The sequence below is a fragment of the Vespa crabro genome, chromosome 9, assembly GCF_910589235.1.
Source record: "Vespa crabro chromosome 9, iyVesCrab1.2, whole genome shotgun sequence".
NCBI classification, from domain to species: domain Eukaryota; kingdom Metazoa; phylum Arthropoda; class Insecta; order Hymenoptera; family Vespidae; genus Vespa; species Vespa crabro.
The window spans coordinates 4,361,707-4,431,298 of record NC_060963.1 but is presented as its reverse complement, the minus strand read 5'-3'; the positions used below and the strand labels follow the sequence as shown (position 1 = coordinate 4,431,298).

The 69,592-nt window shown below is 30.5% G+C and overlaps 12 protein-coding genes across 27 annotated transcripts in view; 6 read left to right on the top strand and 6 right to left on the bottom strand.

Moving 5' to 3' along the window:
• LOC124426993 (serine-rich adhesin for platelets-like) overlaps window positions 1-10,561 on the top strand; it is a 19,057-nt gene extending 8,496 nt beyond the window's left edge. For 2 of the 3 annotated variants that reach the window (XM_046969370.1, XM_046969369.1), the window contains 13 exons: window positions 6-265; window positions 423-677; window positions 825-1,010; window positions 1,090-1,355; window positions 1,454-1,929; window positions 2,004-2,126; window positions 2,264-2,716; window positions 2,798-3,086; window positions 3,156-3,350; window positions 3,420-3,503; window positions 3,602-3,661; window positions 3,742-3,861; window positions 3,945-7,983. In XM_046969370.1, the coding sequence (XP_046825326.1) occupies window positions 6-265; window positions 423-677; window positions 825-1,010; window positions 1,090-1,355; window positions 1,454-1,929; window positions 2,004-2,126; window positions 2,264-2,716; window positions 2,798-3,086; window positions 3,156-3,350; window positions 3,420-3,503; window positions 3,602-3,661; window positions 3,742-3,861; window positions 3,945-7,887 (6,710 nt within the window). In that variant the 3' untranslated portion in view covers window positions 7,888-7,983. Of the gene's footprint in view, window positions 1-5; window positions 266-422; window positions 678-824; window positions 1,011-1,089; window positions 1,356-1,453; window positions 1,930-2,003; window positions 2,127-2,263; window positions 2,717-2,797; window positions 3,087-3,155; window positions 3,351-3,419; window positions 3,504-3,601; window positions 3,662-3,741; window positions 3,862-3,944; window positions 7,984-8,599 lie in introns of those variants that run through there. The other variant, XM_046969371.1, reaches the window with a different exon arrangement.
• Window positions 10,562-11,498: 937 nt separating this feature from the next.
• Window positions 11,499-13,681, top strand: LOC124426755 (the record flags this gene model as incomplete). The annotated part of the gene is made up of 3 exons (XM_046968831.1): window positions 11,499-11,718; window positions 11,905-12,054; window positions 13,046-13,681. Coding segments are annotated over 3 exons (861 nt in total), but the record flags the coding sequence as incomplete, so codon positions are not given.
• A 1,464-nt stretch (window positions 13,682-15,145) lies between these two features.
• On the bottom strand, window positions 15,146-30,892 carry LOC124426995 (alpha-actinin, sarcomeric). Of its 5 annotated transcripts, XM_046969382.1 has the most exons (15): window positions 29,711-29,862; window positions 29,075-29,202; window positions 21,059-21,293; window positions 20,652-20,987; window positions 20,330-20,419; window positions 19,785-19,870; window positions 19,217-19,562; window positions 18,863-19,139; window positions 18,582-18,753; window positions 18,271-18,507; window positions 18,115-18,199; window positions 17,856-17,959; window positions 17,546-17,785; window positions 17,150-17,446; window positions 15,146-17,062 (listed from the first exon to the last, which is right to left on the bottom strand). In XM_046969382.1, the coding sequence occupies exons 2-15, from the start codon at window positions 29,174-29,176 to the stop codon at window positions 16,904-16,906; spliced, it is 2,766 nt and encodes a 921-aa protein (XP_046825338.1). In that variant the 5' UTR covers window positions 29,177-29,202; window positions 29,711-29,862; the 3' UTR covers window positions 15,146-16,903. The 5 variants fall into 5 exon arrangements, with proteins under 5 accessions (XP_046825338.1, XP_046825336.1, XP_046825333.1 ...); XM_046969380.1 differs by lacking the exons at window positions 19,785-19,870; window positions 29,711-29,862 and adding an exon at window positions 30,695-30,892 and having other exon boundaries at window positions 20,334-20,419; XM_046969377.1 differs by lacking the exon at window positions 19,785-19,870 and having other exon boundaries at window positions 20,334-20,419.
• Window positions 30,893-31,276: 384 nt separating this feature from the next.
• On the top strand, window positions 31,277-34,258 carry LOC124426996. Its single transcript, XM_046969383.1, has 3 exons — window positions 31,277-32,785; window positions 32,863-33,334; window positions 33,490-34,258. Exon 1 carries the CDS (start codon window positions 31,488-31,490, stop codon window positions 32,670-32,672), a length of 1,185 nt encoding a protein of 394 aa, XP_046825339.1. The 5' UTR covers window positions 31,277-31,487; the 3' UTR covers window positions 32,673-32,785; window positions 32,863-33,334; window positions 33,490-34,258.
• A 646-nt stretch (window positions 34,259-34,904) lies between these two features.
• On the bottom strand, window positions 34,905-36,756 carry LOC124426599 (uncharacterized protein C19orf47 homolog). Its single transcript, XM_046968461.1, has 3 exons — window positions 36,595-36,756; window positions 35,416-36,483; window positions 34,905-35,321 (listed from the first exon to the last, which is right to left on the bottom strand). Exons 1-3 carry the CDS (start codon window positions 36,611-36,613, stop codon window positions 35,179-35,181), a joined length of 1,230 nt encoding a protein of 409 aa, XP_046824417.1. The 5' UTR covers window positions 36,614-36,756; the 3' UTR covers window positions 34,905-35,178.
• Window positions 36,757-37,342: 586 nt separating this feature from the next.
• Window positions 37,343-39,083, top strand: LOC124426600 (probable basic-leucine zipper transcription factor R). 3 transcript variants are annotated; one of them, XM_046968463.1, is made up of 4 exons: window positions 37,344-37,491; window positions 37,581-38,071; window positions 38,203-38,265; window positions 38,445-39,083. In XM_046968463.1, the coding sequence occupies exons 2-4, from the start codon at window positions 37,652-37,654 to the stop codon at window positions 38,739-38,741; spliced, it is 780 nt and encodes a 259-aa protein (XP_046824419.1). In that variant the 5' UTR covers window positions 37,344-37,491; window positions 37,581-37,651; the 3' UTR covers window positions 38,742-39,083. The 3 variants fall into 3 exon arrangements, with proteins under 3 accessions (XP_046824420.1, XP_046824419.1, XP_046824418.1); XM_046968462.1 differs by having other exon boundaries at window positions 38,203-38,343; XM_046968464.1 differs by lacking the exon at window positions 38,203-38,265 and having other exon boundaries at window positions 37,343-37,491.
• A 349-nt stretch (window positions 39,084-39,432) lies between these two features.
• Window positions 39,433-43,002, bottom strand: LOC124426598. 4 transcript variants are annotated; one of them, XM_046968457.1, is made up of 5 exons: window positions 42,274-43,002; window positions 41,099-41,552; window positions 40,807-41,009; window positions 40,591-40,730; window positions 39,433-40,520 (listed from the first exon to the last, which is right to left on the bottom strand). In XM_046968457.1, the coding sequence occupies exons 2-5, from the start codon at window positions 41,458-41,460 to the stop codon at window positions 39,621-39,623; spliced, it is 1,605 nt and encodes a 534-aa protein (XP_046824413.1). In that variant the 5' UTR covers window positions 41,461-41,552; window positions 42,274-43,002; the 3' UTR covers window positions 39,433-39,620. The 4 variants fall into 4 exon arrangements, with proteins under 4 accessions (XP_046824413.1, XP_046824416.1, XP_046824415.1 ...); XM_046968460.1 differs by having other exon boundaries at window positions 42,594-43,002; XM_046968459.1 differs by lacking the exon at window positions 42,274-43,002 and adding an exon at window positions 41,630-41,932.
• A 92-nt stretch (window positions 43,003-43,094) lies between these two features.
• LOC124426602 lies at window positions 43,095-45,347 on the bottom strand. Of its 2 annotated transcripts, XM_046968466.1 has the most exons (5): window positions 45,187-45,347; window positions 44,788-44,871; window positions 43,786-44,581; window positions 43,435-43,695; window positions 43,095-43,336 (listed from the first exon to the last, which is right to left on the bottom strand). In XM_046968466.1, the coding sequence occupies exons 3-5, from the start codon at window positions 44,114-44,116 to the stop codon at window positions 43,194-43,196; spliced, it is 735 nt and encodes a 244-aa protein (XP_046824422.1). In that variant the 5' UTR covers window positions 44,117-44,581; window positions 44,788-44,871; window positions 45,187-45,347; the 3' UTR covers window positions 43,095-43,193. The 2 variants fall into 2 exon arrangements, with proteins under 2 accessions (XP_046824422.1, XP_046824421.1); XM_046968465.1 differs by lacking the exons at window positions 44,788-44,871; window positions 45,187-45,347 and having other exon boundaries at window positions 43,095-43,363; window positions 43,786-44,238.
• Window positions 45,348-45,581: 234 nt separating this feature from the next.
• Window positions 45,582-48,689, top strand: LOC124426597 (cell division control protein 6 homolog). The gene is made up of 3 exons (XM_046968456.1): window positions 45,582-46,274; window positions 46,364-47,484; window positions 47,559-48,689. Exons 1-3 carry the CDS (start codon window positions 45,989-45,991, stop codon window positions 47,790-47,792), a joined length of 1,641 nt encoding a protein of 546 aa, XP_046824412.1. The 5' UTR covers window positions 45,582-45,988; the 3' UTR covers window positions 47,793-48,689.
• Window positions 48,690-49,025: 336 nt separating this feature from the next.
• LOC124426573 (ubiquitin carboxyl-terminal hydrolase 35) lies at window positions 49,026-53,504 on the top strand. The gene is made up of 3 exons (XM_046968411.1): window positions 49,026-50,740; window positions 50,857-51,059; window positions 51,163-53,504. The coding sequence occupies exons 1-3, from the start codon at window positions 49,269-49,271 to the stop codon at window positions 52,101-52,103; spliced, it is 2,616 nt and encodes an 871-aa protein (XP_046824367.1). The 5' UTR covers window positions 49,026-49,268; the 3' UTR covers window positions 52,104-53,504.
• Window positions 53,505-53,912: 408 nt separating this feature from the next.
• Window positions 53,913-65,855, bottom strand: LOC124426574. 3 transcript variants are annotated; one of them, XM_046968412.1, is made up of 8 exons: window positions 65,367-65,855; window positions 62,132-62,255; window positions 61,977-62,062; window positions 59,569-59,661; window positions 57,992-58,054; window positions 57,653-57,790; window positions 54,919-55,180; window positions 53,913-54,272 (listed from the first exon to the last, which is right to left on the bottom strand). In XM_046968412.1, exons 1-8 carry the CDS (start codon window positions 65,439-65,441, stop codon window positions 54,205-54,207), a joined length of 909 nt encoding a protein of 302 aa, XP_046824368.1. In that variant the 5' UTR covers window positions 65,442-65,855; the 3' UTR covers window positions 53,913-54,204. The 3 variants fall into 3 exon arrangements, with proteins under 3 accessions (XP_046824368.1, XP_046824370.1, XP_046824369.1); XM_046968414.1 differs by lacking the exon at window positions 57,653-57,790; XM_046968413.1 differs by lacking the exon at window positions 59,569-59,661.
• A 2,733-nt stretch (window positions 65,856-68,588) lies between these two features.
• Window positions 68,589-69,592, bottom strand: part of LOC124426883 (N-acetylgalactosamine kinase) — a 9,407-nt gene continuing 8,403 nt past the window's right edge. For both annotated transcript variants that reach the window (XM_046969069.1, XM_046969068.1), the window contains exon 10: window positions 68,589-69,242. In XM_046969069.1, the coding sequence (XP_046825025.1) occupies window positions 69,077-69,242 (166 nt within the window). In that variant the 3' untranslated portion in view covers window positions 68,589-69,076. The remainder of the gene's footprint in view (window positions 69,243-69,592) is intronic.

Below are 69,592 nucleotides of genomic sequence, written 5' to 3'. Positions count from 1 at the left end.
TATAGGTGGTTATGCTAAGTTCACGGGATTGAAGACATATAATAAAAATTTAAAGACCATGTTAGCGATCGGTGGTTGGAACGAAGGTTCCAGTAGATTTTCACCGATGCTTGCCGATCCTACCAGAAGGAAAGAATTAGTTAAAAATTCGATAAAGTTTCTTAGGCAAAATCATTTCGACGGCCTTGATCTCGATTGGGAGTATCCAGCTTTTAGGGACGGTGGAAAGCCTCATGACAAAAATAATTATGCGAATTTTGTACAAGTAAGTAAGAACAATTTTAAAAAATTACAATGAATTCTTTCAAAATTATACAGAAACTCTCAGAAATCATTTGCGATTGGTAACGTTAAGTGTGATATTTTTATACGTTTTACATCGAAAAAGAAGTACGAATTCTAAATTTATCTTCTTTAAAAAGGAACTTTACGAGGAGTTCGAAAGAGAATCGAAAAAAACCGGAAGAGCACGACTACTTCTATCAATGGCCATGCCTGCTGGCATCGAGTACATTGACAAGGGATACGACGTGCCTCGTTTGAACGAGTATCTTGATTTCATAAATCTTTTATCTTACGATTATCATTCAGCTTACGAACCTGCGGTGAATCATCATGCTCCTCTTTATCCTTTAGAAGAGGACAATGAGTACAATTATGACAGTGAATTAACGATTGTAAGATCTTTTATTGATAATATATATATATATATATATATATATATATATATATATATATATATATATATATATATATATATATATATATATATATAGAATAGATCCAAAAGATATGATTACTATCATATTTTTTATCTATCTTAGAACTACACAATCAATCATTTAATGAAAAGTGGAGCATCATCGGAAAAGATCATATTAGGAATTCCAACGTATGGTCGTTCCTATACACTTTTTAACGAAGATGCAACAGATTTGGGATCACCAGCTGATGGTCCAGGTATTGAAGGTGATGATACACGTGAAAAAGGATATCTCTCTTATTATGAAGTTAGTATTAGATATTAAAATCGTATGAGAAAATATAGGAATTTAGTGACATAGATATATACGATCTTTTTTATCATAGATTTGTGAAGGTATTACGAATTCGGATGATTGGGAAGTAATACAACCAAATCCTAAAGCAATGGGACCATATGCTTTTAAGGGTAATCAATGGGTAGGCTATGACGATGTTGACATCGTTCGATTAAAGGCTCGTTTTATAAACGAAAAGAATCTTGGTGGTATAATGTTCTGGTCGATTGACAACGATGATTTCCGTGGGAAGTGTCATAATCGACCTTATCCTTTGATCGAGGCTGGTAAAGAGACACTCCTTATTGAAGATACGTAAGTAATTTTTTTTTTATTTATTTATTTTTTTTCTTTTTCATGATTCGATGAACCTAATCAATATCAATATCAACAATTTCATATATTATTTTTAGAAGAAACGTAGCTCAAAAGCCAAAGTCATCGGACTCGCGCAAAAAATTGCGTGGTCAAGGTACACCCAATAATTCTATACGTCGAAAAGTGAATTCGAACGTTAGAAGAAGTACAACTTCAGCGCCTGTGACAAGAAAACAAGTGACCACCTCTAGGACAAAGTATCGTACAATTGCACGAACGAGATTCAGTGAGGAGGAAGAAGATCGAGAAGTCGAAAGACGATCTTACGATCCATCTTCTATCGAAGAGAAAAACGAGAGTGGTAATGCTGTGAGAAGTTCGGATAAAAATAAAAGAAAAAGATCACGGAACAGAAGCAATAATCGAAATCGGTCGTCCACTGGTAGACGTAGGAAACCAATAAGAAATGATGAAAACGATGAAAACGATAGAGATTCAACGACGGTCGGAGAATCTCTAAGCAATAAATTGACCACACCCGAACCACCAACTACTCCTGATCCTGGAACTGGTTGGTTAAATAATTCTAAGCTTTTTGTTTTTTAACATCAAAATTTATTCAACTTGTTGATTTCTTTGAATCAGATTTTAAATGCGAAGACGAAGGATTCTATCCACATCCACGTGAATGCAAAAAGTATTTCTGGTGTCTCGATAGTGGTCCTGGAGGTTTAGGATTAGTCGTTTATCAGTTTACTTGTCCAGCAGGTAAAAAATATATATATATATGTACATTCACATTTGTTAATACCAATGTTAATGTTAAATGATATTAATGTCAAATTTCAAATTTGTTTCTCAGCGATATAAGTCTAATTTTTTTTATATCACCTTGTTCAATATAGGTCTAGTATTCAACAAAGCTGCCGATTCCTGTGACTATCCACGTAATGTGGTTTGTCCTAAAGCTAAAACACCGCAAACGACAACAAGAGCACCGATCACAGCAGCCACCAGTCGTACTACTTATTTGCATAGTACAACGCAACGTACAACAACGGCTAAATCCGATTCCGAAGAGGAGGAAGAATATTACGATGATGAAGAAGAATTGGAGGATTTAGATGACGAAGAGGAAGAGGAAGAGGAAGAAGAAGAAAAAGTAGAATTCAAAATTACTTCGACCATGAAGCCATTACAATATAAAACCATTAATAGAAATAAACCCAGTACAGCAAGTAAGACCATCAGTACAACGTCAAAACCAGAGAAAGAAGAAGAGTATAAGAACAGTGATCCTACAGATGAAGAAGATCCTAGAGTAATCAAGGAATTGATCAATCTTATTAGGAAAGCAGGTGAAATTCTATTCTATTGAAAATATGATCATAATAGTATAAATTATTAATAATCAATAAAATAATTATTTTATATGATAGGTGGTATCGAAGAACTTGAGAAACAACTACACCTTCAAGAAAAGGGTTCAAGTGCCACCTCGAATAACGATCCTGTTACCCCAGCTACGATCAGTCGTACTTTATACGAACGTGTTTTAAACCGACAGGCTAGCAAAATAATTAACAGCAATGTATCGGGATCTTCTGAGAAAAATAATTATAAAAATGGGCCTGGAAGGGCCCAGTTTGAAGGTTTGGATGAAATTCCTGAGGTAAAGAGTCTCAGGCGGATTCAAAAACCACAATACGTTACGATCGAAAGACCAAAGTAAGTTTTTTTTTAAATTAAATCTTTTTTCAAAAGTGACGTTAAAACTTTGTTCATTTTTTTAAATAGAGCATCGACGAATGCACCGCAATTAGAGGATGAAGAAACTGATGATGATGACGAATTGGAGGATTATAATGTAAATGTAGCTTCTTCTGAAGATGAAACTATCAGCAATCCATCAGAAATTAGTACCTCGACACAAAGAGTAACGCCAAATTATGTAAATATTCGACGCAATCGATTTTCTACAACTACATCCAAGTAAGTCTATCGAATAATAAAGATAGTAAATTAATAATAACATTGATATTATATATAAATATATTTTAGAAATGAAAATGACGTGGAAGAGAAAGCTGATGATGCGGAAGAGGAAACTCCAATTCGCCGACGACGTCCTAGCGGATCAACCAAGTAAGAAAAAAATCAATAAAAATTTAATGTATCATAAAATTATTGTCTACATTATTGTTTATACATATATACATATATGTATTTTTTTTTTTTTCTAGAAATCAGGATAAAGAATCTGAACATGTTTCAAAACCATTCCGCACTCGTACGAGGTACAGGTAATAAATATGAAATACTTTAACAAATGCCCCTATTAATTTGAATATTAGATACAGTCTGAATAAAGTAAAAACTTTAGGAACACGGAAAGTAACAAAAGCACTGAGGAATCATCAGGAGAAACGGACTCAGAGGAGAAGCCAATTCAAGGAACTCGACAAACGGATCATGAAATTAACACGGCAACGACGAAATCTAGGTTTCTACTAAACAATCGTTTCACTCATGACGTAAAGTTCTTTTTATCGTAAGAAATATTTTCAATGTTAAAACGTGTTACAGGTATATCAACATACAACGTTTCCGAAGCACAACTCAGAAAATTTCTGTCAGTGACAGCGATATTTCTGGAGTCGATGAAATAACGACAGAGACATCCACTATTAAAAATAAAATCGATAGAGAGGAAGAAGTTACGACGACTTCTACGACTCCTCCAACATTTTCCACGACATCATCAACAACGCCATCAACCTCGATACAGTCTACCTTGTCCTCCGTATCCGTGACACCCATTTATTTATCATCATCAACGAGTAGGAGTACAACTAATGAAGCTACTACCGTCAAATTAGATCGTGTCGAAGACACATCGATAGCAAACGTTCTTAATGACAACAATAATTTGTTGCCGTCAACGACTACGGATTCTCCTGTGAAACTTGTCGAAGAATCAGCTACGGAAATCCTTTTCACGACAGCACCAGCGAGTCCAAGTCCAGCCAGCACATCATTATTGACTACAACCAGGATAGTAGCTACGGTTTCGCAGCCACGACCATTTGGATTTACTCGGAGAAGATCCGGTAGTCCGACACCTGACGTAACAACGACGCCATTAGCGCCATCGAGCGATCATTCTAGGTCCAAGGTGAGTATAACGTCGCGAAATTCAACACGATCGAGCTCGTTTCTGGTAGGAAGAGGTCGATTAAAATCAAGAACGGATACGACCACTCGTCTTTCCGTCAATAAACGGATTACCGAGCAAGACCAACTCGAAAATCCACCGACGTCCGAGGAAACGTTCATCAAACCGAGAGAAACTACGGTCAATAAGTCAAGACCTAGTAATAAACGTAGAGGAATCAATAGATACATTTCATCTACGAATAGTCCTATAAACGAAGACATATCTAAGAATACTATATCCCGAAGACGAAGTCGTACGACAGAGTCCCCAAGTACTACCATCAAAACCATCACTGAGAGTTCTGGCCCAAGAAGAAGGTATCGCCGACCTTCCATACAATCAACTACAGAAACTACAAAATCAAACGAACTTGAAGACAGTCCGATCGTTAGAATTACACAAGGATATACAAGCAGGAGCAAAAAGTTTAGATCAAAATCGGAAATCAATTTAGAAAAGGATAATAATGAAAAAATTACAAACATCAGAGTTTTCAAGCAATCACCAAATATAAATAAAGAGTTATACGGAAGAACGAGGACTACTAGCAAAAGGAATTACGTTGATATCGAAGATATAAATCAAAGGACTAGCGAATCACCGGAAAATAATGAAGAAATTTCTATTTCTTTCAACGTTACTGCAGCAACAACAACAACAACAACGACAATAGGAACAACGACAATAGCAACAACGACAACTACAAAAGAAATCGAAGAAAGTACTACAGAAAGTTCATTGAGCACTGTACAAATCACAGACAATGATACAACCAATATCATAGACAATGATTTGGACGAGTTATCGACGCCTACTGTCACAGAGATCGATGAAACTAACACGAGTGTTCAAACAGGATCAGAAGAATCCGATACTATTGCATCCACTTACATTACGGAATCCACAACAGATAGTAATACTGCCTCTACAGACAGTAATGTTTCTTACGAGACTAGTGAGAATCCAGAAGAGATTTCTACTACTGAAAATATTCTCATGGAATCGATTTCTCCGTTTTACAAAAACACAGAAATTATACAAAGCGAAACTAATATTGATACGGTCGATTCAACGGAAAGAAAACTTACGAATCAAAGAAGAAAAAAAGTTATTCTTAGAAGAAGGCCTGTAACAGCTAGCATTAACACTTCGACGACGATACAAATTGAAGAAAACAACAAATATCAAGTAAATCGTAGACGAAAAGTATTAAAACGTGTACGATTAATTGACGGGAAATCTTCGACAGCCTCCTTCGAGAGTTCTTCTTCTCAAGAAGAAGAACAAAGTACGTTGCGTTCGACAACGTCCTCCGAAATGACAATCTCCAAATCAGACAATACGAGTGATCACGTACCAACAGAATTAAAATCAGAAAAATTACAAGAATCAGATAATGTAACTGAAAATATTTCAACGTTTGCTACCGAGTTTCCAAACGTAATTGATTATACTCTGAACAATCATTCAACAGACAGTAATCTAGAAACGTCAACAATGACAACAGAAAGTACAAAAGACGATAGTTTTGTTTCAGATCTAACAACAATGCAGACAATTATAATCGATGGAGCAATTACAGAAGCTTTGACATCGTTAATAACCGAGTCTACACTTTCTGAAAACGAAGATCTTTATTCGACTGTAATTACTACAGAACCAACGATAACACCACCAACTACTTACACAGAGAATACATTCGATCCAGAAGAAACTCGTTTATCTACCGAAAATGTTACTACCAGTATTCAAACAATCACGCCTTCACATCACGCCTTCACTCGACACATCGATGAATCCCAAATCCACAGCAAATCTTCCCCCTCTGAAACAAGATACGTGCGAAAAAAATTTATTCGCAAACGTCCAGTATTATTATCTGAAACAACGAACAGTAGATATGCTTTAATCTCGAGGCCACAGAATCGTGTGTCTTCTACGACAGAAAAGAACGACGTTGACGTGAATCAACTTACGAAACGTAGAAAGAGTTTGTTCATTCGTCGTCGACCAGTTTCATCGACAACGAAAACAACGGAAGAATTGGATCTTGACATCGAGGATCCAAATGAAACGGAAGACGAAGGCGAACAAGAGGATTTTATAAATTCTGATGATGTTCAAGATACTACTGCAACAGCTATCATAACTAGTGCGTCTGTCGAGAATGAATCTTTAGAATTTTGGAATCATTATACGACACCTGCTGAAAGAACGGTGAATCAAAGATTTTCACCTCCGCCAAATCGATATAAAAACACATATTTAACAACCGAACCTTCTTTTACGACTTATCCAACTTTTATAAGAGAAAATGAAGAATCAGAGAAAGATGACAGTCGAATTGCTGGTAATATAAATAAGCCTCGATATGTAACTATTAATCGTAGACTGGAATCACGACGTTCATACAAAGTTCCAAGTTCAATTAAAAACTTAGACAATGTTCAAGAGGAAAAGATACAGAATAATGAAAGAGCGTTATCAACAAAACGATGGTACCCAATCGACGATTCTTCGCCAGAAGAAACAGAAGAAAATCCGAATACTAAGGAAGCCGCCAGATTAAGATTTAGTGGTTATCGTCAAGCAAGAGCACGCTATCGAAATTATGAGGAGAAACTTCAAAAGGAAAGGGAGAACAAAGAAAGGGATACTACATCTTCGTACTTTGAATTTTCACCATCGACCCTAAGATCACGTTATCAAACCAAACGTCCGATCACGCCAATAGAAATTCCTGTCACGGAAACGCTTATACCTGCAAAAAAATTCGATTATGCAGCCGATGCTTTTCACAGGAAACAACAATCTTTACGAACGACAACTCCGCAACAACAAGAAGTTGATACCACTGGATATCAAAACGAAGAAAATTCTGAGTTACAGAATCTCGTTGATTCTGATCGAACGACAACGCCGTCTAATAAACCATTGGTCACCAGATTGGTCACTTCGATCGCAGAATCTGGCACTACTGAAAGACAAAAGATTCTAATAAAAACAAAATACTCGTCATTGACATCGACGACGAGAATACCTGTACAAAATGTGATCACACGAAACGATTACCCTTCGACGACACCCTCGTTAAAAAAATTCATTGATTCTACGAACAACAATCAAGCAGCGACGACTCTCGATGAGTCCATCAACGAGATTCGTCCTGCGATTGAAGCATCGACTCTTCCAATAGAGAGTGAATTCGTTTATCGTAACAACGGACGATTCACCACTGAATCTCACGAATCATCTACCATTCCGATTGAATCGGTTTTCAGCAATCTAATCGCTGGAACTAAGGAACATTAACCAATTCATTGTTATTAATAATTAACCTCGAAGAAATTAACGAAGAAACGATTCAATAATAATTAGATTAAAAAAACAAAAAAAAAACGAAAAAAATCAATGAACAAAACCAATTTTCAATTTATCATTCATTCTTCGTAAACAATGCAGACTGAAGTTACAGTATTCAATAATATCTATTCTCTCATCGAAGCAACATATAACTAAGCACTATAGTCGACATTAATCACGATAATTATATGTAAAACAAAAAAAAACAAAAAATAGCAAAAAAAGAGAAACGCATCATTGCAAAAATTCATATACATCCCATAAAATGCAACAGGGAACATTAGACGGATTCCCAGGATTATTCAAATGATCAAAAATCTAGGGATTGATCATCCTCACGAATGTCCTAGCATTAACGATTGAATAATAATGACGATTCATCATCACACATTTATCGTACAGCAAATGAAATATTCTCATGATGTAACAAGCAAATATCAAGAACCACTCCTTTCTTCATCTTCTTTCTCTTCTCCTTCCGAATTGATGACAAATTAAAGAAGTAAAAAAAAAAATAATAAAATAAAATAAATCAGAAATACCAAGGACTTTTTAGAGAGAAAGGGAGAGAGAGAGAGAGAAAGAAAGAGAGAAAGAGAGAGAAGGAGAAGGAGCTTGGCAAGGATAATCATTTTAAAGCACGCTGCCTTCTGATTTTCAGGTTGCCAACTCGGATACACCAAGGCTACCAACCTTAAAGGAGCTCATTGGTTATCAAACATACGAATATACAACACCATCTTCGGTATTCTTAAATTTACTTCATACTATCGATAGTAATGAGGTATATGATCTGCAGAGCATCGAAAATGATCAAATTAAATCCAATGTGGAAACAGTCAAGACAAAATATTTAAATGAAGATATTAACGAAACTATTGATAAAACTAACGAGAATTACCTTAATCACAAACTCGCTAACATTTTTGAGGAACATGATACGGAGAACAATGATATAGATAATAAATCTTCGATAAGCAAAAAAAGAAAAACTAGAATAGATCATGCTGGTTCCTCGACAACTACTTTAAAACCTACTACAATGCGTGGTACTCCTATCATAAGTTCAACTTCGAAAACGATAGCTAGAGGGTTTTATGTGACTAAAGGTGATATCGAAATGACTATGATAATGCATCCAACAACGGAAATTTCAATGGATAATATTAATTCAAATATAACATATAATGAGACGATTGTATCGACTGAATTAATTGACGCAGAAAATATCTCTATGACTGATTTATCTAAAGATAATGCGACTACAGATATGACAACATTTGCTGATACGGATAAAGAATATTCTGAATATTCGAATATTATTACCAAGTTTGAACAAACAACACCGTTAACAATGACAGAAAATATCACTCAGGAAGTAAAACAAAACGATCAGACTTTGTTCGTTGTTAATAATATTTCATCTGATACATCGAAGAGAGGGAGAGTTAAATATAGTGACGTTACTACTTCATTATATAGACCTCAGACGAGTTTGATAACAGAGACAACAGTTTCCAATATTTTAAAAACTACTGAAATTAATAAAAATTCCGAGACAAATACGATACCAATTGATTACACCTTACCAATAGAATCTGTTGATACAGAATTTGACATTACGATGCGATCAACGATAAGCACTTTGGATACGGATACATCTAAACTTCCAAATGATAGAAGTCTAAAGGAAGATATAATTCAATTTGAAAATTTCTCAACAACTATATCGAATATACCGTCGGCGAAAGTAACAAACGATCAAAGTAATATCCACTATATCGTTTCCGATAAGATTAACGAGTTTGAAAGCACTGTAATATCTGATCATACTTTAGAACAAGAAACGACGACTATAAAATCCAGTTTAACAACAGCAAACTTCAAAAGAACTTTAGAAGGGACCACAGCGGACAGGGAAAGAGATGGAATAAAAATGACTAACATCGAAACAACCACGATGATTGCAGAAAATAAAAATGCTATCTTAAATGACTTCGATACAGTGACAACTCCAGAAGAACTTAGAGATACTACTGTCGATGATAAAAACGTTTATAAATCCAATCCAAATTTCCAAAAAGTAACGACCTTATCCGAAAGTACAGGAGTTCCTTTCACGACCTTATCAAACCTACTACCTTCACAAATTCCTTTAACTATTCAGAGTAGACAAGAAGAGGACATTCATCCTCGACGACGAAGACCTACAATATTCGCTCTTAATAACCAATTTGGTCAAAGAAGAAGAACGAATTTAGAACGCCGAGTGACGCAACAATACGAAATCGGAAATCAACCATCGATTCGAGAAGATTTGAACAGTCCTAAACGTGTGCTGGTATACCGAAAGAGGCAACGTAGACCCAACAACACCACAGTGACAAACAATACGGTCTCCAACGGCGAGGTTAAAACTGAAGTGACCGAGAACAAAACTAGAAGATCAAAATTGGTTATCAAGAGGCTGAAAATCAATCGAAAGGAATACGTGGAAGAAGATAGTGTACCATTGGAAAAGACAAATATCTTTCAGGATTCTCCTCTGGTCACGGAGTATACTGAAAGACCCGTGGACGAGGTCAGTGTCAATTTAGAAAAGCCCTGCTATATTGTTTGAAATCAAAAACGAAAAAAAAAACAACCTGACTCGAAACTTTTTTGCGAAGCTATAATCATCATCATCATCTTTGCATTGTACCAAAAGGGGAACATATACAACGCTAAAACGAACTCTGCGCTAAAATAACGCTAAAGTAGTAAAGTCTTAGCTCCACGGAAGGGGACGATACTTCTTATTGCTGCCTCTGCTCATGCGCCTAACTAAACCAAAAAAAAAAAATTAAAATCGCAAAAAAAAAGATCAAAACCAAGGGGAACGATCCTTTCGCCGCAGATACGCAACGAAATATGAACATTGTCGAAAGGGAGAGAGGGAGAGAGAGTGAGAGAGAGAGAGAGAAAGAGAAAATACGGCTGTGATAAAGATGGGAACTTGCCGGCAACATTGTCCTCTTATCTTCTCTGTTCTGGTTCATTTGTTCTGGTTCTTCCTAGCATCAATTAACATAAATGTTCTCTGTATTTTCAAATGGTGCGCCGCACGTTTGACGCACCGGCACCTAAGCTTTTTTCGTTATCCTATGATGTCTGTCCGTAATTATAATGCTTGGCCAAAGGACATATGACGATTATTAATTGTATCTTAACACAAATGGAGAATGGAGCGTGCAACTTGAGATATCCTTCGTCGCTTCTACAAATGTTCTCTAGTAATTCTAATCTGTATGTTAGTCTATCTATCTATCTGTCTGTCTGTCTGTCTGTCTGTCTGTCTTTCTATTTATCTATCTATCTATCTTATCATCTCTTTTTTGGTCACATCGTATGGCTTTTTTTATACCATTCGGAAACGACGACGAAACACACACATATACACATATACCTGATGTATATTAACATATCCATGTCTCATCAATACGATCTTATTCTAGCTTTGTTTCAATTATATTCGTGTATAAAGCGAATAAGTTTCTTCATGTTTATTTTATGTATAAAATAAATTGCCCGTTGAACAGGGAACTATTTCGAAGAGCACGGGATCATCTTCTAGCCGGACGCCAGGAACTATTCTGGCAAACAGAATAAGAAAACCAAACACGTCCTCGCAGTCAAGTTTCTTATCAACGAGCAAACATCCGGGCACGGTACTACTAGGGGACAATCGAAAGAGTCGACCTAGTGATGAGACCACCTTGTCACCGACGACAACGATAGTCGGTGCGTTAGAAAGAAAAAGCAAACAAATAAACAAACAAACAAACAAACAAGAAAAAAATCAATAATAGTGATGATTAGATTTCATGGCATATGCCTAACAATAAGATTCGATCGAAATTTCATGATTGGAACTTCGATCGGCAAATAGACAAATTTCAACGTAAGGACGCAAGATAATTGTTTCAGACGCGTTCGATGATCCAACCGTGAAGCCGGAACTGTTGTCCATTAAGGACGAAGATGAAAGGGCAGAGATAAGCGATCAAAATGGCAGAGCTCAAGAGCTCGCCGTCACTCTGGCAGAACCGCCTACGTCACAGTCTTCATCCAGCACCGGTACTCTACACTTATCGGACAGTTCACGTCCTGAATTTTTAATTTATTTAATATAAGAGGGACGAGGAGGCATTCGAGCTTTATCTGTTTCTTTTTTGTTCTCTTTTACTTTTCTTTTTTTCTTTTCCTTTTTTCTTTTTTTTTTTTTTTTTTTTTTTTTTAATTTTATCTCAAAGGATCATCTGGGATAACGCTATTATTCCTCCTTTCTAATGGCATACGATATCTCTTTATGTTATACGTGATTCACATTCGCTTTTATTTTCTTCCTCAGTAATTTCTTATCGTCTCACCGCAACGATTTATGTATTTTAACAACATGCTAAGATTTAGAATCCTTCGAAATTACTTCAGAAGGATTTTATTATCTTCATCGAAGATAAAATTATTTTATTTGCTCGAATTTAAGGATCGAACATTGCAAATCCAACGTTGCATCACCTTCTTCTTCTTTTTCTTCTTCTTCTTTTTCGATGATGAGACTTAAATGTGATTCTTTCCGTAATGTGTGTCTAATATCTAAACTATCACGGTGTTACAACATATCCTTTTTTTTTTCTTTCTTTCTTTAATTAATATCATCTTTGTCTCTCTAGCATTATATTCTTTATTGGTCCATAGAATGGTCTCTTCTCTTTACGATATCTTACAAAACTAATTGAAGATATCCAATCGCCAATGTGTTTCGCTTTACACCAAAAAAATTGGTAACACAAAAAAGTTAATTCATCTTTTAAACCGCATCTTAACTATCATTTTAACGACATAGTCACATTACTTTGTGCAGTTTACTTTTTATATCTTTATACTTTGTTACATGGAGTATTTAATGCGCACTAATCTACTTAGAACGCATCAAAATGAATTTATCTTCTCCGCTCTTCCACATAAATTTAGTCTCATGGGATATCATCATCATCATCGGACAAACGCTTCTTCCTTTGCCTTTATTCCGAACAATTAGTACTAATTAATCAGATTACACGATCAGGTCGACTGCCGTTAAAGGATACCTTAAGACGCAGGATAAGCACGACGGTAGCGCCGCGAACAGATTCGCCGAGAACTAGTCCGACGTCCTTGAGATTCAGCACAATCCCGAAGACACGACAAAAAGTGACGACGAAGACGACAACGTCAAGGACGACGACAAGGACAAGGAAGGATGGAACATCACGAAATTCAACGAGTAGGCCAAGGAGGCCACCTATAATAGATTATGATTACTACGAGGACGAGGATACACCGATCGTTGAAAAAGCAATGTACAATGGGAAACTATTTCTGACGAGTAATGGTACCATACGATGTCTCGATCAAGGCAACTTTCCGCATCCTTCTTCTTGCAAGAAATTCATTACCTGCGCAAAAATGGTGAATGGTTTGATAATCGGAGCGGAATACACGTGTCCTGACAAATTATCCTTCGATCCGGTCGGTGGTATTTGTAATTGGTCCGCCGGACTCGGTTGTAAAGAATAAAAGAGCGATAATATTTCAAACGACCGTACTCGCGGGACTAACAATAAACGGAATCTTTTCCGTCTATACGTCAGAGCCGTTATCTCGAGAGAGCGCACGGCAATTTTCAAATTGTAAAACGATGTTTTCTTTTTTTTTTTTTTTTCGTCTCAAAATCGTCTATCACACACAATACACGCATACACACACAACATACACATACACACACACATACACACACATACGGAACGAATCATTTTTATAATAGATATATCGTGCGTTATCCTACGTAGCCATAGTTACATAAGTGACGACGAAGAATGGTGATATTACAGTTATAGAATCTCTCGCTCTTTTGTAAATATTATAATATTTTAGTGTAAATAGCGTGGGATATAAAAGATTTTAGTATGACGTCGTGTGTAACGATGAAATAACTTATATGTGTATGTAGCATTGTGCAGCTGTTAGCCAAGTAAGTCTTCTATTTCTGTATAAAAAAAAAAAAAAAAAAAAAAAAGAAGAAACACAATAATAATAATAATAATAATAATTTTTAAATATGCATGGGACTTCGTAATACTCGAAGCAGACAGTCAGGTTAATTGCGTCCGTGAATACTTATGTGTATTAGATGTGTATTATAATCGTAATAAAAAAAAAGAAAAAATATATATATATTATATATCACGTATTGTTCGTCGCATAATATAAATTATGCAAAGTTAAAATTACAAAATATACATACACAACAAAACGCATAGATCTCGATTTTTTTTCCAAGATTTTCTTTATTTTCTTACCCCCGATATAATTGTTATTTATTTATTTTTTTTTCTTTCTTATGACTCGTTATTAAATCAATTTAAAAGGATGAAATCGGCAAAACAAAAAATAGAGTAAATGTATAATACGACACGAGATGATTCTTTGACGGATTCATTTAAATTATATAAATTAAAATAATATTTTAAATACAATAAAATTATTAGGAGATATTATTAATTATAGATGTATATATATATATATACATATATATATATACGAAGTTTAAATAAAAATTGTGTACATGTGTGTAGTATGACACTATATGTAATCTTAAAAAAAAAAAAAAAAAAAAAAAAAAAAATTCCTTTTTATTCAGAATATGTACACTCAATGCACGTAATGCAATAAAAGTTTGCATATACAAATATTGTATGTATATATATATATATTATATATTATATATTTCCATTTATATATATATATATACGCCGAAATAACATTTCTTTTGTTTTTTTTTGTTTTTAATTTTTTTTTAATTTTTTTTTTTTTTTTTTTTTTTTTTTTTTTTTTTTTTTTTTTTTTTTTTTTTTTTTTTTTTTGGTATTACGTATATTCGAGTGTACGTGTTTATGTAAATATGCGTATTGTGTTTGTATATATACTATATAGAAGTGTGGTCTCTGTTTTCTGAAATATTTTGTTTTTTGTTTTTCGTTTTTTTAACATTCGTCACTCGATAAATCCAAGATTTTGGAGAAACTTTCTTTGAGAAATAAGAAATCATATATTGAAACTCTCAAAACACATTAAGACAAATATTGAAAAGCATTAAATCTCAAGCAGAAAAAAAAAACTTACAGTATACGTCTCTCGGTAAGTATTAATGCATTTCACACATGAGCTTGTACATAGGATGATTTGAACGACGGTGACTTTGACTATAATAATGGATAACGCTGCGAGCGTGTGTAAAATGTGGTTTAAAAACATGACACGAGAAATGGCAGCTGCTGTTTGGAGAGAAAAGATTTTAGATAATAGATCCTATATATTATACACAGTGGCCTCATCGCTTCACAGATATTTATAAAAATAAATACTTTGACAAAAAAAAAAAAAAAAGAGAGTGTTTCTCACATTTGCTAGCGTAATTAATTAATCGGAGAACAATAATAAATAATTAAATCAAATAAATAAATAATTTGCATTTGTTTAACATTGTTTCGCGTACTTCTTTTTTTTTCTTTTTTTTTTTTTCCTTTTTTTGTTTATATACGATTTATAAAGTATTATAATGTGGCGTTTTCGCTAATAGTTCGTTGTGTATCGCTTTTTATAAAAAAATATGAACATTATTCGATTTCGAGCGAGTTTTTTGGATCCTTAGTAAGAAAGTCGATTCATTCACCTTTAAAGTTCGTAAAATTCGTTATATCGTTTATAATCTTAGCGTTAGATGAATTTGACCCATCGCGAGAGCATTGACTCAAAGCTTTAGGAAGGATAGGAAATTACTCCAACTATATAATAATACTAGATGTTTCGATAAAAAAAAAAAACAAATTATATCATGCAATTTAATACAATATAATATTATGTATATATAAACATCCACTAAATTAACAGGATTTAAATACACCATATGATTTGAATTTTTATTTTATTCATTGTGAATCTGATCTTCATAATGATATAAATGTGTAAACATTACTATTTCTTAAATAGTTGGAGTAATATTAGCCATATATATATATATATATATATATATATATATATATATATATATATATATATATGTGTGTGTGTGTGTGTATATGCTCTCGCAATAAGAGATATGAATTATTCGTAATATAAAATTCGTTTTTCTTTTTTTTTTTTTTTTTTATATTAATAGTCGTTTTCAAGCACAGCTTCGTTTATTTTCTCCCTCTAGAACGCTTGCAAGAAAATATCGTTTATGATCATTCATGTTTGCGGGCATAAGGAAAATTGTATACCTAAAATGATGCAGGATAGGCGCTTGACAAGTGTTCTAGAAGAGTCGTTATATTGATGCTTTTTTTTTTTAACGTGTTATCTTTTTAATGTAAAGATATCAGAGAAATAAGTATTATTGTCCCTTCAGTATAGTCTTATTTAAGTACAAGCCGTTCTTAACAATCAACGGATATGTATAATTCATAAAAGATAACAAGGGTAATTAGCCCGAGAATATGGAATAAATAAATATTTTCATCTGTATTTGAATTATTTTTTTCTTTTTCTTTTTTTTTGTTTTTTAATCCTTTACATTAAAAAGATATCACCAATCTTTTAATGCTAATACTCATGACGTGTAGAACTTATTGGTCTATTCCCGATTATTTCAGAACACCAAGTTGATAAAAGATTGCCCTTTTTTTTACACGTACATGTTATTAATAGCATTCCCATACTAACTAACAATCCTTGTCCTTTATTGTCCTTTTTGAAAATTGGGTGATTCCATAATTTTTAATAAATTATGAATGTACACACCAAAATAGCAAAAAGGTAAAATTAATATTTTTTGATTTCACTTAATTTTTGCCTTTCAAGATGGGAACAATTTGTAATTTGTTCGATACATCGTAATATTAAATTAGAGATCTGATTCACCGTACAATGCAGTAGAAAATGAGCGGTAATCTAAAGCTCCAGGAATTGCATTCGGACCTTTGTATGGTGGCATTCGTTGAATGCAATATTCAGCTTGATCGGGAGGTAATTCTCTCCTCAATTCATCAGGTAGAATATATGGCTGTAAAGAAAATTAATAATACAGATTGTTTAAAGCTTAAATTTTTATAAACAATTATCATTTATCTTATCTTATCTATTATTTTACCTTGTCACCGGCAAGAATGCGGAAACTATCGATCACTTGTTCAGCAGTATCAGTGTCTGTAGATTCACGCGTCATAAAGTCTAAGAATGCATCAAAGTGCACGTAACCTGAATTATTAGGATCAACGATCGCCAATATTCGTTGGAAGTCAATATCACCCTGCCTATCTTTTCCAATAGAATAGCCCAAAGAAACGAGGCACGATTTGAATTCATCTGGAGCCAATCTACCTGTTCTATTTTTGTCAAAGTGATTGAAACTGCTACGGAATTCATTAAGTTGTTCTTGAGTAATGCCCTGTATAAAAGAAATTAAATATATATATATATACACCATACGATTTAATATTATGCACTATTCTTATTATAGTTCATTTTTGTAATTTAAATTTATTACCTTGGAGTCTCTTGTAAGAATCTGATTCTCAACTTCATTAATATTACGATTAATAGATGTTAGAAGTTGTTCCCAACCAACTCTTAATGTTTCCATCGTATATTGTGTGTAACGATTTTCAAAGATCATGCCTTCTTGGACCGCTTGATGAATTTTCTCTAATTCCTCAAGATGTGCCTTATATTGATAAACAGCTTGTTCGTACTCTTTCAAACGATGCAATTGATCTTCTAGCGTACCCTGTAAATATTATTATTTTTGATATAATATTCCTATAATTCCAAGATATTTTAATATTAAAAATATTTACTTGAAGTCCCAAGCCAATAGCAGTAACAGCATCCAATTGTCGTTCTATCCATGGTCCAACGGCATTTGCTTTTTCAGCGAATTGTCGTCGAAGTAATTCATTATCTTTTTAAATTTGTTAAGTACTCGCATAGATAGTTTTGTATGTATTTATCGCATTAACATTAATATAATGATATTTAAATATTCGACATGAAAAAAAAAAAAGAAAGAAGAAAAAAAACATGAGGAAAAAATAAGACTTAAAGATATAAGGATACTTTGCTGCTTGCGAAGTTCAGCTTGTAATGTACCATCACGTTGTGGTACCAGTTGCCTGACATCACTCCATTTTTTAGTTAGATCCTGTCATAATTAAAATGCCGATTAGTATGTTAAGTATCATACATTCAGCGTCTACGATTATAATTGCTTACCAAAGCGGTAAGAGTTGTATACGGATTTTCAAGACCACCTGGAATCTGGAACTGCTTAACTATTGATTCAACTTCACGTACTAATCCCACAATTGCATTGTATTCCTTATCAGCTTCACCTAGAGTTGCTTTAAATGCAGCATGTGCATCCATCAAACCTTGAATTTCTTCCATTGTATGTACAATAAACATGTCCACAAGATCTTCTCTAGTTCCATCCAACCAATTGTTGAACGGCTATATAGCATACAAATTAGATTAGATATAAAATCATAAATTTAATCTGATAATTAAATATAAAATTTATTTACTGCAGCTCGTTTTGCGAATTCCAGATGCAACACATCAATTTTCTCTAATATACGTTCTGCTTCATCAAGTGCTTGACGTCTACGTTGAGTAAGTGTACCCAAACGATCCCACTGATCACAAATTCGTTGACATCTAGCATTTACAGATGCACTATCATGATATTCCAATGTACTGTGAAAATATTCATAATATAAATATAAGAATAACTTGTGAATTTAATATAAATTGTAGAGAGAGAGAGAAATAGAGAGAAAGAGATATAGTATATATAGATTATTACTTCAATTCTTGAGCAATTGCAGCAATTTGTTCTACACGATCTTGATGTGCCGCAAGATCCGATTCAAAGGCCTCATGCTTCTTTTTTAAAGCCTTCAACTCGTTTAACTTGCATTGTCGGAAATGCTGTGAAGTAAGCATTTCTTCTTTACCTGCTGTCCAATCTTCATGTGCATCGGCTTTGTGCTTGAACTTTTGAGCTAAGTGCTCCAATCTTTCTAGACGCATCATTTCAGACAGTAACCATTCTTCAAAGGATTTCTCTGCTAATTCTAGGCCTATAATTATTGATAATATCTTAGTTTTATGAATTACAAATATCAAAAATATAAAAAGACATTGCAAGTAATTGTACCTTTCCAGGCTTTATTAATATCTGATACCATTTTTCCTTCGGTGGGCATATATGCAGGACGATTACTCAGTCTCAGCTTAGTTTGCAGAGTATTAAAGTTGGTTTCAAGTTTAGCTTTTTGCTCAACACGCGGAGGTTTGTGCTTACGACGATATGTTCTATATTCTTCTAATTTCTTTTGACAACCAGCGAGAGAATTGTCTGTTTGACGACTAGCAAGCCACGGCATTGTGCGACGAATCCATTCCAATAAATCGGATGCCAAACGCTCATATTCTTCCATCAGTCTTTCATTTTCTTGATTTACTTTCAAAACCTTACAAATCCTATTAGCTGCTGTTTCAGCCTATAACATAAACTTTATCATTTGTTTCATAAAACACAAGAAAAATTATTGTATCGATTAAAAATGTTTGTTAAATGGAGGATTTTACATGCAAATGCAAAAGTAAAGACAATTAGATTTTTTATCGAGTTCGTTCGTCAACATTAATTTAGTAAATGTTATTACATACATGCATATTAGATCATAACTGTTATAAATTAATGTGAAATTCTTAAAACACACCTTTTGAGCACCGCTAAAACAGTGGTAATAAGAAGAAACGTAGGTCATCACAGCCCTCTCATCAGGCATTGCTGTATTTCGCATATCTAGAAAAACACAGTCAAAGAATCTCAAACCATGCATTGTTAACTTAAATACCCAAGTAAAGATTCATACATGTATCTCAACAGTTGTAAGAAGTATTTAGATATACATACATACATATATATATATATATATATATATATATATATATATATATATATATATATGCTTTCATTTAGTTTAGCTTTACCTTACATTTAAAAAAGTGAATATAGCAAATATAATATAAGAATAAAATAATAGAGAAATCACTGCTGGTTCAAAAAATGTCCATTGCAATGTATGATGTATTGCCAGACTCTCATGTTTTGATGGTAGTATATTTAGAATAAAAAGGTTCATGTTATTCATCGATTAGCATGATTAAATTCTGTTAAAAATAAGCACACAATCTAATTGTATTAGTGAAAAATTGCACAGGTCACTTTGTAACAGGATAAAGAACACGCATTTCTTTGCGCTGACCTGCTGAGCACCTTGGAAGGCATGGTAGTAGCAGGAGACGTACGTCATGATTGCTCGCTCATCAGGCTTGGGAGTGTTGATCAAATCTATATGATATTAAGGGAACATAATATTAAGAGTTGATATAATACAATTTAATGTTCAAAAAGAGACTTTTATCCATTTTTAGCGCCTTCCTGCATTCCTAAATTGTACCTAATCTGGTAGAATTTTGTATATAAAAAAAAAAAAAAACTTAATATATTTAAGCTTTCTTTCATGTTAAAAGTACAAAATAATGTACAGATTTATTTTAAATATAGACATAGCAATACATACCATCAGGATCTAACATGCGAGGAATGTCCAAATATTTCTCAGCAACATCAAAGGCAGTATTTAAGTTTTCCAAAGGATTGTCCTTGCTAAGTTTATTGTAATCGATCAGATCAGGACGATGACGATGGATGAGAGCACAGAATGCAAGACCATCTTTGAAGGATAAGTGGAAATTTTGAACATTAACATTCTTGTATGGTGCAGTTTTACGTTGACACCAAAGCAGCAGCCCCTCTTTTGCTGTCATTTCCTCAACGGAAATATCTTGGATAGCAAATCTCAGAATTATAGTCCATATCATACCCAATGTCATTTTTAAATTACCATCAACAATCTCTGTAAACAATTAACATATAAATTTCTCAATTTTCATTAAGAAGAAAGTGGAAATTAATAGAACAACTGACCTTCTGCTCCAATAGAGACTAATTTTACCCCTTTACTTGCAATATAGTCAAGGGCTTTATTCACATTAGCAATCTTATGAAATCTCATTTTGCCTCTATCAGGTCGTGGAAGGGTTTCTCCTGAAATAACTTCTAACAGCAACATCAGTTTTAACCCATTTCGAAAGTCGTCTTCGATCGATTCGATGGCAGTGCCTGCTTTACGAAGATGTGAATTACACCATGCTGTGAATGTCTGAAATTAGAAAAAGAAAAAAAATATATATATATATATATAAATTTATATGTTGTAGTTTTTGTATAGCTTTCTATTATATAAAGTTTTTTATTATCTCACAATATATTTAAATGTTTAATTTATTGACAATTAAAATAGTACAGGTATTATTAATAAATAAGAACAAAAATTGAAATGCTAGAAACATATAGGATCAATCAAATTTTTTCTCAGAACTGTAATCAAAAATAAGCAAGATGTATAGAATTTAAAATGAAGAAATGGCAACTATATTACATCAGATATATTTTAGTAACGACCCCGATCTCTCCAGCTATATATATCTTCTGTCCTGGTTCTTAAAATGTGCTTCCTATTACTTTTAACAATTATTTTTAAAAACTATTTATTTTAATTTATATCTGTAATAAAAAAAAAAGCAAGAAACATTTATCTTATGCATAAAAAAAAAACTGCAAATTTGTATAAATAATATTTTATCTTAACAAATATTATACGAAATATTTTTCTTACAAATAAAATCAATTCCAAATAACACGCATACATTTTTTTCATTTCAATCTTTTTGCTCTTTAATTCATATATTATATTTTTATAATCATAATACAAAAGGCATATAAAATTAATATTATTTAATGATTAATATTACGAAGGATTAAATAAGCTTTTATTTTGCTCTTAAATTGTATAAAAAGAATGTACTGAAAAAGATTCAGGAAATGTTGGATTGTATATAGTACATCTTTAGTAGTGGTATCTTTTATATACAGATAAAACGAGAAACCTATAGCCCACTATAAAGTACTCAATATAAAGCATAAACAAAATATGTATTTACGCATACAAATGTTTGATTATTTTTTCATATAAATATATTTATTTTTCTAAGAGATACATTACAGAAATACATTACAAACATTAATTATATACAGATATAATAAGCAAAGATTTAAAAATTTAATTCCTATATAAATGGCCGCCATAACGACCATGATAATCTAACAATATCAATAATAATAATAAAAAAAAAAGACATAGCTGCGAAAAGATTTTTTGGAAGGGAAAAATATTGCGTGAAACTTAATACGGGTAGCGTGAAGCACGACGAGCCAAAATTGGACATGAGCCACCCTAACCTCTACACAGAGCCTAAGATCTATTTGTAAAACATCGACTCCTCCCGCGCTGAACGGTAGACGCAGTTTCGAAAACATTCGAACGACTACTCAGTTTCTTCGCTCTGTTGAAAGATCAGATTTTCAATGATTGTGCCAACACGAAATAAGTAACGATTTAAACTCCTAGAAGATTATAAGATTGACATAAATGATACTTGAATTTCGAGATTATATCATTTCTTTTTACAAAAAATAAAATGGCAAATTATTTACCTTAAGAAACAGATATAGAATTTTAATATAAAATATTTGCAATAAAAATGACAACGATCTAAATTTGTGTATGTAAATAAATAAATATATTATATAGATATATATATATATATATATTTCAACAAAATCTCTCATAACAAACTTTACGTAAGAACGAAATACATATGTATCCACATGTTAAAACTAAAGAAAGCTAAAGAAAAAGAAAGATTATGTTTCTATACACAAGGTTTTGTTTATATGACCGAATTAGCAGTCGATAGGATGAATCACTAGTGAAACGAAGTAATTGCAACACGCAGTAAGTATATGAAGACGCTATTAATACGGACATTCTTTTCGTCCTTATCATCGTGCGATATTTCATGCCATTGTAGTCGTCGTAAAACTTATTTCAAATTCACGAAGTAAAAGTCAAACTAAAGTTAAATATTTGCATAAATAAAGATTGCACGCAAATATTATTATAAATAAGTCCGAGTAAAAAGATAATAGTAATAGAGGACAGGTTAAATAAATATAGGTTGTTAAAAATGCAAAACGTAACCAGTGGTATTCGCATAATAATTCACATAACCTAAATCCTAAATCTCTAGTGTACGTGGGTGCACGTACTCTAATTCATTTCTATTATTAAATTCTGGCAATACGTCTCATTTTCCTCGACGTTTAATTGTTCTTATCGCGTGATACGATTTATAAACGAAGTTATAATTTTCACCGTAATATACGACGCAACACAAGGTCAACTAAGAAGATAGACGAAAGAACAGACGATAATTTATGTCAGAAGAAATGTACTCTCATTTATTTACAATATTATTTTCTCTACGAATATTTTTTAACCACGGACGGATTTTTTTTTTCTAACTCGAATAGATACAATGTAAAGATACATACACTAAATCTGAAGTGCATACACTATATATTATTATTTCTAATAATATATATATATATATATATATATATATATATATATATATATATATAAAAGAAGAAAGAACTATTAAACAAAATTAAAACTTTCTCTTATTCTTGGTTCGAGTTAACCGAGCTCTATTCATCAGACGACGACAGATGTTCTTAGCAAGGCAGGTGATACTGGCAGTTAAAACATGAAACTATATCGAAGAAATACATACGTATATATAAGCCAATTAAACGGTGAAAAAAGAAAAGCATATCTATTACCAAATGAAATATTTTCTAATATAAATAGAACAAAAAGACAAGAAAAAAAAAATAAATAAATAAAAAATAAAAAATAATAGAGAAGAAATAGTAAGAATTTCAGTTCGATCTTTTTAAATAAAAATGAAACTTAAGTCTAGATCATCGAACTTTGTTACCACGATTAATGATCTATTTAGATCGGTCGATTAACTATAAAATCAGATAACACAGAGAAAGAGACAGAGATAAAGAAAAAGAAAGAAAGAAAGAAAGAAAATCTCACTTTTAATGTGATTCATCACGGTCACTGTCCTATTTTGAGTGCGAACAGAAAGTATATATCGTTACGACGCGAGTTATAACAGACATTCATTCAGAAATATCTCGAGGCGTTATGCGTCGGCATCGGAAATGCCGTACGTAATTTCAACCTTTAGAGTAGCTAGGACCATTCGAAAATAGTTTAATCGTGGGCGAAAATAAAATTTTCTTGCAATGATCTTACGAATGACGTGACCGAAGAAGGTACATACAAAATGAGAATGAAAGAGATAGACAAAAAGAGAAAAAGAGAGAGAGAGAGAGAGAGAGAGAGAGAGAGACAGAGAGAGGGGGGGGGGGTTATACGAATAGTTATCACTGCATAACAATCGTCTTAGTCAAGGTGTATAACACACAACATGTGTGGGTCACCCGATTCCAAACTGAGATTTGGCCCGAGTCCTAAACTTTCCAAAGGTTAATGATCTTCTCGTATCTCTCGACACGGATCGTAATCGATCGAACGATTAATAACTCTCGGTGTATCACTAACATTTTATTAGATAAGAAACGAAATCACCTGTTCGAATAATTTTCAAAAATATCACGAGTCTTTCGTTCGGAAATTTTTAAAGAACAGTCCATATTTTTAAAGAACAGTCCATTATTACTCCCGTAAAATATTTACTCTATATTTCCACTGTGTATGTACTAGTACCACCTAATAGGAAGTTATGATATAGAAGAGTGAACGTTAAATATACGGTGAACGAACCAGGAGAACGAACGAACGTTCGCTGTTAAATATCGAAAATTTTAAGGCGCCGGCGTTGGGGGATCGGGTCGATGCTTGGGACCCCGAGACTTTCTATGATCGACGTCTTACTCTGCCGCGTGTCTTATCTATTTATACGATCTATTTATACGGTGAACATCAGAGACGTCACAGATAGAAAGGGAAGAGGAAAAGCGATTTATTGTATAGCATATATAAGTGTAATTCTGACTTTTGTCAGTATAAAACTATTTCACAATTATTTATTATATAATTATGATATAAGCACGTAAATAAATTATTGTTTACAAACGTCGAAACATAACGGTCTAATATAAATATTTTATAAGATAACAAAAATAGAATATATATATATATATAATCGATATAATTAGAGAATATACTGAAGAGACAAATAGAAAAACAGGATCGGACTATCGGCTATCAACAGTGACAAGTGTACAGTACATATGTGCACAATGTTATCGACAACATTATACGATAACGCTTCAGCCATTTTATTTTGTTTCTTTGCTTTCTTTATTTTATTTTATTTTTTTTTATTTTTTTTATTTTTTTTCTTTTCTTTTTTTTCTAGGAACGTAAGCACCATAATTGTTGCGATAACGAAAACGTTCACGTTGCTTGTAAGAATTATTATCGAATAATAATAAACGTATATGCATATTCGAAAAGCTAACTTATAATAAAAACATATCCATGTATATAATAGAATCGATTTAAAATCGATAAATCTCAAAGATGTTCGATCGAAAAGGATATCGAGAAGGAGATCTCTCCTGTCAGTCGTCTTCTTCTTACTTAAACCCCGTCGTTCTATCTGAGATTTATGTTCTCAAAAGTGCGACCTATTTCGCTGAAAATACATCGGATGGCCTTTGGAACTGGCAATAAAATACAAGAGGCAAGAGAAGATGTATACAAGCGGTGTTCGTGGTATACGAGTAAGAGACGGAAGTCTACGATGAAAATTAGAAGGTCGTAGAGGATATGCTCGATACTACCATTGGAAAAGAAAAAAAAAAAAAGGAAAGGAAGAAAGAAAAAGAAAAAAATGTTTAATACGATGCTCGCTAAAATAAAAAAAAAATGACCTATCGTTTCTATATTTAATAATAATAATAATAATAATAATAATAATAATAATAATAATAATAATAATAATAATAATAATAATAATAATAATAATAATAATAATAATAATAATAATAATAATAATAATAATAATAATAATAATAATAATAATAATAATAATAATAATAATAATAATAATAATAATAATAATAATAATAATAATAATAGTAATAGTAATAATAATAATAATAATAATAATAATAATAATAATAATAATAATAATAATAATAATAAAAGTAAATACGTTCCTCAATCCTTCCATTAATTATATCATACCAAAGTAAAAAAATAAAAGAAAAAAAAAGAAAAAATAAAAAAGGAAAAAGAAGGAAAAAGTTTTCAAACTAGTGATCACGTTCGGATCGTGCGATTCGTAAAGAGATTATTTTTCTATGTGTGTTATGTCACATATGCACACTATGACACGCCGAGTGTTTGAGCCAAGAAAAACTGATTCCTCTCTTACTATCTCGAACGATTTCTCCAACTCTATAAAATTCTTCGAATTCTTCCACAGGCAATATGAGATTCTATAAATGATAATTACGAAGATACGTGAGAGATTATCGACAATAATTTTCGCAAATGGTCAAGAAGAAATATGACCCATTTAGTACTACGGGAAGAGGAGAGAGGGAAGGAAGAGGTGGACGGGGGAGGGAAACCAAGGAAAAAATTCCTATCACCGTTCCCTGGAATGTTTCATGCGCAGCTTCGAAAGTCAGCGCAACGATGAGGTTTTACAAGAAATTCTGTACAGTTAACCGGCCGACACGACGACGAACTAGTCCCTAGTTTCGTTTGCCATTTACGCTATCGCTCTCGCACACATAAACACGCATATACGTATATACACATATTTATAAAGATCTTAATAAACACGACATCGAACAATGTCACGTTGATTGAATAAAAGACAAAATATATATATGTATATATTTGTTTGTGCGTCTGTGTGTGTCCATGTATGTATGAGAGAGAGAAAGAGAGGTAGAAAGAAAGATAATGTGTATGTGTATGAATTGAAAGTGAATAAAGCGGTTAAATAAAATTGTTGATGAATTATTATTTAACGAGAAAATTAATAACTATAATTATTGAATACTCGAAATCGTCAACTTAAAAATTAACGAAAGGCAAATATTTGTCAACGAATACCGTTAATTCGATTGTTTTCATACGGTATATAATTGATCTTAAAACTCAAAGTATCTTGGATCACTGTGATTGTGATCAAAATATTCGCGCGAGTGTCGCCGAGAAAACACGGTGACCTTTCCGTCACAACGCTGTGCAACTCGAAATTCGATGAGACTGCACGTGTTCGGCTATTGTACGACGCTTGCACTGCAATTTTTCTCTCAATTCAACTATTGTATATAATCATATTCCTAATAATGTCCTAAGAGAATTATTAATAATAATATTTGTCATCTATGACGAATGAAAAAAAAAAGGAAACAAGAGAAAAAAAAAAGAAGAAAAAAAAAGAGAAAGAGAGAGAAAGGGAGAGAAACAAAATCTTTTTTTGATCGTCGGAAATCAAAAGAAATTTTTATTTCGATTGACGTAATGGCCTGGAACCGAAATCGAGAGGTAGGTAGATAGATAGATAGATAGATAGATAGATAGATAAATAGATAGAGAAGGTTATTGTGAGCCTCCGGAAGAAGACATGTGAATCTCTAAAATTAGAGCCGTTGCGAAAAATATATCCGACACCTTAACGGCGTCAAGAGACTATTTCACGAGGAGACAGAAGGAATTTCTTGGTAATCGGATAGAAGCCAATAGATATATCTCTGTCTCTTATCTGATATCCAATGTCGCCATTAAATGCGCGGTGAGTCGGTCAAGACGTCAACTTATACATTTATCTACGTTAATTGAAAATCTCTTATTTTCATCATGACATACCGTTAGGATTGCAGTATAGTATGATAATAATTGGTGCTTTTAATGTATTACAGACATTGTCTCATACAATCGAAGCATCCATCGTACGTAATCGATCGTATCGATCGATGTATCGAAAGATACTCATCGACTCTTTTTGTTTCATGAAGCCGCCAATTTTCAAAGTAACGTCAACTTGTAAAAATTTAAAAAAAAAAAATAAAAAAAAAGAGAGAGAAAGAAAAAAAAGGAAGAAAAAAATGATCGAACATATAGATACGAATTTGACTGACTCATTGCTTGATTATTTTCGTCATAAAGTCTGAAAATACAATCCGAAGGGCTCTGGCCGATATACGCAAGGAGACAAGCCTGGGAGCCTTGAGCTCTTGCCAAAAATGAAGAAAACGTTTCCAACGAGTACTCGAGGATGTTCTACTTCATCAATTAAAGACCCGCGTCCGTCCAATATCTTTTGCGAATACAAAATACCAAGAGCAAATTCTCCTCTTGACTTAACCGAATGTACATAACTACACGACACATAATATAGCTACGTGTCCCCTAATTCTAATATTAGAGTTGACATTAGTACTTTGACGAATAAGCGTTGCTATATAAAAAAAAGAAAAAAAAAAGTATAATAAAATAAAATAAAATTAAATTAAATTAAATTAAATTAAATTAAATTAAAAGTAAAATGAGAGTTACTAAAAAAGAGATCTTTTACGCGGGAAAATTTAAACATTATATAATATATTTCGTATGATATATGATATATACGCTCGTACAATGGACAAGAGATAAACAATGCTTAGTAACCACGTGCAAAAATTATTTTCAATAGACCTCGCAGTTTTATAAATTCTCCAATAAAAAAAAAATATATATATATATATATATTTCTTTTTTTTTCTTTGATTCAATATTTTAATTAACTCGTCGAAGAAATCGCATCTTATTCATTTCAAATTTAAATCGAATTCGCGACTAATCCTGTCGTTCATTTACCATCCTTTGAAATCGTACATATCGAACTCTATCAATACGATTAATACAGAGAGAAAGGGACTTTTAAATAGAAATAAACAGATATGTATACATATATATATATATATATATCTCACCTTTTTCTGTTGTTTCTCCCAGGCTGGGTCCAAGAGACCTTCTCTCTCCCACTCCTCCTCGGGCTCCATGTATCCGTCCCCGTAGGCCTCCATGTCGTTCATCCTTCTTCCGTATATATCTCACGTTCCTTTAACGCAAATCCCAAACGTGTCACCCGATATTTATCCGTACGTAGGAGAAATAATTAAATAACTAGAATACATCCGAAATTATCCACCTTTTTGAACGTAGGAGTTTTTTTTACTTGTCTCTCTCAGGTTGTATACTCATATAACGCTCTTCGCGACAATAACGGAAACTGACCGAGATATCGGGAGAAAAAAGAAAGAGAAAGAGAAAAAGAGAGAGAGAGAAAGAGATAGAGAGAGAAAAGAAAGAGAAAGGGCAATAGTACAAGAAAGACACCAAGCGTGTGTTTGTAAAGTAGAGAGGCGCGTCGAAAAGGAAGAGAACAGGCACGCGACGGTTTCAAGGAAGAAAGGAAGATGATACGAGAACCGAGAAAAAAGAAGGAAAAAAGAAAAATAACCAACGAGCGAGCGAACGATAGAGAGAAAGAGAGAGAGAAAAAGGGAGAGAGAAAGAGAGAAAGAGAGAGAGAGAGAGAGGAATGGCCGAAAAACGTGGTAACGTACCCGCTAAGCCCAGAAAATGTTCGATTCGTGTCTTTCCCTCGCGCTGACCCCTCTGCCACGAGTCTGACACACGATTTGCTTGCCGGCGCACGAGCCCCCTTCGCCGCCGTTCGCCGCCCTCCCTCCATTACCAACGGAATCACCCGAACCCAGACTGTTCGCTTGCTATTACCCCCACCACGCTCGCGCGGTTTCATTTCACGTTACGAAAATGTATGCGCGATTGATGTTCCTTCCTAGCATAGTGGAGTGGGGAATATATACAAACAACAAATAGAAAAAATCGAACTCTTCCTTCTCGCTTATTCTCACAAGAAATAAATATGTTTCGACGAGAGAATCAATTAATATGTATATTTACTATCGTCACGTTACAACCATCGAAGTGTTTGTCTTGCGATACTATTTACTTTTAATTATATTCTCTTTTAAGATTATTTTAAAATCAAATTATCTCATACTTTCTTTTACTTTCGGCTTCATGCGATTAAATAAAATGCGAAGAGAATCTTGTGATATGGATTTGAAGTGAATTCGAACTATCTATAGATTGCTTATTATTCTGAATGATTCTACGAAGCTTCAAGATTAATAGGTTAGGAACGTATTAGCCGGTAATACGTAACATTTTTCTATTTAATTTCATCAAAAATGATGACACGTAAAATAACTCTTACTATATGATGTACATGAAAGCTTGATAATAATACTCCGTTATGAAATTGAATGGAAATTAAAGAAACATTTAAAATAAAAATGTTCATATTGTATGATACTTTATAAGATCAATCGAGCTCAGTTCTCATGTCACTTTATTATCTTTCGTGTTATAACTTCGAGAATATTCCTTGTAATAATATCAAATTTTATTATTAGATTTTATTATTTATTAAGATTATATTTAAATTTATTATGTTTTTCGATCATACGATATGTATCTATGTACATATATATATACGTATGTACACCATTTTAAGTACGTACCTAGGCTCATTGACTGAAACTTATTTCAGCTCTCCTTTTCCACTCAAACTATAATTGATAAGTTTTAGGACTGCAATAATATTTAAAGTAAAAACAGAATTGGAATGTTGCACCTCATACATTCGTACGTTACAGAAATAATACGACAATTCGCGCAAAATTTCGCGATCATCCAAGATAACTCCATTACCGCGCGGCTTCGCAACACTGTCACGAATCAGTAAAATCTAGAGAGGAAACTTTTTCATTGTAAAATATTTAAATTTAAATAACAATTTCGCTTCATTTTATTTCTTTTTTTATTTTTAAATATGTTCAACGACTTAATTGATCATACGTAAGATTTATTTGTTATTTAATTTTATTTATTATTGCTCGTTGAATTGTAAATATATTATTATAATTTTTTCGTTTTGTGCTCTAATATAAAATTTAGAAAATAAATGTCATATGATAAGTAATAAATAAAAAATAATTCAATTAAAATATTATTCAGAAAATAATAAAGAAATTAGTTAATAAAATCTTTAATAATAATGATTTTCTGTATTATAAAATGGCGTTGAAGATGGCGCTTCTAATATTGGACATTCCTGCGAGAGGATTTTTTAGCAATTGATTCTCTCATAAATTGCAGTAAATCAGTGCCAGTTATTGCGCTTTTTTAAAGCCACGTCGTCGGGAGATTTATTAAATTATTTAGAAATTATAATAATATAGTATTTTCGAAGCAAGATCCACATCTGGTAAATTTGTGATTGTACAAGATTTGGATTACTTTAAATCATTAACGATGTCAACCACAAAGCATTTTAAGAAAAAATATGCAAGTTCGAGCAACGAAGAAGAAATGGGTGATGTCAATTTCAAAAGAAACTGTAAGACACATTTGCAAAGTAATCGGGAAGAAAATATGATATTTTCGAATAATACAGTAGAACAGACACACCGACGTGGTCGAGGGCCTTCCAAAAGACCTTGTCTTAACCGTAATGCTTTAATGGCTAGAGAAAACAGACTTCGCAAAAAAGCATATTTGGAAAAAATTGAAAACACATTATCGTATTATGAAAAAGAGAATAAGAAACTTGTTTATACAATACAGAAACAAGGAAAAGATATAAAACGTCTGACAGGTGAAATTGCATATTTGAAAAGTGTTCTGCATAATAATACTGCTATTACTGCTCTATTAAAAACAATAAATGATGGTTTGAAAAAGTTAAATACTTATAACAAAAAATCTGTTATCGTTAATAATGAGATGCAAGAAAGTCAGAAAATACAGGATACAGAAACTAAACAACAAAAATGTTCATGTCTTCCGAATGTTAAAAATAATGTATCAGATTCTTTAAATTATAATATTTTTGATTCAATAATCAATAGACATAATCACATTGAACAAAATAGTTTGCAGCAGGAACTTAACGCTATACAAGAGAAAAATACTGAATGTTATGAAAGTATGGAAAACAATATTAATAGTAAAAATACATTACCTCTAATTCTTTCAAATACTGATCATACTTATACTGTTCCTAAAAAAGTTGATGTTAGTCATGATGTGGATGATAAGGACTTAGAAAATAATATAGATATAAGTCCTTTAAGTACACCATATTTCATGATAAATACACCAAGCAGTATAGATAGCAGATACATGCAAGAAACGGATAGTATAACTCCTGGAACAACAAACAGTATATGCAATTCAGAAGAAACCAAAGATTCTAATATCGATGATATGGATTTTGATGAATTGACGCCATTTAATGTAAATTTATTTGAAGATATCCCAAAATATGATGAAATTATGAGTTCGATTGATCTTGAAGTACCAAATTCTTGTACAGAAGAAGACCTGTTTCAAAATTTAAACAATACTGGAATCTGTTTACATGTTAATTCTAATAAAATATCCTTAGAATATTGTGCGAAATGTCATATTAATAGTACAAATAGTGATATAGAATGAAGGGGAAACTGATCGTGGGTCTTGAACTATCAATGAAAATTATTCTAGAAATTTGATAGAAAGCAGCAGAGTTGTACAGGATTTTTGAAAGAACGAAAATTTTTAAACTCAATGTATTTATATTAAATCAATATATTTATTGACAATATACTAAATACTATGGAATATGGTATATGATAATTGTTTTCAGGGATATCATTGGAAATCAAAGGCTGTTTATTACCAAACTTGTGAAAATCCAACTCTGCCATAAACTAAAAGTTATGTTATTTTTGTACATCTTGTTTTTACATATTACTCTATATTTCTTCCTTAAAAAGGCAGGCTTTATTATACGTTTTATATTTCATAACTATTATTTTTTATAATTATGACTATACATATATATATATAAATATATATATATATATTTCTATTTTTATTTCAATAATAATAAGTATAATATGAATTTGTAATATAATAGAAATATGAACTTTAAGCATTAAATATCAATGTGTATATCCAAATTGACACAAGATATTAAGATCAAAGATTATATGTCATAAGAATTATATTATTGCTTCCCTCTGAGACTGTAGTAAGATTTTATTTTTACAGGAAAACACCGCCCCATTCAAGTAATTTATGGGAGATTTGAAAAAGATGAGCGTCAAAATAAAATTGTAAGTCAGATCTTTGAGACTTTGTTTTTGATTTTGTTATCTTATATGTAATATTCTTTGAAATTTTATTGTTTCCAAAATCTACTGAATTAAGATCTGATATAGTCGACGCTCCGTTCTTGGTAATATTACTGATTATCATAAAATGATTACAGTTATATTACACATTTGGAGTAGACATGGAGCCACGATCACCCCTTCTTTTCCAGATTCAATAAGTATTAAAAAGGTTGAGTATGGTGTTTTTGTTTTTATACGTGACAAAACATTTTTTGTAACAATTAGAAAATAAATAATTATTTTTTTTAATTAATGCATTTGTAATATACAGGTATGGCAGAACAATCTCCCAGATTTTGATTCAGCATTATTCGAATTCTAATAGAGTTTAGAAGATTATAATAAGAGTTTTTTTCCATGATAACATATGATTTACTGTTGTGTACTATCATGAGTTGAATAGATTTGCACTGTATATTTGTTGTTAAAAGAATTTATAAAGAATAATTGTATAACTTTCGAAATTGACTACAATAATGTGTCGTGGATGAATTTAGATAACATAATTATAAAATCATATGAGTAAATATAAAATCAAATGAAATTGGAAGTTCACGCTGTAAAATAATCTTCAAAATTTGGGAGATCATTCTGCCATACTCTATAAAATTTAATATTAAAATACAAAAACTACAAATTACAAGGTTTCATCAAAGAATACTTTAAATTTCAGTTATGTTCTTAGAGTATATTTTAGTCGTTAACAAAACTTTCCATCGTGCATCATGATGACTGTTAATTTTTTTAATAGCAAGCATTCTGCAGTAAAGACCTGCCTACTAGTATTATTGTATTAAAAAATTTCTAATCGAACATGTAAAAGATTATATGCTGTTATAGAAAATATACAAAAATGAATGTATACTTGTACCTGTTTTTCTAATATTACTCGACTATACGAATTTGAAAATGATAAATTATAAAATTTTATCATGTAAAAGTTTATATATCACGTGGATTAAGAAGATATAAGTTGTAATAACATATATTGTTTTTCAGAAGATATTTCCTAAAATCTATAAAGTCTCAGGGGATAAAATATATACATGATCAAATCTTAATATTATATAAATGTATTACAAGTATCAACACAATATATGATTTGTTATATTCGTGTACAATTTTTGTCATTTTTGTATCATATAATATAAATACATATTAGTTATCCAAAAACAAATTATATTTTATATTATTGCATGAAATTTTTATTCTAGTAATAAAAGCAAGCTTATTTATATATTAAGAGAGAAGAATATATTAAAATTGTATTAATTTTAATTTGTTGATAACATAATGCAAAGTTTAATTAAATCGTAAAATAAATGTGAAAGAAAGCTAAAATATAATTATATCACAAAAAATAATGTAATAAATAATATCACAAAAAATGAAAATCTTACATTATTAAATCAATAAAACTTCAGATTATATAATTTAAAAAAAAAAAAAAAAAAAAAAAAAATAGATAAAAAAACAAATATATATTTTTGAATCAATTTTGCTCATTTTTTAACATGTATATTACAATGCGATTTTTAATTTAACTTAAATTTCATTTTATTTGCGTGATTTTAAGTTATCATTTCACTATATTATACTATTAAAAGAATTTTTTCATGCAAATTGTGAAGAATATTACCTAGTTTGTTTTTAAGAAGTTTTATAGATTTTTATATGAAAACATATGTATACAGTATACTCTTTACAGAACAAAAAGTAATATCACTTTGTACAAAGTATATGTAATTAGAAACAATGTTTCGATGATGAACTTAATTTTTTTTTTAAATTCCAAGACGACTAAAAACATCTGCTTTTTTAACATGTGTGACAGTGGCAACTCTATTGAAAGTAACCTGTTTCGCGCTACTTGATCTCAATACACCTAATCGTGCTTTTGCTGGTATTGTGGTGAGTCGTTCTGAAGCTGTAAAAACAAATACATTAGATAAAATTTTATGAATTATAAATTATTCTTTCTATTATAAATTATATATTATTCTTTCAGATAATAATCATACCTAATTTGCCAGATGTAACTTCAGTATTTCTTTTTTTGATCATGTTTGATGCATTTTCATTGAAAGTAATTTTTTTAGTTGTACCTACTAATTGCTTAACACTATTTAAAGCTGTTTTCATATTAACTTCTTGATCAGCACGCATTGTACCTGCAGTAAGAATCTTCTTCTTAGCTATGCCAGATGTTCCTATATTGGAACTACTATTTTTTAGGATACCCTGTGAGGTCATCTTAGTAGTACCATTCTTTAATATTCCTAATTGTGGCGTGTCATTCTTTTTTGCATCTTTATCACCAAGACGATTGAAAACACTAATTGTTCTTTTATATATATCTTTACCCAATCCAGTAACATTAAAAGTAGGAGAAGTATCAGGCAAATTGGTTGTACTAGTTACTGAACTATCCCCTAATCTGTCAAATACTGTTCGCTTTGTTTTAACTATTTTTTTAGTTGATGGCGTTCTTAAAGTTGTTCGTTTTGGTAATATTACTGTATATCCTACTTTCTCATTATCTTCTTCATTGTTAGTTTGTGGCTTCGGTTTCTTTTTAGCAACAATTTTCCAGTCATCATCATGACCACCATCATATTCTTCCTCAGATTCTAGCGTCCTTTTCAGAGAACTTGTATTCTTTTTACTTTCAGGTAAATCCACATTTGATTTTTTCACAGTTATTATCTTTGGAACCACGGTAGATGTGTTTTTTATTATTTTTGAAGTAGTTACAGTAGAAGGCTTTGTTTTAATTATAGCAGGAGGTTTAGCAGTTACTTTTGTTATAGCTTTCTTAATTATTGGTTTATTAACAAGTTTAGGTGGAATATCAGGATCTTCAGTGTCTACAAGAAATTTTTCACATGTAGTTTCTTCTACAACTTTTTTAGCATATCTTAAGATAGCAATCATATCTCCCATTAAAGTAATTCCCATTTCTTTAAGACTAGGCTTATCCAAATCTGGCAACATATCTGGTTTAATACGATTGTTAGAAAATACAACTGCATGTTTAGTTGCAACGTCTTGTGGAAAGCCAGCACCTTTGAAAAACTTTACCCAATATGCTATAAAACATTAAAAAGGATAAAATCATTTAAAATATGTTAAAATACTTCGCATATTAATTTTAACATAACATGCCTATAATAGTTTATAAGATTAAAATTTCATTTTACCTGACAAAGATGTTGCCATTATTTCAGTTAATTAAAGTGATTTATTATTATTTTATTGAAAATGTTTGTTGACACATAAATTTACAATAATAAAAATTTGAACATATTTTTTTTCATGCATTCAGTAAAATATTTGTTTCACGAAATCTCGTGAAAATAAAGAAACTAATCGTTTATAATAATTAACAGTATTTTATTATGAACACAAGATATTTTATATTAAACCTTTTTTGTAAATTTTATGTAATATTAATAGAATATTTTTTAACAATTAATTATACTTTAGCTAGGTCTATGCCAAGTTTAGATGATCACACATATATGTATATATATCGTTTCGTACTATATATACAACTATTTTCCTACGTATATATAAAATATAGTGTAGGTCCGAGTTCGTTTTATAGAGATGAGACGTTATCAGCGCCATTAGGAATTTTAATGCATTATTATTGTAACTAACCGTAACCATTATCTTTTATAATTATGTCCAAAATTCATCATAAATCTATCTGTTTAATGGAAAATTATTATTTATTATTCAATTACGAATTAGAAATTATACAATTATCGTTTGCTGATTTTATTCTTTTATCTTCGCTTTAAAAATTTGATAACAAATGCAAATTGTATTACGTGTGTTTTTTATTCCTTATTATAATAATAAATTCCATAACTTTATATAACAATAAATTGTTACAAAATATTTGAAATAAAGTTTAAATTTTGATTTTCAAAGTTGGTATATCAGTTTTATACTTATATATACTGTATCGTGCACGTTCTTATCTATTATCTTACTTGAGATCTTTACTGTACGACGTTCTTATCTAATAACTTATTTAAAATTCAATAAGAAATCAAGATAATAAATACTATTTTGTATTATCTTTGTCAGTAAGTAATAATTTATATATATATATATTCAGGAATATCTGAATATTTATCTTAAAACATTTTTAATATATATATATATATATTTACAGTGAATTAATAAAATAATATTTCTATTACTTAATTGATAATTCATTATTGTAAACAAAAAGAAATATAAAACATGGAAAGTTTCCCACCGCAGAAATATGTCAATAAAGTAGAAACTTTTGATACGTGTATGATTGAAGCTACAAATCAGCAAGAAATCAATCAATCAGTTGGTGCACAAATTCCTATGCAAACTGTACAAGTAAAAAATCAAGATAATCATGAATCATCAACACTGCATCAACAACAACAACAACAACAACAACAGCAGCAACAACAATTGCAACAGGATCAAAATCAAATCACGCAAATTCAATCAAATATTCAGCAAAACATGACACTTACTCCAATTCGCTTACCTGCTATTCTAGATGGTGAATTCTTTACAGTGATTAGAGTAGAAGATACTAATGTCACAGTTAGATGTTTACAGTGTCAAAAATTACTTAATGGAAATTTGAAATCCACTGGAAACTTTTTAAGTCATATAAAAGTAAGCGATAATATTTCAATATACTATACATATATATATATATATTTATATTTATAATTTACTACAACTTTATAAACTATCTGGTTTTTTCTGTTTTTTTTTTTTTTTTTTTTTTTTTTTTTTTTGTTTAGAGACTCCATCCATTCATGATAGAAAAAATCAAATGTAAATCTAACCAAAGGAAACCAGCAATGGTATATATTGATTTATCCTCTGATAAATATGCAGAAATCATAAGAACAAAAAGAAGATACAGAAAATACTATAAACCAGTAAATTAATTTTACTATGTTTGCAATTTGTCATGTGCATTTTTAGAATTAAGGAAAGTTAATCTATATTACTGATATTGCAAATATTTATGTATTTTTAGGAGGAATGTCAACCTGGTAATGAAGAATTATATGAACAATCACCAGAGTGGACTGATCAATCTCCGGTTATTCGAAGACGAAAATCAGAAGAACCTGAATCTAACGATTTTTTGAAAATACCACATAATAATTCAATTGTTATGGAAGATGAATTTGATGCAATTGGTCGAAATGTAGCAGCAAAACTTAGAAATATGCGTTTAGACCAAAGAATAATAGCTGAAAAGTTATTAAGTGATATTTTGTTTGAAGCTCAACTTGGTAATCTTCACAGAGATTCTAACATACACGTATAAGAGAATCATTTTATAATATATATTTTCTATAAGTGAACTGAATTATAAATATTCTTTATTAAATATAAAAAGAATATATTTTTAATAAATTTAAATAGGAGCTTTAAAAGTTTTAAAGTCCAAATATCTAAAAACTTTTAAAGCACCAAAATATACACAATATACATTGGAAGAAGTAGAAATTTTAATAATTATAAAAAAGGAATATAAATATATCTATAGCTGTCAGTGTATATAATATACAATATTGTAAATATTATCATATATTGTACGCTTATCATTAAGCAAAATAATTGCTGCCAGATATAGTAACTATTTATAAGTCTTTTTCTAGACGAATCATTTTTATATAAATATTATACATATATATGTATATATATATATGTATATGTATATGTATATGTATATGTATATGTATATGTATATGTATATGTATATGTATATATATATATCTTGTACATATCAAGATATGTATTACATATCTTGATATATATATATATATAGTGACTATAATTAATTGTAAATAATAATAATAATAATAATAATAATAATAATAATAATAATTAACAACAAATACATTAACAAATACCACACATACATATAATTATTATATTTGTTTGAAATATTCAATCTTACGCCCCTGAAATATTTTTCTAACAATTATAATTATAGAACAGTCATTATCGATTATAATCTATCTTTTTCTATTTGCTATAATTTAGAACTTAAAGAAATATATTTATTCAGTCATACTGATCGTGAGATCTTTCCACAATTGCTCTATTGCAATATTTCTAAGCATAAAAACTTAAATGTTTATTTAATATTTAGATTTTTTATTAAAACTACTAGCCAGAATAATTCTGTTTTTATCGATTGTCAACTGCTATATACTCTTCGTTTCTTTGGTTTGAATAGAACATGATAGACTATAGTTGATGAAATGCAAAGTGCCATACTGATAAAAATTGTACATACTGCATAATTATACCAAAATCCGTCCCATTCTGCATGAAAATACCATGTCAGTGTAAAAACAGTATTTTGGATTAAAATGAAAATATAATATGGTAATAGCCATTTATCTGCATATTTAAATTTAATTTTGTATTCAATCATACTGATAATATAAATTAAACCAAGCCAGAGATTAATGAAAAATGTGATGACATCATAATATGATGCATAATAAAAAAGATATACCAACATGATAATGTAATGGATACCAAGCATGCCTAATAAATAATATGGATAAAACTCGTAACATATGCTTATAGCAAGGATCCGTGCTAAGATAAAAAAGAACCACCAAAGAAAAGAGAGAAATTTGCCAACTGGATCATCTTCATCTAATCCCTTAGTAGAATGTTTCCTTTTCGGAACTTTCAAACTTTGATTACTACTTGTTAATTTTTGATTTTGTTCTATAATAGAAATTGACTTTGCATTTTCTAAATCCTGATGCTCTGTAGTTTTCACAATAGAATCTGGACGAGGAGGTGCTGGTACATCTGGTACAGGTAATGGTACAACTGTAGTAATTCCTCTGAGAGGTGTAGGAGGAGGTGTCACATGAACGTTCTTCGGTGGTAATGGCGGAGTTACCGATATTTGTCTATCCAAACTAATTGTTACTTCTGCTTCTGATTTCTCTTCAGTAGATTTTTTTTTATTTTCATCTTCTTGATTTAATTCTTCCTTTGAGTTAACAGCAGCTGCATTATCTTCTGTTATATTAGGTAATTGTAATGGTGTTTTTTCTTCAAAATATTGAAGTTCCTATATATAAAATTGTAGAATAAATGATCAATCAAAAATATATATATTATAGCAATTAATCAAAAATTACTTCAATGCAATATTTTTTTAACCACATTGCCCATGGAAGCTTTCTACCATTGACTCGTTGACTTTCAAATCTTTGGAAAGCAGTTGTTTCAATTGCAAGTATCACAATGGACATAAGAATACACAGTACATGTACAGCTACTGTAAAAAGAAATAAAATCTACAATTATCATCTGTTATATATTTTTAATTATTAAATAAAAGAGATTTGTCATACTTGATTGAAAACTGCGCTGAACTACATATTCTCTAAAAAGTAAGTGAGTCTGGAATATGGCTTGAGGTGCAGCTTGAAACCAGGCTTGTAAAAAGAAATATAATTCAATGGATGCAGGTGCAGCAGAAATGTTTAGTGTTTTAGATCTTTTTTCTCCTTTCAAGATGATAGCATCCACTGCCATGACAATAAGTCCAGCATATCTATATAAAAGATATTGTTATATAATAATTAAAAAAATAATGTTATATACAAATTTTAAATTATTTATTTAAAATTTAATCAATAGTACCTGTAAAGTGCAAAAAATGGAAACCCAATAAGCTGACATATCTGAAGAAAGAACCAAATAAAAATTCCCTTTGTTAACTTATCATCGTCTGTCATCCACCAATCAGGTCTTGAAATAGTTAATATAAAATATACTATAGCAGGAGCATACATAAGAGAAAGAGTACAAGATCCCCATATTGGATTATGCTCTCTAAAATGTTGTGTAGCAACAACTAAATCGGCGGAAAAGTGAACGATGTAAACAATACAATTTACTATCGTTGGTATCAAGAAAACCAAATAAATTTGTTCTATCGATTTTAAAGGTATTTGTAAACATCTAGACGACTTTCTTTGACAAACTTGAATTGATTTTGACATTTTTATAATTTTGAACTTGATTATTGCCTTGACTCATGCCCATATATTTTTATTTATTTTTTTTTCACTTATTTGTTTTATGATACAAGTATCTGAAAAAAAAAAAATTGCAGTTAGATGAAAATAATTCAATACAATGCAAATTATGAATGAAATATAATTCACCAACCATAAATAATATAATATTTGTAAATATTAGTATCGAAATCATTTTTGCTTGTTTACATACTCAATTATTACCTGGGAATCCTAACCCTACGAATTAAGAATTCGAACTTTATATTTTGTTTATATTTTATAAACACCATAACGATAAAAGTGTTTTATCGGGATTATCCCGGATTTTCGATAGAAAATAATTCAAACAATAATTAAAGATATTTTTAATTTAGTATCACAATAATAAATATTTCGTAACACGCGAAATGTGATCATGCAAAATAATTATACGTTTGACAAAATTCAAATATCTTTTCCCGCGATAATTATATCGCATGCAACAAAAAACCTAATACATACATACGTATAATAAAACAAAATTTGTTCTATTATCTATAAAATTTATTAATACGAATAATTTCTTTGTGATAATTTTTAATTTAATTTATAAAAAGTAATAAATAATTCGTAATGACAAAGAGTGCATATAAAAAAAAAAAAAAAAAAAGAAATAAAAAAAAATTAAAAAAAAATATAAAAGAAAAGAAAAAAGAAAGGTAATACGAATTTTCAACAGAATTAACAAGAGAGAAAAAAATCATATATCTTCCGTCCTATCGAGTAAAATCAATAAAGGATCTATTAATGATTTACCTAGTGAATCTTAGGAGCAAATGATTTCCCTTGTTACAATGCGGTCAACAAGGCGGTACGTTATCGAAGAATCGATGCAACCTTCGTGGAAACATTTCGACAAAATGAAACGAAAGAGAAATCGTAAATTTAACTTTCTTAATAATTGTTTTCCAGCTGTTCGCAAACGTGTTAAAATGATCGTATATATAACGTGTTAAAATGTATTTTCAGTTAATGATCAACTTAGCGTAACATAAGTCTCATAATACACACATATGCGAACGCGAGATACAATAGTGTCGTTCGTGATACAGAATGTAAGAAACCTTGACACATACGATCTATATATGTATGTATGTAATTGGTCAAGAACAGCTCGAAGATGTATGTATTTCTATGTGCAACGTGCTTGATTAGTCATCGCACGCCGAACTGAATAGATAGATAGCTCAATAAATGTTGCTTCCATCGAATAACGATAAAGGGATTCTCGGATATCGGCGTTGCTAAGACAACGAATTGGTTTTAATAGTTATATTGTGTATGCGTGTGTATGAGAGAGAGAGAGAGAGAGAGAAAGAGAGAGAGAGAGAGCATGCGTGCTGATAAACGAAAAAAATACGGAGAAGGGCAATGAAAGAAAGAGAGGGAAATAAATAAAGGAAGACGTGCTATATCATACGTGACGGTACGCGCGCACGCAGGTTTGATTGGATGAAAGAAATATAAGGGAGATGATGAAATTATATTAGCTGGAAAAAAAAAGAGAGAGAGAGAGAGAGAGAGAGAGAGAGAAAAAAAAAATACGAATGTTACAATACAAATTTATAAAAAAAATATTTTGCATGTAATTCATAGAATTTATTTTAATTAATAAAGTTATATGTATACATTGAAGAAGAAAATTCTAAAGTAGATTCAATATAATATCTATATTTTTATGAATTTTCTGGTTGAAATACATCTAAGAAAGATTTATATTGTTCCATAATATCTGCCACCATTGGTTTGTTTGTTTGTCTGTCGTATTGTGAACCAACCGTCCATAATGTTTCTAAATCGTATTGTTTTCTAGCAGCATCTGAGAATATGTGTAAAGCAATGTTTCCTATAAGAAGATATATTCTATTTTTATTGCTCAAATAGAAAGTTAAATATCTATAATATTTTGATAAATACCTAAGTCCAATGCTATCCAATCTTTACATTTGGCTCCTTCAATTTTAGGGATAATATCCTTCTTATGCATCTTCAATTTAAAAATTTTACGTATATATGCGGCAAGAGCACTCATATGCTTTTGCGATTTACCTGTGACAATTACAATATAATCTACATACATATACTCTTTAGGCACAGATATAACAAAGATATCTTTTGCATTATCCTTTTGAAGAACCGAAATAAGATCTTCTATATCGTACACCCCTTGTATGCCACCTAATATATTTTAATATTGATAAAACGTTAAAAAATATAATCAATATTTATAAGTTTATATATATTATTTTTATACAAATATTGACTTACGGTTTAAATTCAATCCACTGTAGGGATCATGCTTTTTCTCCTCTATACGTAAGTCACCTAAAAGTATCCTTTCTTGTTCTTCTTCTACATCTAATATAACTTTAGAATCTTTGTCGTGGAATATTTTGTGTTTTGATGTGTGCTCTAACACAAGATCATTTTCATTTTCATTCGTAAGTTTTTCGTTTGGTAATTTATTTGGACTAATATCCGAGAAATGTCTTGTTCGTTTTAATAAGGAATAAGTAATAAATCTGTTTTTATGCGGCGGATCAAATGTTTTACATATTTTTCGTGCACGTAATAAATACGATAAGATACGATTGTTCATGATTTATTTATTATATCCTTAACCTCAAAATATTGTCATAAGGATGGTCAAGACTATTCTAAACTTACTATTTCAACAAAATGTCTCAGATGGCGTTAATGTATGAACGTAATTTTAAGATAATTTATTCTAGATTAAATTTGTCTTAGATTACAGAATCGACTAAATTTTGTTTATATCAAAGTTCAAATAGAAAACTCATATATTTTACTTTAAATAGGTGTTATTTTTAATTGATTTAAGTTGATAGTGTTTGTGTATGCGATATATGAAGCAGGATTGGTACACAATAATAGAAACTATAAATTTGTATATATTCAGTATCCATTTTATTTAAGATGAACAAAAAATAGATTTATAAAATTTGATCTCTGTGTGAAAGACAGGTTGATGGAGTGGACTTGTAAGATATCTAGTAGATTCAACTAGAAACCATGACTTATCGTATCATTGTCGTTCCTACAGCTGTAATAAAATTAACAAGTTCTGTTATACATATTACAAAAAATTGTTTCTTAATTTACACTTTACCAAGTTACAGTAAAAGATTATTAATTACATTATATATTTTTTTAATGTTTAAAGATAACAATGACGAATACATGTTTATGATTATTCATAAGGTATACTGTTAAAAAAAATGTAATTACACATATATTACAAATACTTACAGATTAAATGGACACAGATTACTTGGACCTCGCACGCATCTTCCTCCTTTTGCGCTTTAGCCTACGCATACGCTTCTTACGCCACTGCAAACAAAATATATCACACACTTAACCTATTCAACAGTTTTTTCATTATCGTTAAAAAAAAAACGTTGACATATAATCATATGATAAGACAATAGAAAAAAGAAAAAAATTATTTTCTTTTATGTAGTAAAAAATGTAAATTAAGCACCGATAGAACACATTCTATTGTAAAACGAATAAACAATTCTATTGATTTCACATGGCTAAAAGTAACCATCGAATCGTATATTTCACTGATCTTGTGAAATATTTTTCAAAATTTATCTTTTCTTGTTACACATTAAATAATAACATTAGATATTAAATACTTACCTTCGCTCTCATATTTACGAATCAAAAGGAACTAGAAAATTGTATAAATCTCGATTACTAAGGATTTTTATTCAACTTGCTTCGTTGATTCTCAAAATCAATATGGAAGAGAAATAATTATTTATGTACTACCGGAAAACACTGTAGTTTAACTGTTACTCCTATAGAGGGCTTAAATGAGGGCGCTATGATCGCTAATATTAATTGCAATTTCTATAAATTTCTCAATTTTGTTATTTTAATCTTCTTTAACAATTAAATATATTATTAAATATTAATTTATGATCTAGAATAAAAAAATTATATTATATAAAAATAATATATTGATAAATATTTTTTAATATTTGTTTTGAATCAATTTCATCGTTCCTTGTTTTGATTCATTTCTATTTCACGTTCCAACATTTTCCCGCGTTTAAAGAGATATCCCGCGAAAATTTACAGCAAAACATCAGTTGTTACTCTTCACCTCGTGTAATTAGAAACTGTTGAATAGAATCAGATAAAATTTATTCTGAGTCATATAGTAAGAGTCATAAGTATCATAATTTACTTTAAATACGTACAGTTATATATGTATAATGATTTATTGTTTAAATTATATTAAAATGATATTTTTGAAGACTTGAAAATGTTTGTTTCGTTTGAGGTTGAGCTAATAGAAACTGTGTAGACGTTCATTTAAATGTTAACATTTCTTTGATTATTTAATTGCAATTGTTTTTGTTTACATAATTGTTTTATTTATATATTATTTTTGACGAAGTAAGAAAATATAACAAAAATTGTTGACTCACTAAAAATGACTAGTAAACAAACAACTATCTCTTTTCCGATTCGAAAAAAGTGTTCTTTTTATGGTACCAAACGAAATGACATAAAAGAAGATTTTTCTAACGCAACTGTGAGGTGTACTCCTACAAAATATATACCAACAGTTAAGAAGATAGTCACATTAAGTAGCAGTGAATCTGAATCTGATTCGGACTCTGAGAATGTTAAAACAAATAAGGTGAATTCTAAAGAAAATAGAAGTAATGATGGTGTTAAAACTCCAAGACGTGTACGGAAATGTGATGATTCTGAAGGTATGTATTCATTAATATTGTCGGCATTTAAATGTTTTTTATAATTTAAAGATATTTGTGTTTTATATACATATTTATTATTTCGGTAGATGATCATAGTTCTACACCACCAAAGCAGAAAAAATCCGAAAAATCTGTAGCACTTTCTTTAACTCCATCAACTCTCTTAGATAAACTTGATTTATCATCAGATGAAAAAAAAGAGAAATTTGTTCCAAAGAAATTATTTGGATCAAATAAATATCGTAATGCTCGTAAAGCCTTACATAGTTCTGTTTCCGAGAATTTGCCTGGAAGAGAAACAGAAATAGCTAAATTACAAGAATTTATTCGAGAACAGTTAAAGAATGAATCTTCTGCATCACTTTATGTTTCTGGACCTCCAGGTACTGGAAAAACGGCGTGTCTTTATAAAATTATCCAGCAACCAGAATTTAATTCAAAATTCAAGGTTGTTTATATAAATTGTACCACAATGAAATCAGCTGCTACTATTTATTCAAAAATTATGCAAGAATTAGATATACCTGTACCAAAGTCTAGTAGAAATAGTAAAGCAATAATTGAGAAATATTTAATGTCCAATCACAAAATGTTACTCTTAATTCTTGATGAAATAGATCAATTGGAAAGCAAAAATCAATCTATTTTGTATTCCATATTTGAATGGCCATCAAAACCTAATACAAAACTTATTTTAATTGGCATTGCTAATGCTTTGGATTTGACAGATAGAATTTTACCACGTTTACAAGTAAGATGCGAATTAAAGCCACAGCTGATGAATTTTCCTCCATATACGAAGCAACAAATATTTAATATTGTATCTACAAGACTCAGTGAAGCAAATGTTTCTGATGTATTAACTGGGCCAACATTACAATTATTAGCTGGAAAGGTTGCTGCCATTTCAGGAGATATTAGAAGAGCATTGGATATTAGTAGAAGAGTTATTGAGCGTGCAGAATCAAATTGGACAGCGCAAATTTTACAACCTATGAATAACACAGGTAGTCCAAGGAAAGATCAACCTTTGAATGAGAAGTCAGTTGATCTAAAAGATGTAGTAACAGTATTAAACGGAGTTTATGGTGGTACTCAAAATATTGATAAAGAAGAAAGTACACTTCCATTACAGCAAAAATTATTATTATGTTCCTTTATACTTATTTTAAATAAGGGACGAAATAAAGATGTTACTATTGGAAGGGTAAGTATTTTACAACATTACTATATTTGCAAATTATATAAAATAATTTATATAATACATTCTTTATATTTTAGTTGCACGAAATTTATAAAAAAGTATGCAAGAAACGGAACATCCATGCTATAGATATTTCTGAATTTGTATGTTTATGTACATTAATAGAAACTAGAGGAATCTTGAAAATAATAAAGAAAAAGGAGGCTCGTTTATCAAAATTAAGTTTACAATGGGATCAAGAAGAAATTGGTGCAGCTTTACAAGACAGAAATATGATGGCTGAAATAATCAATGATGTGTCTTGCTTGTAATAATTCTATTTATTTTCATATCTTTATTAGAGAAATTGGATTAGTTAAATGTCTTTTTACAATTGTAATGTATATAAGAAAATTTTAAGCATTTGTGTTAAACAATTTTATAATGTATAACTGACAAATATAGTAAGTAGTTGCAGGAATAACTTTAACACAGAATATCAATGGATAAAATATGATGATATCATGTATTTTATAATTGACTTTTAAATTGTATTATATATATATCATATAAAATTATATTTTTCTATTGATAAATTTTAAATAATTTGGAGATCATAAAAAAATGTATCTATTACTTCTTACCAAAAAAAATTTTAATGAGTATTATTAAACCCCAGTATACATAGAAATGATTGTCCTAGGCAGGTTTCATAGAATTTAATAACTTATTTTGACAACTTTCTAGCAATATCTCGTCCAAATCGTGCTGTATTATTTTTGTAGCATTTTTTACAATATCTTCGAACTTTAAAAACTGTCCCGTTTTTTATTGCAGTTTATGACGAGATATTTGAGGTATATTTACAATACTGCTACTTGGAATTCCTTTACACAGCTAATTTATTTTGAATTTCATTTATTCTGAAATTCTGTGATACTCATATTATTCTTGTTAGTATTTTTAAGTAAAATATTTTTTTAAACTGCACTAAAAAACTAATCATAGACAACTGACTGAAGAGAAAGCATTTCTAAAAGAATACAGAGCACAGATTGCGATAAATAATTACAAGAAATATATCTGAAAATATACATGCAGTCTGAACATATGTAATCTTATAGAGATTTCCGGGCGCCAATATATTAGTGATATTGTATATCGCGGATTATACTTAAAGGAAGATCAAATAGGTTTGACGCTTAAAGTGTAAACGACATAATTTATTCTCAAATACTATTAATCACATGACCATAGAATAAAGTGAATTTTTAGTTATTTTTTCATATTTCGCGCCATTGATGTACTAGAGAATTTTTAGTGTATTGTATTTTATATTGACGTCGTAGATGAATTTTTTTTTAGTTAACAAATTAATGAAAATTATTAAAATGTACACAGTTCATTTTTTAAAAATGTCAGTAATTAATTTATCTTGTAATTTAAAAACAAGTTGATTGTTAAATACCGTAAACATATTGACCAATCCGGAAGATGTCGCGTTTAACACAAAGTAATATCATACATCTCATTGGTCGGAGTGCTACCATTTATAATGACTCGCTTGTAATTGGAACCTATTATCGTGAATATTTTGATCTTTTTATGGATCTTAGAAAGTTGTATTGTGGCCCTAAAGCGGTGAATACCATCGTTCCAATCTGTTCGCGTTGGCTCTGACCAGCTGTGACCATGAAATCATTTTGATTTTCATGAAAGTCATTGTCGATTGAGGTTAAAAATAGTTGTAGTTAATCCAACTAAGAATACAGATTTCAAAGTGAAATCCAAAGTGCGCCTAATTAACAATGGGTACAGGACAAATAAAACGTGATATTGAGCGTAGCTTGAATTTAATAGTAACGGGGAAAGAATCAGAGATTGCTGAGGGATGGGCAAAGTTACAGAAGTTCGACGATAATCAGTTATATAGTCAATCAAATACCTGTGTTGATATATTGGGGCGTATTTTAAAAGAACGGATTACGAATGTTGATGAAATCCCTCGCATCATTTCTTGGTTTTGTAAACACGTAATAAGGAATGCTTCGGATGGCAGTACATTCGTCAGTGATTTAACTATATTTTTTAAGAATACACATATCAAGGACATGTACTATTTGACGACGATTCTTCAGGTATTGATAGATTATGGTACTTATTTTTGTGAGTCTGGCAATTATGTAGAACTTTGCGAAGCGATAGTCATCAGTCTGGCTAGTCTTTCGGTACCTTATCAACCATTGAAAGATCATAAGTTCAATGATAATATTATCAAGATTCAAAGTATTTTAAAAAAGATATGTTCCAATACAAAGAATGTACACAGTGAAGATCCAACTTTTGTATGCTTGAAGACATTATACAAAATTATATCGGATAAGGAAAGAATACAGGAACCGGCTCTTGCATTAGCGACGGTGCTACAATTGACAGAACCTTCTTTTATACCTCGTGCAGTTAATTGGATTCTTTCAGAATCACAGTGCGATGATAAACTGGTTCAGGCTTTAAAGGTATTATGCACTTGGTTTCCAGAATGGAAAGGAGATAGACTTGGCCGTTGGATAATGGAGTTTATACTTGGTTTAGAAAGAAAACAGAAAGATGGAATACTTATTGAGGTTACAGAAGCTAGATTGAATACAATGTTTCGAGCTTTATTAGAGCCAGTACTTCGTCGCAATGCTTCAGAGATTATATTTCATATTTTAAAAAGACAAGGCTCGCTACGTTCATTACATATTATCATTAGTAATATGGATATGATATTATTTCAATTAGTAAAAGAGAATTCGGAATCTAGTAAAGAATGTATACAAGAAATGATTAATATAAGGACAGCTCTTACAACAAGACAAATGAATCATCCAAAAACATATATATTTCCACAAATTAATTTGCAAGTAATGCCTCAAAGAAATGTTGTCAGAGAAATACTGATTGGGCCTACTTGGACAAATGAAAAAGAATTAGATTCTTTTATAGAACCTCCTAAATCTATAACTGGAAAAGTGGGTCTTTCTAATCTTGGAAATATATGTTATATGAACAGTGTATTACAAGCCTTAGTTATGACAAGAGAATTTTGTCATGAAATATTAAACTATAAACCTTCAAACGATAGTGGTGAACAAGTTATATTAAAAAAACTACAAAATTTATTTGCTTTGCTATTATACTCCAACAGAATTTCTTTATCACCGACTGAAATTTGGAATGCCTGTCGACCTGCTTCTTTCTTACCTGGTCAACAACAGGATAGTTCAGAATTTCTTTGGTTAATATACTTGTGATATTCTTATAACTATACTACACTTATAACACTTGAACAATATTTAGTTTAATTCTAAATCGTTTTTAACTGTTTACTAATAGATTCTTTTATCCAAATAGTCACTTGCTAGATATGTTGCATGAACAAGAGAAATGTGGTGGAAATGATTTAAGTGGTTGCCAATATAAAGTGGAAAGGCAAGACAATGAAAGTCCATCAATGGAAGAAGCAGGAATTATTAAGCGTTGGACTACTGAAGAAAATTTAACAGGGAGTACAATTTTACAAAGAAAAACTCAATCATTGGCTGATTTTACGCAAGGTATTTTATCTTATATCGTTAATAAATTTATAAAAATTTTCTTTAAAATTTTAAAACCTTTTAATATTGTCTTTCTTATGAAAATATTATTTTCATTTACTAGGTGAAGAGTTATCGCAGACACAACATCTTAGCGATTCTCATTCTGATTCAACAGATAGTGGAATACAATCTGTTGGTGGAGAAGAAATAAATATACAAGCATCTCTTGTACATAGAGTGTTAGGTGGAGAATCAAAAATTACTTACCAGTGCGCGCAATGTGATACTAGTTCACATAATACAGATAAATTTCGTGATCTTCAATTGTGCTTCCCTGAAGAAATACACGAAAATCAAAAGGTCTCAGTTCAGGATCTCATTAATTATTATCTTACACCAGAAAAATTAACCGGAGAAAATAAATATAGATGCGACAAATGTATGAGATTATGTGATGCACAAAGAATTATTAAGATTTTACAAGCGCCCGCACATTTAATTTTAACACTGAAACATTTTCATTATGATTTTGAAAGCCGACTAAGAACGAAATTACGACATAAAGTTATATATAATGACATCATACAATTGCCAGTATCAACTCAACCGAATCCAATAAACGAGACTTATCAACTTTATGCCGCTGTTGTACATTCGGGCTATAGTATGGATTATGGACATTACTTCACATATGCTTGTGATTCTAAACAGAATTGGTACAAATTTAATGACAGCTATGTTTCTTATACTTCTCTAGAAGATTTCAAGGATCTGAAACCACCAGATACGCCTTATATACTCTTTTATGAAAAATTAGGATCGTCTAATGGAATTTACGAAGATAAACTTGAATTGTCTACATTGAGTAAACACATACAAGAAATCGTTGCAAAGGATAGAGCTGCATACATAGAAGAATCAAGACATCAATCTGAAAAATCACAACAAAGTCGATATCAATCTACGTTTCTTCGTCGAAGTGATAATTCTGACGATGAAAATCCTCCATCTAGTAGTTGTCGTGGTGCAGTTAATATACAAACAAATTCATTTCTTTGTTAAATAATTTTATAGTCGTCAAATTAATTGAAATTTCATTTAGCATTAACGGCGAATATATTAATATTCATTATTCACATAATTCGTATCATTTATGATTATATCAAAAGTTGTAATGTATTCAGTAATATCATTGCATAAACACAAGTATTATATTTATTGTATTATAATAGAGTTTTATGAAAAAAACTATCACAAATTTCAAATTTTTATCTATCTTAAGAAGGTTTCTAATCGTAAACTTTTTTTAAGTCTATTAAAATGAGGTATATTAAATATATTATGTACATAAACTTATGTGTAATCATAAATCTGGTGTAAGGTGTGTAATATGTTCCATGGGCTAATTGCTCTTATTCATTAAGCATCAAGTAATTTAACATTGTTATTGTTGAAAAATAAGATGCTTCTCTTGGAAGAGAAAGTAACGCGACTCCACACTTTAAAAATGAAATTAATTGTTATCAAGAAGACACGTGTTGTGTCTTCAAATAAAATATCTCAGATTTTGAACAAAAGAAAAAAGAACAAAAAAAAACACAAAAAAAAAACCAAAAAACAAAAAAAAAGAATAAAAAGAAAAGAGAAAAGATTTTCTCATAATGTCATATCTAATAATTGTTAAAAAAATTGGAGGATCTAACACTTAAAATATTGATCAATTCTTATAGAATATGTATATCGCAAGAAAAATTCCAATGTGTGAAATAAATTAATCATAATCTAACACTCGCGCGCATAAATGATTAAAAAAAGTAATTAATATTTAATAACAAATACGCTTTACTCACATGTAAACAACAACAAAAAAAAAGTACTATGTATGATATTTAAATGATACCTTTCCATCGGCTGTGTTTGTATGTATGTATGCCAAAATCAGTATTTCATTTAGTATAACAAACAGTATCCGAGCGAATATCATACATCTATCATTGTCATATATATATATGAACATATACGTATATATTCGTGCATAACATCGTATTTAACATCTTGTAAAAATAAAATCTCTTCATCTTTCAAAGAATTATCTAGTTTATTACCGTAAAATTACGTAGACATTGAATGTTATATTGTAAATCAATAACATAGAATAGAAAATTGTATTATTTATATTAATTTACTATTTATTTATTTATTTTTTTTTTTTTGTTGAGACATTAGACCGTAATCATTGATGGATATAATATATACATATACATATTCTTCCTTTAGTAAGAAATGTAGAATTATATCTATATTAATATAGAATTATGCATGTCTTTTTTGAATGCAAGTAAATTATGGTTGCGTACATAATGCATGACGAAAAAAGAAGATAAATTGAAATGTTATTGTAAATATAATTGTATCTTTAATATAATAGTCTAAAATATTAAAACGCTCTGATCACATTATAAATCTGTGATAAATTTATATACTATCAAAATTGACAATATTGTTTTCATATTTCAATATTCTTAATGAGATTCTTGAAGAATTGTATATACAAGTTTTGTTAAACATTGTATATTAATGCCTAATATCGGATGCCAAGTAAATAAATTATTGTCAATGATAATTTTTCGGAAACAAAAAATATGTGGAGATTTTACTCATTGATAAAGAACGATTCGAATTTAATATCAAATTTACTACACATATATAAATTACACATGTGTACAAATAATTCATTTTTCGAAATTCTCTCTCTCTTTCTCTCTCATTCTCTCATTCTCCCATTCTTTCATTCTCTCTCTCTCTCTCTCTCTCTCTCTCTCTCTTTTTCTCTTTTGGATTGGAAAATATTTAATTTCCAAATACAATAAATCTCATATATAGATGATTTATTGAAAAATGTTACATATCTTTTTATATCTCTAAAAAATATATACATATACAAACAACAGGTACCGTTGGTTCATTGCAAGTCCATTTATTTTGTAGTAGCGTAATATTTTGAGTATTAACGATTCGCGACGAGATAATTTAATGAAGTCCTTCGTAGAGGAGATTGTCCTAGTAAAAACGATCGATCGCGAAATATGAATAGATAGTATCTCACTCTGCGAGAATTTTAACTACCAGCTTGTGTTTGAAACAATTAATCTATGATTAATTATTAATGTTTTTCGAGAGAAACTCCTACATCCAGGGTATACTTTGCATTGGAGTCCGTCAGAGGAATTTCTGAAAATAGAGAAATTCTCAAATTGCGTTACTATGAATAAATCGATTTTCTGTTTCTCGTTTGAAATTCTACGCGTTCCTTTGATCTTGAATAACTGGTACACATCTTCTAGTGATCAAGCATTCGAATGATAGACGTGCTTTGTGATTCGAGAGACTAGAATTTCGTGTACGGATTTAGATCGATAATTTTTTTCATTGGAACATTGTATTTATATCGCTTGCAGTTTATTCAGTATAAGATAAATTAACAAAAATTAAATTATAATTTCATCTATTACTTTAATATTTTTCAGATAAATGAAAAGAGTATAATCTTTTGTTGTTCTGTGGGGGATAATCGATCATTAAAATATTAAAATATTATTAATTGTAAGAAGTCGTATTTATTATTATTATTATTATTATTATTATTATTATTATTATTATTATTATTATTATTATTATCATTATTATTATTATTATTATTATTATTATTATTATCATTATTATTATTATTATTATTAGTAGTAGTAGTAATAGAAGTACATATTAAAAGTTGGAGTATTAAAAGTTGGAGTATTAAAAGTTGAAATTAATGGATATTAAAAGTTTCAGACATTGTTTATTTGAAAATTGATCAAAGGATACCGTCGAATGCACTCACCTGATTTTTCCAGGGACATCGGTATTGCCGTTGGCGTCGAGCTTGATGTCGGTGTTGGCGTGTCCGGAAATTGAACGTGCTTCTTATTTGCTCGTCCTACCGTAGGACTCTTTTCAGTACACGAAAGAACAGTCCGTACCGCGGTTGGACTTTGCGTTGGCGTTGGTGTTGCCTTCGTCTCGTTATTGGTCGGTGCTCTTCGTGAGCTCAAACAGGATGTCGCAGTTGTCGTCGGTTGTACCGTGTATCTCACCGCTGGAACCTTCAAAGGATGTCGCATAATGACCGTTTTAAACCGTGTCCAGAGAACGTAGCTCGAAAGTGTCTTCGTTCGCGATAAAAAAAAACAAAAAAAAAAAAAAGAAAAGAATAAAAAAAAATATAAATAAAAAGAATAAAAAATCCTAAGCTTAATTAATTAAATATATTTTGAGTATTAAATCTTATCTGCGCATACGATAATAATTTTAAATCCTTATTTCATAATAACAATAATGAATAAATTTCATTGATCTATTATTCGTATCACTTTGAAGAGAGAATTATTTGCATGTATAAATATCTGTATTTAATAATAACAATAATTATAATATACAAAAACGACACAATAGCTTTTTCCCCTTTCATAGAGATCTCTTTGAATTACGTAATTATCGCTTCGCGTATCGTCACACAGAGGAATAGATAGAAGATAGTTTACCGTGTGGTTCCCATCGATTTACTATAAACTTTACTCGGTATATAATCGGTTTTACCTCTAAACACTCAAAGCATGGTCTTTCTCTTTCGTATAGTCCTGGTATGCCATATCAATGATATAATCTTTCCTTTAGGTACAATACTGTTGCCTTGAATGTTTCCTCCAATATCGATATCCATTGATATTAAGTTATATAATGATATTATTCGATTAAATACAATATGTTTGAGCGATTAATTACAAATGAATAATTTTATCTAACAATAAATTTTTTTCCAAATATTATATTGAATTAATAAATCGAATCAATGCACATATATGCATAATGATAAAAAAAAAACGTAGAATATTTTTATTCGTATCAATTTTTCTTTCTCTCTCTCTCTCTCTCTCTCTCTCTCTCTCTCTCTCTCACTCTCGATATATCAATCTAAAGTTAACGTTTGACCTTTGAAATTCTAAAATCGTTTAGAAAGAATAGATCTTTTAGTCATCAAAATGTAACAAGGTTTAGGTTCGTATCTTTACTAACATATAGAGAGAACATTGGTATTCTGAGAGTGAAGCCAAGCGAAAGAAGCTGATGCATCGTATTTCTATTCCTTTGGGGATGCAACGACGAGAGGGTAAGCGAAGTTCAGAGATATGTCATACGTGTATCTCTCTTTCACATATAAGATACATAAAGTCAATTCGAGATTATAATCGCATGAACTGGTCTTAATATGTTTAGGCGAATCTAGAATTTGCTACGATATTTTCCTTTCTCTCTCTTTCTCTTTCTCTTTCTCTTTCTCTCTTTCTCTCTCTCTCTCTCTCTCTCTCTCTCTCTCTCCCCTTTTCTCTCTCTCTCTCTTTATGTATGTGTATATATAAATATATTGCGTTCTCTACTTTGTCTCTAATCTAGTTAGCGTTAAATAAGATTATAATCTGCGATATCGTACTATGATATAAATTTACTTTATACAACTCACAATATTCTCTGTAATTTGATTTCATTCATCTAATATCAGATATATATATATATATATATATATATATATATATATATATATATATATATATATATATATAAATCATTTATTATCATTAATCTTTTCAATCAGATAAATTTATTTAATACTTTTATTGATTGAAATCGTTTATAGAAAAAATTAAATTATTCAATAATTTTATCATTACAATTACAAATTTCATTAATTCGATCTGATTCTAAATGAAATTTTTATATCCCTCCGTTCTTTTCGTCTCTATTTAAATTGATTCATCAAGAATAATTGAAAAATATTTAAGAGAGACGAGAGACAAGAAAGTTTCTTTGATTTTTTTTTTCTTTTTTTTTTTTAAATTGAACAATAGTAAGTATTACTTATAGATGAAATATAAAGGTTGACAATAAGCGTGGAGAAAAATTTGTTCTTTGTTTCTCTTTTTTTATTCTTTTTGTTTTTTTCTTTTTCCATTTTTTTTTCCCGGAAAGAATCACTTGTATAACAATCGATATAATTAATTGGAAGAGATAATTAAGAGTCGAAAGACCGTTAGCAGGATTTCGTGAAATGACAAACCGAGATGGAAGAGGTAAAAAACGATCAATACTGAAGATCTCGTTATATTCTCGCGCTCTTATTGGCTCTTACATTCTAATATAAAAGAGAATTCGCCGATAGGAGAAATATTTTCGTACTTTAATGCGAATCATAAGCCACCGTCACGTTATTAAAATACACGAATAATAATCGATCGATTTCTCTTCTCCGTCGTATCAAAAGTCTTTAATAAAGTGAAACGAGTATGAACGAAGTAGATAAGTCGACTTAACGACTAAACTTTTTTCTTTTTTCTTTTTCCTTTTTTCAATCGATTTAGAATCATTCGATTCGAAAAATACGAAACACTTCGTTTAATATTTTTGATATTCCGGTAACGGTTTGGAAAATTGAAAAGTTAAGAAAGATGAAAGATAAATTTGGAAGATGAGATGAGTAGACTCGATAGCTTGAGAAAAAATAATATTTTTGTGCACTTAACTTTTCTTCCCTTATCCCGTTGCCCTTTCCGTCGTGAGACTCTCAGAATACTGACCCTGTAGTCATTGTCATCCGCTGCCGTACCACGGCCGGCCAAATATTCCTGATATTGCGAGATGACGCAGAGAAGAGAGTATACCTATATATGTACATATGTATATATATATATATATATATATATATATATTGTATATTATTATAATTCCATTGTTTTGTTTTTTCTTTTCTTCTATTTTCTTTTCTTTTCTTTTCTATAATATTTTTATAAGATTTATCGCCTGGATCGTAAAATATTTGTTTTATAGTACCGACGTTAAATGCAATCTTTTAAAATACTCACGTTTAAACATAGAAGAAAAAAGTTGAGCGTGTAGAGCATCGCCGTTATTGGATTAAAGTTGGGCTGAAAAATAGAGAAGACGTCATAGCTCACGCTGAAAGTTTTGTATTTGTCGAAGCAACGTGTTGCTCTCTGTACCTTCAAAGGTATGAAAGAAAAAAAGAAGAAAAAAGAAGAAGAAGAAAAAGAAGCAAAAAGAGGAAAAGTTTCGCAACCTGTTAAATATATTTTTTCTCTCTCTCTCTCTTTCTTTTAAACTTTTGGGGTTATATATATAATATATATATATATATATATATATATATATATATATATATATATATATATATATACATATATATAAATCACGTCAATGTTTCTTCTTTTGTTGTATGCCTTTATTTTTCTATTGATTCTATAGAAAATTGGAAACCGTTTTTCTCGCACGCTAACAAGCAGGATTCGGGTTAGAGAATGTTGTTTGCGAGAATGTATTGAAGGTATTGGTCGATACACAATGCGCACTGAGCGTAAAATAAAGGAATCAAAGAAAAAATAGAAACTATGTGAACGCTATAACGTCACTCTGTTCGATAAATACATAAATATACATATATATGTATTCTTTTTAAGTATGCAATTGTCTGCGATGCGATTTACATCGTATATACATATATATGTATACATGTATGTATATTTTTATGAATTAATTCATCAATGATTTGTTTACATCGAATTCTTTATTCATAAACACATTGTAAACCATTGACAAAGTAGTTATGTAAATAAATATTAATAAAACAAAAAAAAAAAAAGAAAAAATCTATTGGATCAATTTATCGAATATTTGTATTATTTGTCCAATTTTTCTTATCGATGTTTTTCTTTTTTCTTTCTTTTCTTTTTTTTTTTTTTATTACTTTTTCGTACGTATCACTTGTTTAGCACGTTGCGTTCTTTATTATACGTGTGTGTGTGTGTGTGTGTGTGTGTACGCACGAAAGAACGAAAAACTAATAACACGGTAGCTAGATAGTTTCAGTTTGCTATGTCCCAAGGCAATGTCACGTTTATGATAGACATTTCTTTTCCGCACGAAAGCATGATAGTGTACTACGGTTTGTTCGCACGAAAAGTAAAAACAAAAAGAAAAGAAAAAAACGAAAAAGAGAAAGAGAGATGAAGGTACGAGTAAAAGAGTGACGGGTTCGATCAGAGGTCATCAAGACTTTGTTCTCTTTTTACCTTTTAGTTCTTACATACAAAAGGTCGAACGGAGATGTAATTTCAAAGTTCGATCTCTTTTTCTTCATGCGGTTGACCCGGTTTTTTTTCTTTTCTTTTCTTTTCCTTTTTTTTTCTTTTTCTTTTTTTTTTGTTTCTTATCGAAATCTAAGAATACACCGGGATTTACATTGTCGGAGAATAAAATCTTGTCTACATCGAAGATAAAAATTAATGATGGACAATGTTATTGAAATTTGATCAACGTATTAGAATCATATGTAATAGACATATTAAAATCAGATTATAATAGATATGTAAAAATCGAATATATCTAATAGATATATTACGATCAATTTATCTACGATACTCACTGTCACAATTATGAGATACAAAGCGTGCGCAATGTCGACCATACTGCAAGCGATCACGTTAACGATCCATGGCAAGAGGAAGATTCGCTTGTCCTGAAAAGAAAAGAAAAGAAAAGAAAAAAAAAAGAAAAGAAGAAGAAGAAGATGAAAGAAAGAAGAAAAGAGAAAAGGAGAAAAAAGAAAATATTCATTTCGAGCTTGACAAGACGACGCGGCGAAAGTTTATGGCTTATTAAGTTAAATACGCTCGCTACTGGAAGAAAGGTATCCCATTCATTTTAATTCCGCACTTACCTAACTTGACTTCTTAAAAAAGTATTCAAACAAACCGAGACCAATTTCTTCATGGTCACTGGCTGACAAGAAGTTGTCATGTTTTATAAGATTAAATTAAAATCGAAAGGAGATTGAGAGAGTTCTCTTTGAGGAAAACTTTTTACAATCGTTTTTGTAATGTCTATCCTGGCAAATATTTTTTTTTTTCGTATCTCTTATCAGTGCTATCTTCCTATATGATAAATAAAATAATAAATAAATAAAAAAGTAATAAATAATGATATATTTGAGGATATTTGATTGATACGAAATTAAATTTTCTTTATCGCATTTTATACAGATTAATTCGCTCGGATTTTATCCGATCGATCGATTGTGCATGTTTCTCTTCTGTTCTTTAATGATAAGAGTAAAGTCGATGAGCAAAGAACAAAGACAGCAGTAACAAAGTACTTAGCCTTAATTTCGGACGGTTGGATTATTAATAGCATGAGATTCAAGTGACTGGATAAGTAGTTACCAACTTTCCGAGTTTAAAACTCAGAACGTTATGTTGCGACGTTGGTACGAGATAAAGAAGTTTAACAGTTTGGATTAGATACTTTATGTTCAATAATTGAATCGACGCATGGACTTTTAACGATGCCATGACAAAATAAAATTCGATTAAAAGGTAATAATTTAATTAGAAAAGAAGGTTGAATGTCGTCGTGTAAATTTGTTTTCGAGAAAACACGAAAATCTCTTATGAATTGTTTATTTGACAATTCGAAGGTGCACGTCATTCGCCATTAAAATTGTTACTTTCGAAATTTAAAGTTCGATGTCATAATTATGTTTAATTAACTACTTAGAAATCACGTTCACGGTGTACGAGACGAAGCAAAATTAAATGAAATTAGACTAAATGAATTTCTCTTTTTCTTTTTCATTTTATTTTTTTCTTCTTTTCTTTTTTTTCTTTTTATGTAGAATTATATATGAAGAAAGGAGTTAAAAGAGAAAAAAAAACAAAGAGAAAATACTACATTTTCTTTTTGACATAGCTCGAATTATGCAACAAAATAAGAGAGAGGGAGAGAGAGGGGAGGAGAGGGAGAGAGGAGGAGAAATGAAAAGAAAAGGAAAGTACTTTTGTGAACAAGGAAACTCATGAAATATTGATTATAATAGGGATCGTTACCCTTCCCTCTATCTCGTTTTGCTTCCTCAAAAGATTCTCTTTGAGCGAAGAAACGATGAGCGTGCGGGACCCTGGAGAAAATCACAGGAGGATGCCTTTGAGCGTAGGAATTAATCTTTAGCCCACTTAGAGAAACTTCCTCCTTCTATATAAATAAGCAAAATATAAGCAAAAGGTGAAGAAGAAGGAGGTAGAGGAAGAAGAAGAAGAGAAAGAAGAAGAAGAAGAAGAAGAAGAAGAAGAAGAAAAAGAAGAAGAAGAAGAAGAAGAAGAAGAGGGTTGTGCGAGTAGGTAGATACGTATATTTCGCGACGCAACTTGGACTGTTGGCTTTTATATAGGAAGGGGCTTCGCGTAGGGTTGTTTATTAACGGTGTGAAAGTGGAAAATTTATATCTCGTGAAGGTAGCAGCCGGTGAGGCAAACAACGTGAGAACGATAAGAAAACGTACGTCGTTGAAAACACGAGCGACGTTGGAGTTAAGAGAAACCGTGTATCTATTTTTTTTTCTTTTTCTTTTTTTCTTTTCCTTTTCTTTTCATTTTTTTTTTTTTATTCTTTTTCTTTTTCGAAAGATCTATAAAGAAAATAATAAAGAAAAAAGAATTATTAATACAGAAATCGAATCCAATAGAATAATGTAATATTTATTGTTCCATTTTCTATTATTTCTAATTTCTATGCAATTTTCTCTTTTCCATGGTTTATGTATTTTTAAATATTCTTAAATATTCATTTTTATTTTTTCCTCTTTCTTTCTTTTTTCCTTTCTTTTTTTATTTTTTAATTAATTTATTTTTTTTTTTTTCCATTGGCTTTACACGTAAAGAAATTCTTTTGTTCTATAATGCGTATGAGAAAAGTACTTGAATTATTCACAAATGATGTATAACAGAGAGTCGCCGTATTATTATATGTAATATATTATCAAAGAAAAATTTTTCTTACCTTGAGTAAGCCATATACGAGAAGAATAGTACAGATTACACCAGAACACGAACATATCAAAAAAGTTATATTGAATCGTACGGTAGCTGAAACAATAAAAATTCTCTCTTTGCTCAACTTAAATATATAACTTTGAAAAACTACGTGATACTTACCAGGGGATATTGTATCAACTTCTAAGAAACTCGACGATTCTGGTAATGATCGATTTCCAGATAAATATTCACTTTCGGCTTGCAAGACTGTTCCAGTTGTAATGGCTAAGATAATAAAGTAAATCTGAAAAGAAACGTTTTTTATATTAATTAAATTATAAATTAAAAAAACACACATATATATATATATATATATATATATATATATATATATATATATTTGCAATCGTGAAAATGAAATGATCTTATACATATATAATATTTAAATTTCAATTCTTATACATATATAATAACAAATTTCTCTTTTTAGAGTATATGATCGTATTATCGAAAGGAATGACAATGTTAAAATTGTTGTAGGCAGAAATTATCGTAGAGTTAATTTCGACAACTACTTCGATTTTACGTCAGAGAGAAAGAGAGAGTGAGAGAAAATGAGAGAGAGAGAAAGAGAGAAAGAGAGAGAGAGAGAGAGAGAGAGAGAGAGAGAGAGAGAGAGAGGGAGAGAGTGGCAATGTCGTTATCAGCCTGTGGCTATAATATCTCTGACGCGTTTGCCGCAATAATGTCAAACAGTTTCACTGCGTGTTCTTTCGCTGGTTTGAAAGATTAAAGTATTCAAACGAATAGATCTATTTCGCCTGATAAAAAAAACATGTTGATTTTTATGTCAACGTTAACTATTTTTTCACAATTTGTAAATATATTTTTTTGGATCTTGTGGACGATCGATTTTCGATTTACGTTCGACTATTTCCGTTCCTCTTTTTATTAGCGGATCGTTCGATGTGTCGACACACGATATCGAATGCAGAATGATGGTTTTATATATATATATATATATATATATATATATATATATATATATATATATATATATATATATATTTTTTTTTTTTTTTTTATTTCTCTCTTTTTTTTCCCTTCTGTTCTCTATATTTTGATATGTGTCGATCGTAAAGATATCATTCAAACGGGAATATATACGTTCATCCTTTAGTTTGCCTTCGATATATTCTCGTGAAAAACTTTACGAGAATAGTTAATGCTTGTGCTGGCTTTACGACGGCTGTTAAAGTGCACTGCCAAATGTCTCGTTATATGTATACGTGTTCTCCCGTTAAGCTTGTATTACATTATAAGGATATAAACGTAGAAACGAGAGCCATCAGGGTCGACCCAATTTTATGTTTCATTTATATATATATATATATATATATATATATATATATATATATATATATATATATATATATATGTATACATACATATATACGTATCGGAGTACTCGGAAAGTTCGTAGCATAATTTTTCATGAAAATTCAAAGCTATGATTAATATGTATGTTTAATACAACTTTATCCAATAGTGTATATATATATATATTTTCCAGGGAATTTTCTGAACGAACCAATCCGTATAATATTACATAGAAAAGGATATGACAAGGAACTTGATACAAGCCTCTTACGACAATCGATATAGTCAAAGTGCATAGCTTTTATCGACAGTACTAAAGTATTGGGAATCGTAGTCTCTTATTCTCACGTTTCTGTCGAATGCAATTTCGTTGTTTGTATTAAAATTCTATGGAGGTGTTAGCTTGTTATTATCGTCTCGTTCCAGAATTACATTTCTTTCTTCTTATGATAAAATATAGACATAAATATATATGTATATAATTAATGTAAAAAGCAGTTAAAAAGTAGAGTTTTAATGTCGGTGAAAATTTATCTTGATATACATCGCGTGACAGTTCAGAGAATGAAATAAAGAGAATCACATTTTCATGATTAAATTAACTATAGTGCTTTGCACATTGCTATGAAATTTCCCATGGGTCATTGAATGTATGTAAACTAATGTGAATCCCAGGAATCGTGTGGTTTTCTGCGTTTTCATTCTTCACTCTTTTGAACCTATTCTCACGAATTGGAAATAAATATTTTTGTTCTGTTTTTTTTATTTTTTTATTTTTTTTTATTTTTTTTTATTTTTTTTTTTAGTCATCGAAAGCTTCTGCAAACCAGCTTAAAAAAATATAATCATTCCATAAAGAGACGAGAGCACGCGTTTCCGAGCTTAAGTGGATTTTTATTTACCGTGCGAGTTTTGTACGAACGTTATGCCCTTTCAGTTTGACGAAACCCGTGTATTAATTATAAATAACGAAATGCATTTCATGTGTTTTCGATTCGAATTAAAGCGCGATGAATAAATTTTGATAATAATTACATTTAGATGGTCTATATGTATCATGCTTATAATTTACGTAAGTAATCAGCTCTGCTAACAGCACGCATATATTTACGATCAATAATTATAAATACAAGATGATGAATTCCATATACATTTTTTTTAAATTATACAAGTTAAACACAATAGTAGATCAAATCAATTTTGTATTATTGTGTGCTATCATTCAATTCATATCATGATCGTGTTATTCGCTCCCCGATGGTACTTAAGATGTATACCTACGTATGTACGTATCTATATACGTAGGTATGTACATATGTATGTATGCATCTATGTAAAAGTTAGACTCAGATATCGACCAGCAGCAACAGGGTATGCGTTGGGTCACATTGCAAGCACATGGACCGCTTCTCGATTGTCTTAAATGATCACAAATATTAAAGGATATAGTCAAATGAACTAGACTATTGGATATAAGCACATTCATACATATCGATTTTATCAATATATACATACACATACAAACATACACATACATATATATGTAATAAAAGAAAAGAAGGAACAATGCTTGTAATATGATCGAAAATTATATCATATATATAATAGAAAGAAAAAGGATCAATTGACAGGCTTCGATGTCTATCGAGTATCGATAATATGACGTTTACAGACGTTTACAGAACTCAATGAAATTTTCTTTCGGCTGTATGGAAAAAAAGAAGTTTGGACAAAATGCGTACGCTCGTAGCGAGCAGAATCTCATGAAGGAAAACGATATTTATACATTTTTTTTATAATATTTACCAATCTCTCTCGCGGATATATATATATTTCTTTTTTTTCTTTTCTCTTACAAAGTAAATCAATTGTATCTAACTGGAAACGTATCAACCACAAGAAAAAAGAAAATTCAATCGAAATCGAAACAACATAGTTTATTTTTCGTATAAATTATATACTAGCCCCCTAGTAGTTCCCCTTTAGGGTTTCATTAGAAAATGGGTGAAATCAATCGCACTGAGATGTTACTTACTCCGGTATAAATGGCACAAGCGTAACTCCCTCTGCGAACTGATTGCCAACAGCAACAGGATTGCATGATGGCCATGCTTCGAACGCGTGTGCGACCTTACGTACCCTTGTCGAAATCGAATCGAGCGTGAAAATGATAAGAATGAGAAAATAAAAGATCCGAAATGAACCAGCATGAATCTGAGTTTCTTGCGTGCGCGCGCGCGCGCGGCCGCACACCCCTATCGTCGTTTTTGTATTTATTTTTATTTTTCGTTTCTATTTTTTCTTTTTCTTTTTTTCCCTTCCCGTTTTTCCTTCTTTTTGTTTGTCCTCTTCTCTTTTTCTTATTTCCTTTTTGTCGTATCGTACAGTTTTACGATTTTTCGAGAGGTTTCAAATATTTGGAAATAATTGATACAAGGATGAGAGAACTCATCTCGTCCTCTTGCGGAGGAACGCACAAGCGGAGCGGAAACGCTGCTCGACGCTGACTGTTCCTTGTCTTCGTTGAATTTCGCGTGTCGAGTTCCTGCGGCGCGAAAAGCATCGAGGTCGGACGCATGCGTGATAGAAGATTTCTATCGAAATTGGAATGAGGATGAAAGAGAAAGAGAGAGAGAGAGAGAGAGAGAGAGAGAGAGAGAGAGAGAGAAAGATAGAACTACCCCTATTTTCTTTTTCTTTCCTGCTTTATTTTCTTTTTCTTTTTCCCATTCTCTCTCTCTATATATATATATCTATATCTATATATACATGTGTATGTAATTATCTATATTTACGTAATATTTATCTAATGGAGCAAAAAGATGTTGTTAGATAAATCATACTGCAAGATGTTCCTTCATTGACTTCAAACTTGCGATAACGAGATGACGATGAGTTTTGCGAAAAGAAAACTTCAAGGTCGAGCCTCACGTCGTATAAGATGAGTTCAGCGAGAAAAACTTTATGAGTTTAGCCCTTACATAGTATGAAAAGTTACATCGTACAAAAGTTACAGGTTACTAGTTTTATAATAATCATCTGAAGGATCAGAACTTGCGTAAATAAAGTTATTGACATATTATAAAATAGAGACGTGTACTTATTTATTTCAATTTCTAATAAATTTTTCTTTTTCCATTATTTGCCAGGCAATATATAAATTATCAATAACGCATTCAATTTTCTTTTTTTTTTTTGGATTATATTTGTATCGTCATATTGTCTAACAAAATAAAGAATATTAATAATTAATAAAAGCGCTATTGTTTTTTATTCGAAGTTTAAGAAATATTATCTTTCTTTGTTCCTTTTTCTATTAACTTTTTACTTTTAATTAGTTTTCTTCGTTATACGAACTAAAGTGTTGATCTTCTTAAAAAAAAAAAAAAGAAAGAAGGAAGAAACAAAAAGAAAAAAGAAAATGCAAAGCTAGATAACTGGAAAGTTGATCTACGTGACAGGGGGCCTGATATAAATTATTCGCATCAAATTGCTCTCCTTTTTGTGATAACCTCATGTCAAAACGTCGGATGCTAAACGACAGACGATCCTTATCGTATATATGTGAGATAGGCTTAACTTAAAGGTACTTTTAAGGTAAAAAAGAAAAAACGTGTTTGAGGATAAAACAAGAAAAAGAAGAAGAAGGAGAAGAAGGAAAAGAAGAAGAGAGGCAAGAATTTGAGTTTTAGGAAATGGTCTGTAAAATACTCGAGATTTTTTCTTTCTCGTAAAATTTATACAAGAAAGTGAGAGAGGAAGAAAAACAAAGAGAGAAAGGTAGGGAGAGAGAAAGATAGAGAGAGAGAAAGATAGATAGAGAGAGAAAGAGAGAGAGAAAGATAGATAGAGAAAATAAAAGTACACATATCCCTTAAAGCTTTTATCGTATGCGTAGTAAAGAAACGTTGTGGAGCTTTCGAATAAATTTACTACTTGTTCCCCTCTAGGCAGCACTCGTTCGTAGAATAAATAAGCGAAGGCACGCTCGAATTTGCGAGATAGATAGAACTCTCTTCTTTCGAAGGGTGGCAACAATTTTCTTCAACCTTCACTTCTTACATGAGCTATCTTATACATACGTATGTAAGTATATCGCGATGTGGACTTTGAAATGTTATTCAGAATAAAGGAGTCGGATAAATCGAATCGTAGGTATGAAGATTTAGGGAAAAGTATACGAGTGCAACGAACCATAAAAACGTTTAAAGTGAATGACATTTTGCCGTAGAAACATTTAAAACGAATTACATTCTATCGGCGTTTCGATAACACGAAAATGTGTTACCATTGGGATTACTATTTTCAACGTAATTTTCAGCATTTGGTGTCATTGTGATAGATGTCTGAGATATGTAATAAAGTGAACTCAAAGTGAGAGAGAGAGAGAGAGAGAGAGAGAGAGAGAGAGAGAGAGAGAGAGAGAGAGAGAGAGACAGAGAGAGACAGAGAGAGAGAGAGAGAGAAAGGGAGAGAGAAAGAGAGAGAGAGATTTCACTGCAACAACACAACTGCGGACAATGTAATCAAGGTATAAATCAATTACAGTACTTTAGATGAGCTTACACTCACGTACAATCCAGTTCTGTTGGTTTCCTTCCAGTCCGGATGTTGCAACGTGCTTTTGCCTCTAGTCAGATTCATTGACTTTTCTCTTTGATACTGAACTTCGTGACTCTATCGTGAATATTCATTGAAAAAGATAGTTCTTGTATATCATATAGATATTCTTGTATGTCAATAATATTCATCATAAAGTTCATCGGTCCTTTTTTATCTTTTTTTTTATTTTTTTTTTTTTTCTAACGCGACTCCAATATCCATAGGTCATAACAATCTACCTTTTATATTCTTCGATTCATTAATAAAATTATCACTGTAGATAATATATTTCATATACCAATATATTTTTTAAATTAGACGAATAAAGTTATTTCAGTAGTTTAATTGGAAACGCGTTCTCTAACATTTCTCTCAAATGTTTCTCTATTATTAAATGCGATTTTCTATGAAAACGTTTTATCGTTATAGGTAGAAACTTTTACGAACACGAAAATTGCTAGAATTCGATCACTCATACCAATGTCCTGTTAATTGTTTCTTGCGGATCAATAAACATCGTACACTATCAATGCTTCAAAATTGTTTCCAATGTTGCCGTAGAAAATTGTAACGTACGACAGGATGCACGACGAATTTAATTTTAATTTCTTCGATTTATTAATAATTATGATGGATTATCGCAGATAAAAAAAAATTTTTATATAAAATTGAGAATTCATTTAATTCTATATTGCTTTCGTAATACATAATATTTTGATTATTACTCTTATAAGTGTATACATAACGCGCCAGTCTTGTCATAAAGCTATTACATAATGCACCAGAAGAAAATATTACAATTATTATATCTTATATAACAGCTTAAAAATAATATTATTATAATATATATATTTAATAGCACATTAAATGTTATTTCACGACTGTTTGTTATTACATTGATCTAACCATTTTAAACGAATTAGTTCAGAACAATGTCTATACTATACAGATATTAATCTAAACATATACGCGTATGTATACATCTATATATAAACGCGCGCGCGCGCGTGTGTGTGTATGTGTGTATGCATATCGTTTATATAGTTATATTAAAAGAAGACATAGGAAGAATATCGACACGAGTATCATTAATTTCTTTCGTGACATAATAATACAATGTAAAGAAAAGCATAATATTAGAAATTAAAGCATATAAATTGCAGCGCCCTGATCAGGTTCCGTAGGAAATACCAGGTCATCCAGGTCAAGTTCATAATTTCTACAACTTTCCCAAAGATATTGTTGGATGTCCTCAACGAATTGAGAAATTTTTTCCTTTGTGATGATAGCCACTATACATCCACCCCATCTATTGTAATACAAATGATGTACTTTACATAATATACATGGTTTGTATAAATATACTGAATAGTTTGACTAGATAAAAATTATATATAGTATGAATAATCTGATTTTCAATATGATAAATTGGATATTTTTTTTTCTTTTTTTTTTTTTTTCAAATAAATAGATAAAAGTGGCAGTAACATTTATATAATAAATTGAAATGAGGATAAAAAAATCTTTTCAAGATTATATATATGTACGTTTTGAGTATTATGAAAAATGGGTCAAAGCAAAACACGGTAGAATAAAATTCATTTATCTTTCTTATAAGATCGATTTGCGAGGGTAGGGAAAACAGATGATCGTTTGCAA

Bases quoted from the DNA above. Each gene is read 5' to 3' on its own strand.
- LOC124426600 (XM_046968462.1), top strand. From the start codon at position 37,652: ATGGAAAGTTTCCCACCGCAGAAATATGTCAATAAAGTAGAAACTTTT. The intron at 38,072-38,202 runs GTAAGCGATAAT...TTTTTTGTTTAG, and splicing joins ACTTTTTAAGTCATATAAAA to AGACTCCATCCATTCATGAT. The intron at 38,344-38,444 runs GTAAATTAATTT...ATGTATTTTTAG, and splicing joins ACAGAAAATACTATAAACCA to GAGGAATGTCAACCTGGTAA.
- LOC124426599 (XM_046968461.1), bottom strand. The intron at 35,322-35,415 runs GTATGATTATTA...TTGTTTTTACAG, and splicing joins AGTTACATCTGGCAAATTAG to CTTCAGAACGACTCACCACA.
- LOC124426574 (XM_046968412.1), bottom strand. From the start codon at position 65,441: ATGGCCATCATGCAATCCTGTTGCTGTTGGCAATCAGTTCGCAGAGGG. The intron at 58,055-59,568 runs GTGAGTATCGTA...TCTATTTTTCAG, and splicing joins TGTATCTCATAATTGTGACA to CCCAACTTTAATCCAATAAC. The intron at 55,181-57,652 runs GTTAAGTGCACA...CATCCTTTGAAG, and splicing joins AACGGGATAAGGGAAGAAAA to GTTCCAGCGGTGAGATACAC.
- LOC124426602 (XM_046968465.1), bottom strand. From the start codon at position 44,116: ATGAACAATCGTATCTTATCGTATTTATTACGTGCACGAAAAATATGT. The intron at 43,696-43,785 runs GTAAGTCAATAT...AAAATATATTAG, and splicing joins CAGTGGATTGAATTTAAACC to GTGGCATACAAGGGGTGTAC. The intron at 43,364-43,434 runs GTATTTATCAAA...ATCTTCTTATAG, and splicing joins TTGGATAGCATTGGACTTAG to GAAACATTGCTTTACACATA.
- LOC124426996 (XM_046969383.1), top strand. From the start codon at position 31,488: ATGTCAACCACAAAGCATTTTAAGAAAAAATATGCAAGTTCGAGCAAC.
- LOC124426597 (XM_046968456.1), top strand. From the start codon at position 45,989: ATGACTAGTAAACAAACAACTATCTCTTTTCCGATTCGAAAAAAGTGT. The intron at 46,275-46,363 runs GTATGTATTCAT...TTATTTCGGTAG, and splicing joins GAAATGTGATGATTCTGAAG to ATGATCATAGTTCTACACCA. The intron at 47,485-47,558 runs GTAAGTATTTTA...TTTATATTTTAG, and splicing joins AAGATGTTACTATTGGAAGG to TTGCACGAAATTTATAAAAA.
- LOC124426573 (XM_046968411.1), top strand. From the start codon at position 49,269: ATGGGTACAGGACAAATAAAACGTGATATTGAGCGTAGCTTGAATTTA. The intron at 50,741-50,856 runs GTTAATATACTT...TTATCCAAATAG, and splicing joins GATAGTTCAGAATTTCTTTG to TCACTTGCTAGATATGTTGC. The intron at 51,060-51,162 runs GTATTTTATCTT...TTCATTTACTAG, and splicing joins ATTGGCTGATTTTACGCAAG to GTGAAGAGTTATCGCAGACA.
- LOC124426598 (XM_046968457.1), bottom strand. From the start codon at position 41,460: ATGTCAAAATCAATTCAAGTTTGTCAAAGAAAGTCGTCTAGATGTTTA. The intron at 40,731-40,806 runs GTATGACAAATC...TTCTTTTTACAG, and splicing joins TCAGCGCAGTTTTCAATCAA to TAGCTGTACATGTACTGTGT. The intron at 40,521-40,590 runs GTAATTTTTGAT...TTTTATATATAG, and splicing joins TAAAAAAATATTGCATTGAA to GAACTTCAATATTTTGAAGA.
- LOC124426995 (XM_046969382.1), bottom strand. From the start codon at position 29,176: ATGAACGACATGGAGGCCTACGGGGACGGATACATGGAGCCCGAGGAG. The intron at 19,563-19,784 runs GTGTGTTTTAAG...TTTATGTTATAG, and splicing joins GTTTTAGCGGTGCTCAAAAG to GCTGAAACAGCAGCTAATAG. The intron at 18,754-18,862 runs GTAATAATCTAT...ATATTTTCACAG, and splicing joins GCAATTGCTCAAGAATTGAA to TACATTGGAATATCATGATA.